The sequence below is a fragment of the Triticum dicoccoides genome, chromosome 3B (genome assembly GCF_002162155.2).
Source record: "Triticum dicoccoides isolate Atlit2015 ecotype Zavitan chromosome 3B, WEW_v2.0, whole genome shotgun sequence".
Classification (NCBI taxonomy): Eukaryota; Viridiplantae; Streptophyta; class Magnoliopsida; order Poales; family Poaceae; genus Triticum; species Triticum dicoccoides.
In genome coordinates, this window is record NC_041385.1 from 499,915,551 (window position 1) to 499,987,639 (window position 72,089).

Consider the following 72,089-nt stretch of genomic DNA (forward strand, 5'->3'; position numbering starts at 1 on the left):
TTACTTTACCTATGTGCATCTAGGCCAGATATTATGCTTAGTGTTTGCATGTGTGCTCGATTCCAAGCGGCACCAAAGGAATCGCATCACTCAGCTGTGAAGCGAATTCTTAGATATTTGGCTTACACCCCAACACTCGGATTATGGTATCCAAAGGGCTCAAGATTTGATCTGGTTGGATTCTCGGATGCTGATTATGCTGGTGACAAGGTCGATCGCAAGTCTACATCAGGCACATGTCACTTTCTGGGACGATCACTTGTCTGTTGGTCTTCAAAGAAGCAAAACTGTGTATCACTCTCAACTGCTGAATCTGAATACATTGCTGCTGGATCTTGCTGTGCTTAGCTTCTGTGGATGAAGCAAACTCTCAAGGACTATGGCATCAATCTGAAACAAGTACCTCTCTTCTGCGACAACGAAAGCGCCATCAAGATTGCCAACAATCCAGTCCAACACTCGAAGACAAAGCACATTGAAATTCGTCATCACTTTCTCAGAGATCATGTCATGAAGAAAGATATTGACATCATTCACGTCAACACTAAAGAGCAACTGGCAGATATCTTCACAAAGCCCTTGGATGAGAAAAGGTTTTGCAAGTTACCGTGTGAGCTAAATATCTTGGAATCCTCAAATGTCCTGTGATCAGGCACACATCCTAACACTTATGCATGTTGATGACTTAGATGTGCAACACACGAAGTAAAGTATATCTTCAATCAATGAAGACATACATTCTGAGCGTGAATACATTAACATGGAATTTGACTTCGGAGCGCCACGATAATTGTGCGCCGTGTCTGGGTCTAATACTTCCTATACGATGGGTAACGCCACCACCAAATTTCTTGGTTTGAAGTGTTTCACTCATGGCGTTATTGTTGAATATCTTCGCATTTGGTTTGTCTTCAACTTTCAACTTATCTTCATGATTTACTTCACTATGTTGATTTGATTGCTTTCTCATATATATCTATACTAGTATTCTGTCCTCTACAATATTCACTTATAGCTATGTCTTCATTTGTGAATCTTTCGAACTAAGTGAATGTGATCGGACCCTAATCTCTCTATGCTTACTATCTCAAAATCTATCTGTCCAAATCATATGCATTCTATTGAAACTGTCGAATGTCTTCTCTGCATCCTTGTCAACAGAAGACACAGAGACAAACATCAAGTCTTTTTAAATGATTCATCTTTATTGTTGAAATCCGGAGAAGCCGGAACAACCATCCGACAAACTGTGCGGGCATGGGATGTGAACAGGCAGGGGCACCTGCGCAATTGCGCTATGCTGCACACCTACTTATAAATATGTGTCCCCTGCGGTCAAGAAAACCTTCTTCCACCTCTCCACCTCGTCAAAACCCTAGCGCCACCGCTAGCTCTCGACGACGCCGGCGACGAAGCGCTTAGCTGCCACGACTTCTCTGACGCCATCCTCACGCCGGCTGCGGACATTGTCCTCTCCGCCGCCGCTGTAGGTCTCCTCCGTCGCCAAGTTAGGGCACGATGGATTGAACTGCGCGGTCTCCTATTCATCCCATCTAGCAGTTCTTCGTGTGGTAAATATAATTCTATTTTTACCATCTTTTTGATCCTCAATGATTCATCCTATTTACCAAAATTGGTTTCTGCCTATACGATGTTAGATCTATTCTGTCTGCATCTCATACTGCCTAGTATATTTCACTTAAGCTTCATATCTAGTTAGATTCCTCACTTGTACTTATTCACGGATTCGTACAAATCTGGAACCAACTCTCAACATATAAGTGAATGTCTTTGCAACATGAGGTCAATGTCTTCAAACTGATTTATCTTCAAAATCTTCTGAGAATGCATATGACCTCTTCCCCTTCCCTCGCATCTCTAATGCTGTCACAGGTACATGTCCGTGGGATTGGTTCTCATAGTCTGCATTCGTTTGCAAAATTCCTACAACAACACATTAACTCTCCTGAAGCTAGTTCATGTTTGACCAGCAAGCGAAAGCCCTTGAAGCCTTTGAACATCCTGAAGCCATTCAGTTTGAAGTTCATGGCTGCAGAGAAGTCAGTAAGGAAGGGTGGCAGACAACATCGAGGGGGAACATCAAAAGATTTGCTTGATGACCTTGCAGAAATCTACAAGACAGATCTTGAAGAGGATTATAATCAGCGCAAGACCCGAATCTAATGGATTCGACGCTATTGGGCTGAACAATGGTTCAAGTACAAGTTCGTGACCCAGGAGTACGCTGAGAAGAATGCTATCAAAAGTCCTTGGGGTGATATTCTCTATCGAGGCCTTCCCCCCAAGAACAAAGCTGAAGCTATTGCACAAGAATTCTATCCTTGTATGGTCCGTGGACCACAGCCTGAAAATGCCGATCCATCATCATTGCTCTGGTGTCGTGACGATAATCTCTTCAAGCGCAATTTCCAGTATGCAAAGGCATCGGCAAAGGAAAACAAGAAGTCATGGGGATTAGACTTCAATCCTGGTCCCTCTGCTCCCCGTGATGACAGCACACGTGAAGCGCAAGAAAATGAGATCGGCCCGTTCATGAACCTTGATGGCTCATCTCATACATCTTGGTACAAGGTGCCAAAGTGGATCATTCAGATAATGATGCTGATACTGATGAAGCCCCAGCTCCTCCTCCAAGGCCGCAGAAGCCAAAGAAAACTAAGACTTCACAATCAGCTGCACCTCCAAAAGCTTCACGTGTGAAGCCACTGGCCACGGCACCTCCTGAAGACAGTGTGCAGTATGAAGATCTTTCACGCATCTCCAAGAAGACGAAGAAGAAAAAGAAAATCATCAAGAGTACTGATCAGACATTGACTCCTGCTTCCATTCTACGTGAAGAGCACATTGATCTGTCCAGCGATGACGATCTTGCAGATGATGCTCTTGAGCAACTGATCAAGAGCAAGGAAGAAGCAGAGATCTTCAATAATTTGCCTCTCTTTGAGGTGGCAATCATCCATAACTTCATTGATGAGTGGTTTGACACACCAAATCTAAGCTTTGACGATTTGCAACTTCCCATTGGCCTCAGCGTCTCCTTCAATGGTGTGATTGCTTCTGAGCTAGCTATTGCTCAGCGCATCGTCGAACTGAAGCACAAGATTGACTTTGAAAAGGCTCAGTTCAAGAAGCATGTGGCCACGCTCAACGTGCAAGATGTCAAAAACTTCAAGATCATGCTGCACGAGCTCAAAGAAGCCTTTCACAAGAAGCATGAAGAAGCTCGAGGCTCTCGTGAGCGCATGAAGAATCTGGCTGACAAGTGTGTGCTAGCCTACAATGAGGCTGAAAAGCGCAAGGCTCTTGGTCGTCCTAGCATCGACCCCAGGATGGCTGCAAAGAAGAAGAAGCTATCAACTGTCCAACCTACACCTTCAAGGCAGGATGAACCTCGCATAGTCTTCCCAAGCAGCATGACTGGCTCGAAGCCAAAAGCCAAGTCAACCGCTTCAGAACAGAAGAAGACGAGGGATGCAGAGGCTGAAGCAAGAAAAAGGAAACCCTCAGAAGCCTCTGATGCTGCTCCCTCCAAGAAGAAGCGCAAAACCAAGAAGAATCGGGCTGCTCCCACAGAGCCCCTTGTTGTTGAACCTATCTCAGTGGTTCGCCCTGCATCTGCAAATCAAGAACTATGAATGATTGTTCATGAGCCTGCTTCCACAGAGGCTCATGAAGCTGAAGACATTCCAGCAGTTGATCCCATCGCTGCTGAAGACATTGGTCACCATGACAATGTTGAAGATGATGAAGTTCTTCCTCAGATTGAACACAATGTGGTATCATCGCCTGCTCTCACGAACAGAGAAATCATCAGCATTGGTCGTCCTCTGACGCCAATTGCTCAGGATGCTTCATGGGCTGATCACCCGCAACAACAAGTCTCCCCCAGTACTCCCCAACAACAACAAGTCACACCATCCGTGCAAATTGAAGAGGATGAGGGCCTGCCTACTCCATCTCCAAAGGCGTCGCCTGTATTACAAAGGCTTCGCAAAGGACCAAGGCCTCAAGTCCCTCTTCCAAGCGTTCCAGAAGGAGAAGTGCACCACCAACCTGTTGCACATCAAGTGTTTTCAGAAGCCACTCCAACTGTGACTGTCTCCGTGTCTGAAGCCCAAGCCGCTGAAGACAATCCGGCTGCATCAGCCGATGCCGAACATCAAGAAGAACATGTCCCTACTCCCCCCATCACTGAAGAAGCTGTTCCTGAAGTGAACTTGTCCGTGCCAGACCCTCCAGCTCAACAAGTGGAGGTTGAAAACGTTGAGGCTGCCACCACCAACACAAATGAAGCCAATGACGTAGTCATGGCTGAAGCTAATGTGGAGCCTGCCCCAAGCAACATGCCAGAAGTCAATGCTGCAACTGCTCCTGAAGCTTCTGTTGTGCAGCCTGAAGCCACTGTTGTTGCCACTGCTCCTGTTCTGCCACCAAGGCCCTATACAATTGAGCAAGCATACAACCATGGCAAGCTAATCACAGTAAGATGGCCCATTCTGGTCCCTCCTCCTAATGTCTCTGGTCCTCAGTTTGATTATCACATTGAGCATAGGCCTCAGGTCCAGAAACCAAAGCCAAGACTGCCAAGGTTTCCAGGTACTGCCACATCTGTCGGGTCCTTCAATGCAAATGGCTTCAAAAGCCACAACACCTTCTTTGACAGCTCAAAGAACCCTTACTCAAGGCCAAGAATATCATCTGATCATTTCTGGAGTCATCAGCAACAAAGCTATTACTCCTGCATTTTGTATGACCAAGGGCGCATTTTCCCTCATATGCACCTCGACACTGAAGCCATTGCTGGACTGCCATGCTTAGAAGAAGCACTTGACTGCTTTCGTGATGCTGGTCTGCTCAGCTTTGTGACAGACAAAGAACATTGGAATGAAGAACTTTTGCTTCAATTCTATGCTACCCTCCACATTCGCGGCTACAACAGGGATACAAAAACATGGGTTCTCGAGTGGATGACAAGAAATGTTCATCATGAAGACAAAGCTCTTGACATCATTGAGCTTATAGGGTTATCCACTCCCAGAGAGCTGTATGAACCTGGTTGTCAGAACCACCGCAATGCATTGGAGAGCATCTTCCATAAGCTTGAACCCAACATGAGCCAAATGTTGAGCATGATGAAGCCATTGCCACATGACGCTGAATACCCAAAGGAGTTCTTTGTTAATGACCTTGAGTATCTGCCATGCACCATATATCACATCATCAGGCGGACTCTATGGCCTATCAAAGGACACTCATCAGCTGCAAAACTTGAAGGAGCCATGAAGACTGTCGGTGTCAAAACCGGCGGATCTCGGGTAGGGGGTCCCGAACTGTGCGTCTAGGCGGATGGTAACAGGAGACAAGGGACACGATGTTTTACCCAGGTTCGGGCCCTCTTGATGGAGGTAAAACCCTACGTCCTGCTTGATTGATATTGATGATGTGGGTATTACAAGAGTAGATCTACCACGAGATCAAGGAGGCTAAACCCTAGAAGCTAGCCTATGGTATGATTGTTGTCCGTCCTACGGACTAAAACCATCCGGTTTATATAGACATCGGAGAGGTCTAGGGTTACACAAAGTTGGTTACAATGGTAGGAGATCTACATATCCGTATCGCCAAGCTTGTCTTCTACACCAAGGAAAGTCCCATCCGGACACGGGACGAAGTCTTCAATCTTGTATCTTCATAGTCTTGGAGTCCGGCCGATGATGATAGTTCGGCTATCCGGACACCCCCTAGTCCAGGACTCCCTCAGTAGCCCCCGAACCAGGCTTCAATGACGACGAGTCCGACGCGTATATTGTCTTTGGCATTTGCAAGGCGGGTTCTCCTCCATATTCCATGTGTTTGCCGAATAGTGTCGGGTTTCCTTATAAATGTTGCGCTCCCTGGCTTCCACGTCCAATAATGGCCCTCTTCCACGTGTCGTATGAATGCGAAAAGCCAGGGTATTTTTATGTTTTACCCCCCTAGCTGCGCGAATAAGCCGCCTATAAGAGAGGCGAGGATCCAGATCTGAATCACACCATCCTCCTTCTGCAAGTGCTCATCGAAGCGCATCTGACAAAAATCCATTCCAACATGGACAGTCGACGCGGCTCCTCCTCTCGCGCTCCCAGTCCCCAGCCATGAGATTGGAGGAGATGTTCAGTCCCGCATAGCGAGTTAGTGACGCTCCAAGCAGAGGGATACCTTCCCCCAGCCTTTATGGTTCCGGTTCGAGCCGGACTGGCCACCTACAAGGGCTGGAAGCAGGCGGAGAGTGTCCCCAATCCCTCTAAAGGAGAGCGGGTATGCTTCGTCCCCTACCTAATAAGGGGACTCGGATTTCCCATACATCCGTTTCTCCGGGGGCTCCTGGAGTTCTATGGACTCCAACTTCACCACCTCACACCTGCCTCCATTTTGCATATCGCGGGCTTTGTAGCTCTTTACGAGCCATTCTTGGGCATCGAGCCCCATTTTGCATTGTGGAAGAGATTGTTTTGCCTCGTACCCCGTTCTCACGAGGGGTCGATATATCAAGTGGGCGGAGCCAAAATATGGCGCATCGCCGGGACCGGATATCTATCCGGAACCCCGAAGAAGGCGTCCGAAGACTGGCCTTCGGAGTGGTTCTATATGGAAGACGCCCCGCTACCGGATCCAGTTCGGATCGGCCTCCCGGAGTTTAGCAACGCTCCTCTGAAGAAACGCCTGAGTTGGCGCCCGCGGAGCCCTCAACGGGAAGATGATAGGAGCGTCCAATATCTGATGGCCCAGATAAGGTTACTGGCCCATTCCGGATTGACCATGATTGGAGTCATGGCCACATGCATTATGTGAGGGGTGCAGCCGCTCCAATATAGGGGCCACCCCATGTGGGATTTCAACGGGGAGAATGACGCCACTCGTCATGGCCGCAAGGGGCCGGGATTGGCCGCCGATCTGGTGAAGATCCTGTCTGGCTTGTACAAGGGGGAGAAGGAGGACTTCCTCCACACGAGTCCATTGAATGGATTCTCCATGAATAACCCTCGGAGCTAGGTAAGCGGACGTTTATATATCCGATCCGTGCTTTCAAAGATAAGTGTCTTACTTTATGACTTCGATGCAGGAACTGCGCCGGGATGTGGAGGGCATAGAAAGCCTGACTCCACAACCCGAGGATCTGAGAAGATCCCTTGATCCGGCCTCCGGAGAGGATCCGGACATAATGGTGGAATTGATTGACGGGGTGTTCCACCAACTCAGCATAGACAATGCTCTAGTCGCCATTATGGCTGACTACCCCGGTTTATCTCCGGCTTCCCAGGTGAGTACGACCGAAGTCCTGACACCATTAATTTTTTAATGGTTATTTCTGACCACCGTGTACAAACGGTGCTTCGCTGGAGGTGCCTTTACGGCGGGAAGCCGAGCCCGCGGCGACTGACCAACCAGGGTCAGTGCGGCCCAGCAGGCGGAAGAGGAGTGCGGCGCGAATCGAAACGTCGCCGCAAAGGTATGGCGCACCATTGTCTTTAAGGGAAAGACTTCTGGGAGGTATATTAATGCTCATGATTCTTCCAGGAGAAAGAGCGCTCGCCGGACTGTGCCCGGAGAGGTTGCCAACCAAGCCTCCGCCAGCCAGGCCCCAACACCTGGTCCGGAGGGGGAGGCGAGCGCAAGGCGCGAGCCGGATGCTCCTCCAACGGAGGATGCCGACAGGTTGTCCGCCACCAGGTCTGAGGTGGAGAGCGCCATGAATCACAGGCGCTGTCGGACAGTTCTTCATGACGCGTGTTTCTCCCCAGAGGCGTTGAATGCCTTTAATGCGGGAGACGCGCACCTCCGTACTGCTCAAGATGTTTTAACCAGAGCCACGGAGCAGTATGTGAAAGACATACGGGTGAGGAATTTTAATAGTTATATATGCCAGTAGCCCCCGAGACTTAAAATAGTTAAACTAACTAATTTAAGGATCATTTGTTATCCAGGATCTTATGGAGAAGAATACCCACCTGTCCCGGAGCTTCAAGAATGCAAGGCCCAACTTGAGGCCGCACTAGCCGCCGCCGGGGGAGCCACAGAGACCCCCTCTGGTAATACATATTTCGAAAAGAGAAGTAGTTTATGAAGTGCGGCATGTGTGTTTAGTCTGACAATAATATTGCAGAGGGTGCCGGACTAGATCCAGACAAGCAACATCTGCTGCGCCAGCTGAAGGCCGGCGAGAAGGTGCTTATGAGGGTGTAGAAGGAGAGGAACAAAATCCAAGATGCCAACACCCAGCTGGGCGAAGAACTAAAAGATGTTCGGGTCCAGCTGTCTAACTCCATAAAGGAGAATTGGCGGCTTCATCGCGACATTTACAGTAAGTGCTTTAGCAAACTCTTTTGAAAAGAAGAGTTCAGCGAGGAAGTCGATTGACAGAAATGTGTCTGTAGGTGTGCTCACGGGTCGTCCGGCGGAGGAAATGCCTGGTTCCATGGGTGACCTTCTTCCCGAACTGCTGCAACTGCACGAACATGTCCGACAGGCGATGAGTGGCGTCGTTCAGGCCTTATGGCCTTCCGGCTCCATACCCGAGGGTCTTGGAGGGCTTGCTGAGAAGCTTCAGGGAGTACGGCAACGCTTCCGTCTGTGGAAGATATCGGCCTGCCGTCAAGGTGCCAGGGAGGCCTGGGCCATGGTGAAGACGCGGTACACGAAGGCTGATCCAAACCACATGGCCGAGGTCGGACCTGTGGGGCCCGATGGGAAGGATATCCGTGTGAGCCTGATGTACGGCCAAGTAGAGTTGGCCGCGAAATATTCCCAACGGGACTGTAAACTAGACAGCCTGTTAGATGGGATTGAAGAGGAGTACAATCAGTCATTTTGACGATGTAATTTAAAATGACATGTAAAATGCCTTCTAGCCGGATTGTAGATCGTTTGTCTTTGCGGACCTTTTCGCTTCAACCTCAGGACCCAACAGTCTGGAGTGTGTCCGAATACCCTCACGGTTATACAAAAACCGGGGCATGCATGGAGACTAGGCGTAGGGGTCATAAGCGCTTTATCAGACAAGTGCCCAACTAGCTATGTTATATTACATGGTTAGTAAAAACATCTTCCAGGGAGAATAGTTCCGTTAGGGGTTCCTTTCCCTGGGTGGCATGCCCTAAAGTGCATGTCCAGACTGCGAAAAGAGCAGAAAAAGCATCTGGGGGCAGATAAATAAATAAGTAATAAATCATCTTTCAAGTCACCGACCGAATATTCCCTTAAGAATGCTAGCCTTCGGCTTCACCCAGTCTGAGGTACACATCCGGCTGACCCGGCAGTAACAATCGCAGAGGTTCTCCCTTTACCTCCTAGCCGAACAATCGGGAACGTAGGGGTAAGCACAGGAGCCAGGCAACCCAGCTTGGCCAAAACTTAAGTCATATCGATGCATATAATGGTGAGTAAAATGTACATGCGGAAGTATGACACATGTGTTGGGCATGAAGCCTGTATAAATAAGCTTTTGTTAAAGAAGCCCCCAGGTATAACGAGTGCGAGTAGCACATCGAGTGCGTGCGAACAATGCGCAGATCAGCCCTCAAAGGCTTTTACTAAAAGAGGGAGGAAAAAGGAGGGAAACAAAAGACAGTGAAAAAATATGAAAGGTGGACGGAGGAAGGAGATGAACTCTGAGTCCGGCGCTAGGCGTAGAATCTTCGGAGACGGGCTGCGTTCCATGGGTTCGGCTCGAGTCGGTTGTTAGATGTGTTGTGTAGACGATATGCACCGCCGGTAAGGATTTGGTCGATGATGAAGGGACCTTCCCATTTGGGCTTAAGTTTGTCCTTTTTCTTGTCAGGCGTAGAACTAGCTCGCCAACATTGTAAGTTTTGGCCCGTACTTCTCTGCTTTGATATCTTCGAGCCTGTTGCTGATAGAATGCGGAAGGGGATTTTGCCACGTCACGCTCCTCCTCTAAGGCGTCCAAACTGTCCTGCTGATCCAACTCGGCTTCTCTTTCTTCGTACATGCGCACGCGAGGTGAGTCATGAATTAGATCGCAGGGCAAAACTGCCTCTGCGTCGTATACCATAAAAAATGGTGTGAATCCGGTAGTGCGGTTTGGCGTGGTCCACAGCCCCCAGAGTATGGAGTCGAGCTCCTCTACCCAGTGCGTGTTAGATTCCGTGAGGGACCGCACTAATCTGGGTTTAATGCTGCTCATGATTAGACCATTTGCTCGTTCCACTTGACCATTAGTTTGAGGGTGATAGACTGAAGCATAGTCGAGCTTGATGCCCATGTTTTTGCACCAGAGTTTAACCTCGTCGGCCGTGAAATTTGTGCTGTTATCTGTGATGATGCTGTGGGGGACGCCAAAACGGTGTACTACCCCGGATATGAAGTCTATCACAGGTCCGGATTCTGCCGTTTTAACCGGCTTGGCCTCTATCCATTTGGTGAATTTGTCCACCATGACCAATAAGTATTTTTGCTTGTGGGTTCCCCCTTTAAGGGGTCCAACCATGTCAAGCCCCCAGACCACGAACGGCCAAGTGATGGGTATAGTTTTGAGGGCGGTGGGTGGCATGTGGCTTTGATTAGCAAAGAGCTGGCAACCGACGCATCGTTGGACTAAGTCCTGAGCATCTGCCTGGGCTGTCAGCCAATAAAATCCTGTACAGAAGGCCTTGCCTACAAGGGCCCGGGCTGCTGCGTGGTGCCCGCCGAGTCCAGCGTGAATTTCAGCCAGGAGATTTCGCCCTTCCTCTTTGGAGATACACCTTTGAAGGACTCTGGTTGTGCTTTTCTTATAAAGTTCTCCCTCATGGACCTTGTAGGCTTTAGATCGCCGAACTATGCAGCGGGCCTCATTTTGGTCTTCAGGAAGTTCCTACCTAATTAAGTAGGCTAGGAATGGTTCTATCCACGGGGCAATTACTGCCATTATTTTGTGGGCTGAAGGTGTTATTTCATTGGCTGAGCCACCGACTGTGTCAGAATGTTCCGTGTTGGGTGGTTCAGTTGGTTTCGGGTTGTTATTTCCGGACTCCTCTTCCCATAATACGGATGGCTTAAAGAGCCGCTCCAGGAAGATGTTTGGAGGGACGGCGTCGCGTTTTGCGCTGATGCGTGCCAACACGTCTGCTGCCTGGTTATGATCCCGGGCTACATGGTGGAATTTGAGTCCTTCGAACCGAGCTGACATTTTTAGGACGGCGTTACGGTAGGCTGTCATTTTCGAATCCTTGGCGTCAAAGTCTCCATTTACTTGGGATATTGTGAGGTTTGAATCCCCGCGCACCTCTAGGCGTTGAATACCCATGGAGATTGCCATCCGGAGACCATGTAGAAGGGCCTCGTATTCGGCTGCATTGTTGGAGTCCGTTTACATTATTTGAAGTATGTATTGGACTGTGTCTCTGGTTGGGGACGTCAAAATGACGCCAGCCCCCAAGCCAGCCAACATTTTGGAGCCGTCGAAATGCATGATCCAATTGGAGTATGCGCCGTACTCTTTAGGGAGTTTGGCTTTGGTCCATTCGGCGATGAAGTCAGCCAAAACTTGCGACTTTATAGCTCGCCGTGGTTTGTAGGTTATGTCAAATGGTAAGAGCTCAATGGCCCATTTTACAATCCTACCCGTCGCGTCGCGATTGTTTATAATATCGTTGAGAGGTACTTCGGAGGCCACCGTTATGGAGCACTCTTGAAAGTAGTGTCGCAGCTTCCGGGATGCCATGAACACCGCGTATGCTATCTTTTGATAATGTGGGTACCGGGACTTGCATGGAGTTAAGACAGTGGATACATAGTACACTGGTTTTTGAAGAGGGAATTTGTGCCCTTCTATTTCTCGTTCGACGACGAGTATCGCGCTGACAACTTGATGTGTTGCCGCGATATATAATAACATCGGTTCGCCCAGGTTGGGCGCGACCAGGACCAGATTTGTTGCCAATATGGCCTTAATTTCTTCGAGTCCGGCCGTGGCAGGATCCGTCCATTCGAAGTGTTCGGTGCGCCGGAGGAGGCGATAGAGGGGCAGTGCCTTTTCTCCCAAACGGGAGATGAAGCGGCTTAGAGCCGCCATGCATCCAGTTAGTTTTGTATTTGTTTGAGGTCTTTTGGGATATCCAATTGTGACAGAGCTCGGATCTTGGCTGGGTTTGCTTCAATTCCTCTACCGGATACAATGAAGCCCAAGAGCTTTCCGGCTGGTACGCCGAAAACACATTTTTCCGGGTTGAGCTTAATGTCGTATGCTCGGAGGTTGTCGAATGTAAGCCTCAAATCGTCTACTAGAGTTTCGGCATGTTTGGTCTTAACGACCACATCGTCTATGTATGCCTCCACTGTTTTGCCTATCTAGGTAGCCAGACATGTCTGAATCATGCGCTGATATGTTGCACCGGTGTTTTTGAGTCCGAAGGGCATTGTGTTGAAGCAGAATGGTCCGTATGGAGTAATGAATGCTGTTGCGGCCTGGTCTTTTTCCGCCATCTTGATTTGATGGTATCCGGAGTATGCGTCGAGGAAGCACAATGAATCGTGCCCTGCGGTAGCATCGATGATTTGGTCGATGCGGGGGAGGGGGAAAGGATCCTTTGGATAGGCCTTGTTAAGGTCTTTGAAATCGACACAAAGGTGCCAGGATTTGTCCTTTTTGGTACCATTACCAGGTTTGCTAGCCAGCCCGGATGTTTTATATGTCTGATGAATCCGGCTTCTAAGAGTTTGGCTAGCTCCTCTCCCATTGCCTGTCTTTTGGGTTCGGAAAATCGCCGAAGAGCCTGTTTGACTCGCTTGAATCCTTTTAGGATATTTAGGCTGTGTTCTGCCAGCCTGCATGGGATTCCTGGCATATCTGAAGGGTGCCAGGCAAAAATGTCCCAATTTTCCCGAAGGAATTCTCGTAGTGCGTCTTCTACATCAGGGTTTAATTGTGCCCCAATGGAGGCCGTCTTTGTGGGGTCCGTTGGATGGACCTGGAATTTGACTATTTCGTCTGCTGGTTTAAAAGAGGTGGACTTAGATCTCTTATCGAGTATCACATCGTCCCTATCCACCATGGAGCACAGCGCAGTGAGTTCCTCTGCCTCTAGGGCTTTGGATAGTGCCTCTACGGCTAGTGCGGCTGTCTTATTTTTAGCGCGGAGTGCTATATCTAGCTCACTGACCAGAGTGATGATTCCATTGGGCCCGGGCATTTTAAGCTTCATGTACCCGTAATGGGGTATAGCCTGGAAAATTGTGAATGCCTCTCGCCCTAACAAGGCGTGATATCCGCTGCCGAACGGGGCCACTTGAAACGTGACCTCCTCGGACCTGTAATTGTCCGGTGAGCCGAACACTACATCTAGTGTGATTTTTCCTGTGCAGCGTACTTCCCGACTAGGGATTATTCCTCTGAAGGTTGTGTTGCTTCGCTCAATGCGGCTCCAGTCAATTTCCATTTTTTGGAGGGTTTCCTCGTAGATGAGGTTTAATCCGCTGCCACCATCCATGAGTACCTTGGTAAGATGAAAGCCGTCCACTATCGGACTGAGGACCAATGCGGCTGGTGCTCGGGCTCTTCGGAATTTAGGTTCGTCGCTCGCATTGAAGGTGATAGCCATGTCGCTCCATGGATTTTTTGTTGCTACTTGGTAGACTTCGACAAGGCTGCGGATTGTTCGTTTCCGCATATTATTTGATGCGAAAGTCTCGAAGACTGTTAATACCGTACTGGTACTGTTGGGCTGGTTACCCGGGGCTAGAAAACCTTCGCCACTTTTGGCCACCTGCCGTAGTATCCAACATGCTCGAAGGTTATGTGTTGGAGTGACACCCTCTGTACTATGGATTTTACAGGGTCCGTTGAGCCATCCCTCCAGTACGGTTCCGTGCCCTTTAGGGGTTTTTTGATTTTTGGTTTTTAACCCAGGTGCTTGAGTATGACGCACCCTTTTATTTCGAACTAGGGTTGTGTTCAGGGCCGGATTGTCCCAAAAACTGGTTTCGGTTTTCCAGGCACTCTCCATCGCACAGTATTTTTGTACTATGGTCGCCAGGTCGGCAAAGCGTGTAACTTCGCGATGACTTATGGCGTTCGTGATTCCCTTGTCCGTGCAATTGTTGCAGAAAATTGAGATTGCGCTTTCCTCACAGCAGTCCTTTATCCTGTTCATAACCAGGAGGAATCTGGCCCAGTAATGATGTACTGTTTCATCGGGCTCTTGCCGTATTTGAGATAGATCACTTATGTTTGGGTGGGCGAGCGGAATTAAATTCGGAACCCTGCCCAATCCGAGGCTCAAAGGCCGAGAAGTTTCCGGATTTGGAAGCTTGGATTGCTGGATGTTATCCAACAAATCTAGTCCGATGCCTGACTTTAGGTTTAGTACTCGATTGACGTCCGTCCCTCCGCGGGAATCCGGCATGGAGGGATCGGGAATCCGGACATAACTAGTATTTAACATGGAAGAAGAGTCGCCGCGTTGTTCCTCTACCACAAAAACGTGGTGGGTAACCTGGGGAGAGTTAATTTCTCTCAGATCGGTTTTAAGCCCAATCTGATCATGGTCTGTAGCGACTCCCAAGGTGGCGATGCGATCCAAGAGCTCATTTACGGGGGAGAGCTCCATCGGATCTAGTTGCTCGGCGAATTCCGAGTTGACGTGAAGATTGCTTTTGATGACCTGAGAGGTCATTGTCGGAGCGGTGGCTGAACATGCGGTCATAAGAAAACTGCCTAGCCGAATAGTTTGGCTGGTGGCCAAAGCTCCCTTGACGACGGCGCCGTCTTTAAAGACGGGAAAAGGCATCCCTCCTGATAGCGACGACACAGAGGAACTCTCAATGAAAGCACCAATGTCGGTGTCAAAACCGGCGGATCTCGGGTAGGGGATCCCGAACTGTGCGTCTAGGCGGATGGTAACAGGAGACAAGGGACATGATGTTTTACCCAGGTTCGGGCCCTCTTGATGGAGGTAAAACCCTACGTCCTGCTTGATTGATATTGATGATGTGGTTATTACAAGAGTAGATCTACCACGAGATCAAGGAGGCTAAACCCTAGAAGCTAGCCTATGGTATGATTGTTGTCCGTCCTACGGACTAAAACCATCCGGTTTATATAGACACTGGAGAGGGCTAGGGTTACACAGAGTCGGTTACAATGGTAGGAGATCTACATATCCGTATCGCCAAGCTTGTCTTCTACTCCAAGGAAAGTCCCATCCGGACACGGGACGAAGTCTTCAATCTTGTATCTTCATAGTCTTGGAGTCCGGCCGATGATGATAGTTAGGCTATCCGGACACCCCCTAGTCCAGGACTCCCTCAAAGAGATTGGTCTTTTACATCCTCAATGGCATCAGCTTCAATGGAAAAGATTTCTTCCTCAGGCAATTGGCTGCATCTGGATATGACCTTTTTGGCCTGAAATTCTATGCTCCATGGGTCATGCGCCTCAGCAAGCTACATTCTGCTATCAACTATCAGCCCTCTGCTCGCAATCATGTGATCTTTCTACCAGAGGTTGATATGTCAGTTGAAGCCATATACCTTGAGCCTTCCAAGAAGCCTCTTTTTCTTCAAAATGCTGAACACCAAAGCTTCACTCAACCTATGGAAGGAGTCCAAGCTGTAACTCGTGTCTATCCGATGGTTGGAAATACTCGTCTGCCTCATCGTGCACCAACTGAAGCTACTGAGAGCACAATTGCTCAAAGGCCAAAGAAGCACTCTCGGGTCCTAAATGACCGAGAACTTCTTGTGGCACTGCATCAGAAACAAGACAAGCATCACTTTTGGCTCAAGCGTCAGATGCAAAGTCTCTTGGTGGATGTAAGTTGCATTCGAAATCTTGCCACCAAGAATGCATTTGTCACTCATGAAACCTGTCGGCGCTCATGGAAGAGTTTGACCCTGCTCAGTGCTGAAGCAGATCTTCAAGACAATGGCTTCACTGAACGATTCAAGTTTGACTCCGCTCCTCCACGGAATGCTGTCCTATGACGAACTCCATCCCTTGAAGACTCTGACTATTCTTCCTCCACGGCAACTATGAATGCCAATGTGATCGATGATGAAGACGATGCTACTTCACCACCCCCTACTTCTGCACGCATCAACACTGCACCAAGTTCGTCTGCACTGCCAAACAACAACGACAACCCTGCTGCTTCAACTACTCCTCATGAGGACGAGTAGATGCTCTATGTCTTCAAATCTTTTTGGTCATTACTGACAAAAGGGGGAGAAGCATATGAGTTTGATAGTCTTCAAGCGGGTTCATATGGTCGGTTGCTTTATATTTTGCCTAGTGGTTACAACTCTTGCTTTTGATACATTTCGTTCATTGAGTTGTAACACTTAAACTCGATGGTCGTCTGCTACTTATTTGCTCTTTCATGTGCGATGATAACTTCCGCACTTAGATCATTCTGCAGACGTACATTTTCCATTATGCATGTCATTCTTTAAGTTATATCATTTCATGCATGATGAATTATCTTCATAAGTTGAAGAGGATCTCCACAAGTACAACCTGCCATGTGCATTTTCATTCCAAAAGCAAATTACTTATATGCACATCTTCAGGGGGAGCCCTTGCCACTTATGAAGACAATACCCTATCCTTTACAATTTCACATACATTATTCCCGTTGAAAACTTCAACCAGTTTGTCATCAATCACCAAAAAGGGGGAGATTGTAAGTGCATCTAGTGCCACCCCTAGTTGGTTTTGGAGTATTGACGACAAAGTTGGTTGAGGGACTAATGCGTTTGTGAGAATTGCAGGATAACGCAGGTAGTGTCCCTCATTGATTCGGTTTACCTACCGGAGATGACCCCTAAAAATTTATGAAGACACTGAAGACAATGGTGGTATGTGAAGATATTCACATTGAAGACTATGACATGAGAAGACATTGAGCGAAGACTATGGAGCGTGAAGGCTGTGTTGTTTCGTTGTTTCCTTTTCTTCTTTGTTGAGTCATAGGAACCACCGTACTGTTAAGTGGGGTCCAAGTGAACAAAGTCAGAGTGACTGAAGTGATGCTCAACCGAAATCCTATGTCTTCGAGCGAAGACAATGAGAGCAAATCTTATCCAGAGCTGGATGAGTCAGCTTTTCTTGTAGCCCAAGTAAAGTTGTCGTGTGTGTTTGAAATTTGACCGTTGGAACACGTGTCAGATCCTTAGTGACCCAGGGTCATTTCGGACATATCAGGTCGGGTTGCCTTGTGGCTGTAAATAGCCCACCCCCTACACCATAAATTGGTGGCTGCTCAGAGTTAGTTTACGACTTTTGTCGTTATGAGAGCAACCCACCTCGAAGCCTTTGAGAGAGAAATCCTTGCGAGGACAAAGCCCAAACACCCAGAGCCAAAGAGTGTTAGCATCACTGAAGTCTTTCTGTCTGTGTGACCTAAAGACTTATTACACTTGAGGACTGTGTATCCTCCAGCCGGTTAGGCGTCGCATTCTGAGCATCCAAGAGTCATTGTGGATCGCCGGTGAACGAAGTCTGTGAAGGTTCGGAAGTCTACCTTGAAGACTTACCAGAGTGATTGGGCGAGGACTGTGTGTCCTTAGCTCAAGGGGAATAAAGTGAAGACGCGGTCTTCTAAGTTGAGACTCAGCCTCCCTAACCAGACGTACAGTTGTCACAGCAACTAGAACTGGTCCAACAAATCCTGTGTCTTCAACAAGTGACTGGTTCTATCCCTTCCCTCCCTTTACCTTGAGTTTGTCTTCGTGAAGTCATTGCTTATTTGTCTTATCCGTTTGACTTCATTGCTTGACTACTATCGTTGATTGGCTTCATACTATCTTCCATCCTGATCCTTACTACCTAGCTACTATTAGTCTTTGTACGTTCACATTATTGCATACTTGACTATGGCTTGCTTGTTGTAGTTTATCTTCCGCTGCATATCAATTAGGTCATTTCTACTGTTTGTCTTCGAAACTTCCACGTTTTGAAGACTTTGATAAAAATCGCCTATTCACCCCCCCTCTAGTCGATAACTAGCACTTTCAGTATGCTTTTTAGAGGTGATAGTATTGAGTAGGATAATTCTTTGAATATGCTATATCGTTCAAACGGGGGCCAACTCGCCTGACCATGGCCCTTCATGGGCCATACGATCCATGGGTCATGTACGGGCCGTCAGATCCATGGGCCTTCAATGGGCCGTCGGATCCATGTGCCTTCAATGGGCCGTCGGATCCATGGGCCTTCAATGGGTCGTTGGATCCATGGGCCTTCAATGAGCCGTCAGATCCATGGGCCCTCTATGTCTCATAGGATCCATGGGCCTTCTACGTCTCGTAGGATCCATGGGCCTTCTACGTCTCGTAGGATCCATGGGCCTTGTAAGGGCCGACTCATTTATGGGTATTGTACGGGACTTTAATGGGCCGTAGACGAGCCTTTAATGGAAATCGTACGTTTTATGAGCTGACCATAACGGGCCGTTAATAGGCTGTATTTGGTGATGCTATGAAAATGGCCCAACAGATTAACGGTCCACAAACGAGCCGATTGTAACGATGGGCTGAATTTGGCCCACAAGTAGAAAATGACAGTAACGGGCCGTAAGTAATCGAATGCTGCAAATGAGCCCAAGAATAAATGGGCCCTCAGAAGGCCGAAAGATAACTTGGGATGGGAACGGCCCAATGGAATAATGGGCCATTAATGGGTATAAAGTGATACAATGTTCATTACGGGCCAGTTTCACCACGGGCCGTTTATGGGTGTAAAGTGATACACTATTCATTACGGGCCAGTTTCACCACGGGCCGTTAATGGGCCAATAGTTACAAAGGGCCTCATATGGGCCGAAAGACGTCATGGGCCATACATGGGCCAGAAGTGAAAACAGGATGGAATCATATTGGATGGCCCAGATGACGCTACTGGGCCTAATTCGGATAGGGCATAACGGGCCTTGGGTTAGAGGATTGTAAATGGGCTATATGCAAACAGGCCATTAACAGGGTTTCCATGGACCGGCCCGCCACCTTTTCACCAAGTCAAACGGGCCGGCCTTTTCATAGGAATGGGCCACTGTTGGGCCATGCCACATGTCGACGTATCATACGCGCCTTCTGTCCAATGAGTGGATGACATCTGTCCCAACGATGAGCCGACACGTGTTTCCTCCAGCCAATGATGATTTTACACGTGGAAAATCCCCATTGGTCAGGGCTATTAACGGGTTATCGGATCCAAAACCCTACCCAATAGCTTAACGGTGTTCCGTTACGGTGGATGCCACGTGTCGGTCACCCTTGACGAAAGCACTTCTATGATGCGCGATTTATCGTCATGGAAGTGGACACTTCCATGATGATAATTTTGGTAATGTCATGGAACACTTCTATGACAGCACATGTATGACTATCTTGATTCTGTAAAATCGTCATGGATGTACATGCATGACAAAAAACGCGACCTAGTGTGACAAACACGTATCATCACGGAAGTGTATTTTTTGTAGTGTAGACTTGACTTGTGGCATGTAAGTAGATAAGAGTAAACACTTGGCAATGTATGAAGAACTTTTCTTGCGAAGATCATCATTGATTGCCTTTAAAAACTCATGCTCTTGCTCGAGGTTGAGCTTTTCAAAGCGTAACTTCTCATGAGTCTTTAAAAGTTCTCGATGATCTTCCAAGATAGTTTCATGAGCTAACTTAAGAGTGTTTAGTTCTTTAGTTAGGCATTCAATCTTCTGCTTATCATTGTCATTCATTTTATCTTGATTAGCATGATTAATTGACGTTTCATCATAGTATTCATCACTAGAGTTGTCAACAAGTAAATCATCATCACCTAACAGTTTATCTTCATCAGTATTGAAATCAACATACTCGGGGTGTGATACCTTTGGGCCTTTAGCCATGAAGCATCTTCCAATTCCTTCATTTGGTGAGTCAAATATGTCGTAGGAGTTGGTTGACACAAGTGCTAGACCGGCAACACCTTCATCTTGAGTATATTCAGAGTCGGAGTGATAGCTTCCCTCGGAGTGATTGTCAGAGTCGGAGCCGGATACCCATTCACCAACATGAGCTTGGTGTCTTCATTTTGTGTAGCTCTTTGATGACTTATCCTTCCTTTCCGAATCCTTGCTTCTTCGAGATGTTCTTCGTTCATAACGATCATCTCTACTCCTTTTTTCTCTTGATGGTGATTATTCTCTTCTACTTCTTCTTTTTGGAGAATCTTCTCTTCTTTTGTAGGGAGCCGTACACTCATTGGAATAGTGTCCGGATCTTCCACAATTGTAGCAATTACGCTCACGACTGGAAGATCTTTTGTCATTGTAGGACCTTGACTTGGAACTTCTTTCCTTGCTTCTACTCTTGTAGAACTTGTTGAAGTTCTTCACCATTAGGCTCAATTCTTCATTGAAGGTTTGTTTCTCACTTGATGATGTGGGAGCTTCACATGAGGCTTTGTAAGCACCACTTGACTTGTTGTGGAGCTCTTCCTTATCCTTGAATGACATCTCATAAGCAAAAATTCTTCCAATGACTTCCGTTGGCTTGAGATCTTTGTAATTGGACATCATTTGGATCAATGTGCACACGATATCATATTTTCCATCCAAGGCTCTTAGGATCTTCTTGATGATGAATTTGTCGGTCATCTCTTCACTTCCTAAGCCGGCAATCTCATTTGTGATGAGAGCAAGCCTAGAGTACATCTCAGCGAAACCTTCACCATCCTTCATTTTGAACTTGTCAAGTTGACTTTGAAGCACATCCAATTTGGATTCCTTGACAGAGTCGGTACCTTCGTGCATGTCAATCAAAGTATCACAAATTTCCTTTGCATTCTCAAGACGGCTGATTTTGTTGAATTCTTCGGGGCACAATCCGTTGAAGAGAATATCACAAGCTTGAGCGTTGTATTGCAGCATCTTCAACTCTTCCGTGGTAGCTTCACGGTTCGGTTCTCTCCCATCAAAGAATTCACCTTGCAAGCCAATACACACAAAAGCCCAAACAACGGGGTTATGTCCAAGAATATGCATTTTCATCTTATGCTTCCAACTAGCAAAATTTGTACCATCAAAGTAAGGACCTCTATGGTGGTAATTTCCCTCGCTAGATGCCATACTCTCCTAGGTTGTGAAACCAAGGCTATGACCACCAAAAGCTATTGAAATCAAAGCAAATGGAGACGAAAGCTCCGATACCACTTGTAGGATTGAAAGTATGTCTAGGGGGGTGATTAGACTACTTGACCAAATAAAAATCTTGCCTTTTCCCAATTTTAGTTCTTGGCAGATTTTAGCAACTTAGCACAAGTCAAGCAATCAACCTACACATGCAATTCAAAAAGTATAGCAGCGGAATGTTAAAAAATTGCATATGAAGGTAAAGGGGAGGAGTTTGAGGAAGCAAACGCAATAGGAGAGACATATATTTTTGTATTGGTTCTGATAGGTGGTGCTATCATACATCCACGTTGATGGAGACTTCAACCCACGAAGGGTAACGGCTGCGCGAGTCCACGGAGAGCTCCACCCACGAAGGGTCCATGAAGAATCAACCTTGTCTATCCCACCATTGCCGTCGCCCACAAAGGACTTGCCTCACTAGGGTAGATCTGCACGAAGTAGGCGATCTCCTTGCCCTTACAAACTCCTTAGTTCAACTCCACAATCTTGACGGAGGCTCCCAAGTGGCACCTAGCCAATCTAGGAGACACCACTCTCCGAGAAGTAACAAATGGTGTGTTGATGATGAACTCCTTGCTCTTGTGCTTCAAATGATAGTCTCCCCAACACTCAACTCTCTCTCACAGGATTTGGATTTGGTGGAAAGAAGATTTGAGTGGAAAGCAACTTGGGGAAGGCTAGAGATCAAGATTTATGTGGTAGGAATGGTATATCTTGATCTCAACACAAGTGTAGTTGGTTCTCTCTCAGAAAATGTATGTTGGAAGTGTAGGCATGTTCTGATGGCTCTCTCCACGAATGAAGAGTGGGTGGAGGGGTATATATAGCCTCCACACAAAATCTAACCATTGCACACAACTTACCAAACTCGGTGAGACCAAATCGTGAAACTCAGTCAGAACGATTTAGTTCATAATGTGACCGTTAGGCATTTTGGTGGGACCGATATGATCAATTCGGTGGGACCAATATCGTTAGGGTTAGGGCATAATGTAATCTCGGTGAGACCGATTACACAAACTCAGTGGGACTGATTTTGGTAATAAGCTAACCAGAGAGTTGGTCAGGCAAACTTGGTGGGACCGATTCGCTCATCTCGGTTGGAATGAAACGTTATGAAAGGGAAACAGAGAGTTTGCATTGCAATTTTGGTGGGACCGATCGCTCATCTCGGTTGGACCGAAACGTTACGAAGGGTAATAGAGAGATTACAATCCCATCTCGGTGATACCGAGATCCCTATCGGTGAGACCGAAAAGACTAGGGTTTGTGGCAATGGCTATGTCAACTGAACTCGGTGGCGCAGGATAGAAAGTTTCGGTAGGGCCAAGTTTGACTTTTTGTTTGGGATATATGTGGATGTGATAAAGTAGTTGAGGGTTTTTGGAGCATATCACTAAGCACTTCAAGTAAGAAACTCATTAAGCAACACCTCATCCCCTCTTGATAGTATTGGCTTTTCCTATAGACTCAATGTCATCTTGGATCACTAAAAGTAAAATGTAGAGTGTTGTGCTTTGAGATTGAGCCAATCCTTTTCTCCTTAGCATTTTTAGGGGTCCACGTTTCTCATCCATGCCATGCCAAACAATGAGCTTTCCTGAGATATTTATCTTGAAATAGCATTAGCTCAATGAGCTATATATTATTAGGAATTACCAAAACCACCCAGGGGTAGTTGCGCTTTCACCTATATATGTCCATATACCCTAAAAACATCGAGGGGCACAATAGATCGGGAGTTCCGCCGCCGCAAGCCTCTGTAGCCAACAAAAACCAATCGGGACCCTGTTCCGGCACCCTGCTGGAGGGGGGATCCCTCACCGGTGGCCATCTTCATCATCCCGGCGCTCTCCATGACGAGGAGGGAGTAGTTCACCCTCGAGGCTGAGGGTATGTACCAGTAGCTATGTATTTGATCTCTCTCTCTCTCGTGTTCTTCATTTGGCACGATCTTGATGTACCGCGAGCTTTGCTATTATAGTTGGATCTTATGATGTTTCTCCCCCTCTATTCTCTTGTAATGGTCTGAGTTTTCCCCTTGAAGTTATCTTATCGGATTGAGTCTTTAAGGATTTGAGAACACTTGATGTATGTCTTGTCATGCTTATTTGTGGCGACAATGGGATATTCACGTGATCTACTTGATGTATGTTTTGGTGATCAACTTGCGGGTTCAATAAACTTATGCACATGGGTTGGCACACGTTTTCGTCTTGACTCTCTGTTAGAAACTTTGGGGCACTCTTTGAAGTTCTTTATGTTGGTTGAATAGATGAATCTGAGATTGTGTGATGCATATCGTATAATCATACCCACGGATACTTGAGGTGACATTGGAGTATCTAGGTGACATTAGGGTTTTGGTTATTTGTTTCTTAAGGTGTTATTCTAGTACGAACTCTATGATAGATCAAACAGAAATAATAGCTTATGTTATTTTACTACGGACTCTTGAATAGATCGATCAAAAAGGATAACTTTGAGGTGGTTTCGTACCCTACAATAATCTCTTCGTTGGTTCTCCGCTATTAGTGACTTTGGAGTGACTCTTTGTTGCATGTTGAGGGATAGTTATATGATCCAGTTATGTTATTATTGTTGAGAGAACTTGCACTAGTGAAAGTATGAACCTTAGGCCTTGTTTCCTAGCATTGCAATACCGTTTACGCTCACTTTTATCATTAGTTGCCTTTATGTTTTTATAATTTCAGATTACAAATACTCATATCTACGATCCATATTGCACTTGTATCACCATCTCTTCACCGAAATAGTGCACTTATACAATTTACCATTGTATTGGGTGTGTTGGGGACACAAGAGACTTTTTGTTATTTGGTTGCAGGGTTGTTTGAGAGAGACCATATTCATCCTACTCCCCCACGGATTTATAAAGCTTACGTCATCCACTTGAGGGTAATTTGCTACTTTCCTACAAACCTCTGCACTTGGAGGCCCAACAACGTGTACAAGGAGAAGGTTGCCTAGTAGACATTAGGAGAAAACTCAACAAAACAACTATCATGTGAGGCATAATCCAATTGAAAATTAAAATCATGATGACGAGTTTCATGGTTATCATTATTCTTTATAGCATACATGTCATCACAATAATCATCACGGCCTCTCCAAATCTACTTCCATAATTATCACAATAAGATTCAACACCCTCCAAAATAGTGGGATTGTTACTTCCTAAAGTTGACACTCTTCCAAACCCACTTTCATCAATATAATCATCATAAATAGGAGAAATGCTTTGATCATAATAAATATTATCATCGAAACTTGGGGGACTAAAAATATCATCTTCATCAAACATAGCATCTCCAAGCTTATGGCTTTGCATATCATTAGCATCATGGATATTCAAAGAGTTCATACTAACAACATTGCAATCAAGCTCATCATTCAAAATTTTAGTGCCAAACATTTTATAGACTTCTTCTTCTATCACTTGAGCACAATTTTCCTTTCCATCATTTTCACGGAAGACATGATAAAGATGAAGCATATGAGGCAACCTCAATTCCATTTTTTGTAATTTTGTTTTATAAACCAAACTAGTGATAAAACAAGAAAATAAAATATTCGATTGCACTCACCTCCCCGACAACGGCGCCAGAAAAGAGCTTTGTTGATGAGATATGAGTGCCTCTTACCTAGCCTCCCCGACAACGGTGCCAGAAAAGAGCTTGATGTCTACTACACAATCTTTTTCTTGTAGACTCGTGTTGGGCCTCCAAGTGCAGAGTTTTATAGGATGGTAGCAAATTTCCCTCAAGTGGATGACCTAAGGTTTATCAATCCGTGGGAGGCGTAGCATGAAGATGGTCTCTCTCAAACAACCCTGCAACCAAATAACAAAGAGTCTCTTGTGTCCCCAACACACCCAATACAATGGTAAATTGTATAGGTGGACTAGTTCGGCGAAGAGATGGTGATACAAGCATAATATGGATGGTAGATATGGGTTTTTGTAATATGAAAATATAAAAATAGCAAGGTAGCAAGTAACAAAAGTGAGAGGCAAAATGGTATTGCAATGCTTCAAAACAAGGCCTAGGGTTCATACTTTCACTAGTGCAAGTTCTCTCAACAATGATAACATGACTGGATCATATAACAATCCCTCAACGTGCAACAAAGAGTCACTCCAAAGTCACTAATATCGGCGAAGAAACAAAGAGATTATTGTAGGGTACGTAACCACCTCAAAGTTATTCTTTCTGATCGATCTATTGGGCTATTCCTATAAGTGTCACAAACAACCCTAGAGTTCGTACTAAAATAACACCTTAAGACACACATCAACCAAAACTCTAATGTCACCTAGATACCCCAATGTCACCACAAGTATCTGCGGGTTTGATTATATGATATGCATCCCACAATCTCAGATTCGTCTATTCAAACCAACACGAAGAACTTCATAGAGTGCCCCAAACTTTCTACCGGAGAGCCAAGATGAAAACGTGTGCCAAACCCTATGCATAGGTTCACAAGTTCACAGAACCCGCAAGTTGATGACCAAAACATACATCAAGTGAATCAATAGAACACCTCATTGTCACCATGGGTATCCCACTCAAGACATACATCAAGTGTTCTTTAATCCATAATAGTATTCAATCCGATAATAGTGAAACATCAAAGGTAAAACTCAATTCATCACAAGAAGGTAGAGGGGAAGAAACACCATATGATCCAACTAAAATAGCAAAGCTCGCGGTACGTTAAGATCGTGCCAAATCAAGAACACTAGAGAGAGGGAGATCAAACACATAGCTACTGGTACATACCCTCAGCCCCGAGGGTGAACTACTCCCTCCTCGTCATGGAGAGCGCCAGGATGATGAAGATGGCCACCAGTGATGGTTTCCCCCTCCGATAGGGTGCCGGAACGGGCTCCCGATTGGTTTTTTGTGGCTACTGAGGCTTGCGGCGGCGGAACTCTGGATCTAGGTTTATTTCTGGGGGTTTCCATATGTATAGGAATTTTTGGCGTCGAGAACAAGTCAGGGGGGGTCCACGAGAAGCCCACAAGACCGGAGGGCGCGCCCTAGGGGGATCCCTCCACCTTTATGGAGGCCTCGTGGCTCTTCTGGCCCAACTCTTTTGCTTCGGGGGCTTCTTCTGGTCCATAAAAAATCACCATAAATTTTCAGGTCAATTGGACTCCATTTGGTATTCCTTTTCTGTGAAACTCAAAAACAAGGAAAAACAAAAACTGACACTGTGCTCTAGGTTAATAGTCTAGTCCCAAAAATAATATAAAATAGCATATAAATGCATATAAAACATCCAAGATGGATAATATTATAGCATGAAACAATCAAAAATTATAGAGACGTTGAAGACGTATCATGAGGCGGGCAACATCAAGACCTCCGGAGGGAGCGGCCTCCCTAGGCTGCCTCATGAGGGGCGGAGATTTCTATGCGGGTGCTCAAACTCATGAGGTTGCGGTGACGCAAGCCATGACAACCAAAGCTAGGCGGGTGCCAGCTGGCGCAGAGCGGCATGTTTCCTCTTTGGTGCAAAGGAGGCAAGCGCATGCGCGGGGTCTCGAGGAATCGCCCAAAGGTTTCCATTTCCATGCAACAAGACCAAGACCGCCAAGACAGTAGGACAGATGTCATCGCCGAGCTCACTGCAGCGTCACGACCAGGAGCTTTGCAGGAGAATACCACCTTTTGTCAGGATAAAATGTACTACTTGTCCCTGTTCAAATTGACCACTATTGTGGGATCCCTTCCCGCCTATGTTTTGGGGAAAGAGGACCAAGGCCACTATAAATATAGGGGACAAAATCACTGTTTTGACTCTTTTCTAAAAGTTCAACACGATCTGACCCTCATTTGAAATTTTAACCGGATCTGACTCTTTTGCTACCGCCATACGCTGGCGGTAGGATAGTATGGGCTCCCGCCATAGTTGATGGCGGTAGAATTTGATACACGCTGGCAGCAAAATCTACGTGGCAAATTCTTACCGCCATAGCAGCTGGTGGTAGGTATCTAGGCCACTGCTATGCTATAAAAAAGTGAGGTGTCGTATTGTGAAGGAAGAGACGGGCGTTGAACTGGCTAGGCTGATGCGTTCTTTGGAGGTAGGGCGCACAATCTGGGTGCACACAAGTAAGTTTATTTTTTGCATAATGCATAATTAGAAGGAACAATTTGTTTGATTAATACTGGATATATATATTGATTATTGTAAAATAATAACAATTTTTTAATTAATATTGGATATTGTTGACTGTAATTTTTTTTACTTATCTGAGAAGGGAAATAAGTGCAATATTGCCTAATTAATATTGGATCTTTTAGTTGTAGGTCGTGTGTTCAAATCCTGCTACACACAAGTTTTTCTTTTTGCAAACTAAAAAGAATGATTTGTCTAATTAACACAGTATATGGTTATTGAAATTTTTAAGAGAATAACTATTTGTCTAATTAATCTTGGATATCTATATTTATTATTCTAAAAGAATATATATATATTTCTTATTTGAATAGGGAAATAAGTGCAATATTGTCTAATTAAGATTGGATATTGACATAGTTGTTCGAACATAATTTGTCATTCAAGGCGGTACCTCATTGGTCTGCAGACAAGTCTGGTTATCTAAATTCCCGCAAAATGGACATATACTAGGGGGCTTTGCGGGCGTCCAAACCATCGCTACGCGCCTAACCCTCTCCGTGCGAAAAAACCATATCATATCTAGTGCTCAATCTGGGAGTCGCTGGAAGGACCACTTCGACGATGGCGTCGGAGGTGCCACCGGCTAGCTCGGCCAGGTGTAGGAGGTCACCGTCCACTACAAAGTAGTTTAGGGTCATTTAGGTTTTAGTTGAACAAAAGAAATATCGTCCTGTTTATGTGAATTATGTCCGGACTTATGTTAGTTTGATGTATTCTGTCTTGTTTGCTAAATTATGTACAACTTAAATTGTATTCTGGACGGAGGGTGACAACACACGTTGGATGTCCACCGAAACAATGAACAATAATTATGTGGGTTCAACTTTGTTTTTAGTTGTCTTCCGGTCATGAAATACAAAAAAATACGGATATTCTTTTGAGGTATTGCTAGTATTTGTACTTAATCCGTAGGTACCTACAATCATAATTAGGAAAACATTTAGATGAGTATTTGTATTTATGAATTCTATTGCTAGTCTTGTACAAGTAAGCTCGATTTATGAACTCTTGTTGATCAACTGGCATGTGAACGTGATCTATAAACCCTAAAAAATGGTTGGATGAATATCAATTGGCAAAAATCCATATATAATTTTAGTTGGACAAATTGTTCTTTTCATTGGGCAAAATAGACCAAACACAAAGAGAGCTGCCTACCCTAGCCAATGTACCCACCATGGGTAAAACAAACTGTTTTTTCTAATTATGCAAAAATAATAAAACATGCGTGCGCCATCACTCGAACACACAACCTAACAGTTAATACTTGAACAAGCTAGCCAGTTCGCCACCGATGAGTTTCAAACAGAATTTCAAGGCTCCCATTTCTTGTAGCACCCACGCACCTACCACCACCTGCTATGGCGGTACCCATTTGCCATGTAGATTTTGGTGCCAGCATGGATCGGATCCTACCTCCATCGACTATGGTGGTAGCCCATACTACCTTACCGCCAGCGCGTATGGCGGTAGCAAAATGGGTCTGATCCGGTTAAAATTTCAAACGAAGGTCTACGGCTGAACTTTTGAAAAAGGGTCAAAACAGTGATTTTGTCCTAAATATAGGCAAGCCACCACCATAGCAGGGGACCGGATGATCGAATCCCCTCAGCCCACATCCACACTGGAACAGACCTCCTGAGGTTGTTCTTTCCTTGTACTAGTTCATCTTCAGCCCCTCGCGAGGCTAGCTAATCCACGACAATGCATGAGTAGGGTTTTACACTGCAAGGTGGCCCAAACCTGGGTACATTGTCGTCTCCATCTTGTTGCTTGTTCGTCGAGCTAGGCCATCGAGGCGCCGAACTGGCTGGCTGGAGAGGTTGAGTTCTTCGCACACGCTCCCGAGTTCGAACCTTCTCAAGGTCCCGCGGAGCCCCGAATCTAACATTTGGTGCGCCAAGTAGGGGTGTGTGTCGAAGATCCGCTTCCCCATCAGCCGCGCTTCCCCTGCGCCACGTGGTTCCCATGGCAGGCGCTGCTCCACCCGCCGGGTCGGCAGGCGCATTTCGAGGCATCGCAGGCCTATGAGCTTTCTCCCCCGCCTTGCTGCAGGTGTAGTGGCCACCCAAGTTCAGTACAGAGTTGCCTCCGCGGTATGACGGTGCAGCAGATCCCGCGGGGTTCCTCCGGGTGTATGCGGAGGCCATCTGGGCGGCGGGCAGCAACGACAAGGTCATGGCAAATTGGCTCCCTATGGCTCTAGCAGGCGTGCCTCGCTTCTGGATACTCAACCTGCCGGAGTCTTCAGTGACCTCCTGGGAAGAGCTACGCGATCTCTTCATCACGCGCTTCGCGGCACTGGTGCCCCACGTCGTTGTGGCCTTCCTCGGTGGGTTGCAGGTGCCTGCATCGAGCCGCCATGCCAAGCAGCTCTTCCGGCAAGTGGGGGCCGTCCGGCCGCAGCAAGCAGCTCCCCGGGCTGGGAGGCGCCCCAGGCCGACCTCGTCTTTGACTCCAGCGATCACCCTCGGACCATAGTCGGTGCAGGCGCGCTTCCCGTGCTCTGCACCCCCACCATCTGCAACGTTGCAGTCACTAGGACCCTCATCGATGGCGGCGCTGGCATCAACGTCCTCTCTGTGGAAGCCTTCGGCCTGCTTCACGTGCCTTACGACTGGCTCCTCCCCACCAGCCTTTCTCGAGGGTGGTCGATGGCTCCACATCTCCTCTGGGGCAGGCCCGCCTCCCCGTCACCTACGACACGTGCAACAACTACCGCACCGAGCTCATCGACTTTGACGTCGCCCGCATCGGCCTCCCGTGTAATGCCATTCACGGATATCTGACCCTCGCCAAGTTCATGGCAGCGACTCACCCCTGCTACAAAATCATGAAGATGCCGGGAAGCAGCGGTGTCCTCACTGTGGCGGAGGACACCAAGGACGCGCTCATGGCCCTCAGGCTCGCTTCCAAGGCCGCGAGGGCCGCACGACCAAATGCTTAGGGCACTCCGGAGATCCCGGAGGCCGCGCCGGCAAAGAAAAGGCAGTTGTTCTCCCAGGACCGGGCCGAGAGGAAGCAGGTGCCAGTCGACGACAACGGGGAATCAGGCCCCACCTTCACCGTAGGTGCCGGCCTCCCCCCGGACCAGGAAGAGGCATTGGTCAGCTTCCTCCATGCAAACAAGGGCGTGTTTGCATGGGAAGCAACATGCTTGGTCGGCGTCCCACGAGGGGTGATCGAACACCACCTGATGGTGTGCCCCGGCGGGCGCCCCGTGAGGCAGAAGACGCGACGGCAAGCCCCGGAGAAACAATCATTCATTGTCCAAGAGGTTCACAAGCTGCAAGAGGCTGGCGTCATTCGCGAGGTGCGGCATCCGGATTGGCTGGCCAACCCGGTCATTGTCCCCAAGAAGGGCGGGAAGGAGCGCATGTGCGTCGACTTCACGAGCCTCGACAATGCCTGCCCTCATGACCCTTTCCCTTTTCCACGCATCGACCAGATCGTCGACGCCACTACCGAGTGCGACTTGCTGTCCTTCCTGGACGCTTTCTCAGGCTACCACCAAATCAAGATGGCGGTGTAGGATGTTGAGAAGACTACTTTCTTGACCCCATTTGGGGTATACTGCTACACCTGCATGCAGTTCGGGCTGCGTAATGCCGGCGTGACCTTCCATTGATTGATGCACATCGCCCTCGGCCAGCAGCTCGAGAGGAACACCGAGGCATACGTCGACGACATAGTGGTCAAGACACGGGAAGCGGATACCCTCGTTGGGGATTTGGAAGAAACATTTGCCAACTTACGCAAGGTGAGCCTGCGGCTCAATCCGGAGAAGTGCGTGTTCGGCGTCCCGTCTGACAAGCTGCTGGGTTTTCTGGTGCCACACAGAGGGATCGAGGCTAACCCAGAGAAGATAAAGGTAATAGAAAGGATGAGCCCGCCGCAAACCCACAAGGAGATGCAGAAGCTCGCGGGCTGCCTGACTTCATTGGGGCACTTCATCTCCAAGCTAGGCGGGCGCGCCCTTCCGTTCTTCAAACTGATGAAGAAGGGCCCGTTCGAATGGACTCCGGAGGCCAAGACAACCTTCCAGAACCTCAAAATGTACCTCACTAGCCCACCAGTCATGGTGGCACCATTCCTCTTGAGCCCCTGGTGCTTTACCTGGCCGCCACACCCTACTCGGCCAGCACGGCACTTGTGGCGGTCCGGGAAGAGCGCGTAGATGTGGGTGCGCGACATAGCGCCCCGCGCCTGGCCACGACGCTGCAGTCTCGGGACGACGCCCTAGAAGCAGCGGCTGCCCCGCCGGACAGCAAGGCTCCTGAGGATCCCTCGTCTTAGGAAGGGCAGGATGCCATCGATGCACCCTCCCTCGTCGAGCATCCAGTGTACTTCGTCAACACGACATTGCGTGACGCAGTTCACGCTATCCCATGCCACAAAAGCTCCTGCTCACGCTCCTCGTTGCCTCCAGAATGCTGCACCACTACTTCTAAGGCCACCCCTTCATGGTTGTCCCCGCATACCCCCTGGAGAAGGTGCTCCGGAGCCCCAATGCTGCAGGAAGGGTTGCTGAGTGGAACATCATGCTGCAAGCGTTCCAGCTAGAGTTCAGCACCACCAAGGTCATCAAGGGCATGGCCCTCGCAAAACTTTGTGGCAGAGTGGACTGATGCCCCTGACCGAGGGGTGGGCGAGGACTGTTTCCTCACGCCCAGAGATGAATCACCAGTTGGGTGGGTCATGTACTTCGATGGCGCATTCGCATGCCAGGGTGTGGGGGCTGGAGCCGTGCTTATCTCGCCTACCCAGGACAAGCTCTACTACGCCGTGCAGCTCTGCTTCCAGCATGGCGAGAAGGTCTCCACCAACATCTCCGAGTACAAGGACCTAATTGCTGGCCTCAAGGCCGCAGCGGCTCTGGGGGTCAGGCGCCTCACCATCAAGGGCGACTCCCAGCTCCTCGTCAACTTCTCCAACAAGGGGTACAAGCCAAAAGACGAGCACATGGAGGCATATCTTGAAGAGGTACGCAAAATTGAGAAACGATTCTTGGGCTTGGAATTGCAGCATGTACCGCGTGGCACGAACCAGGAGGCGGACAACATCGCCAAGAGGGCGTCACGGCGCCACCCCAGAAGCCTGGCATCTTCGAGGAGCGGCTCTTCAAGCCATCGGCGACCCCCCCCCCCACTGTAGGACCGGCGCCGCCTCGGGAGGAGCCGCCCATGGCACCCTCTTCAGGCGCACCAGTATGCGGCCTGACCTTGGAAGCCCACCTGCTTCTCGCGCTCGAACGTCAGGAGGGGTGCTGGACCGAGGAGTTCAAGGCGTACCTGCTCAAAGGAACCTAGACAGAGAAGGAGGAAGATGTGGAATGTGTGGCCCGCCAGGGCACCTTGTACTGCATCTAGGACAACAAGCTCTACCGAAGGCGCCCAAACGACGTCTCTCTGCTGTGCATCTCCAAGGAGCAGGGGTGTGATGTCTGCTAGAACTACGTCGGTATTTCCCCAAAGAGGAAGGGATGATGTAGTATAGCGACGGTAGCTATTTCCCTTAGTGATGAGACCAAGGTTATCGAACTAGTAGGAGAACCTCCTAACACCACATAAACAGCCCCTGCACACAAATAACAAATACTCCCAACCCGACGTGTTAAAGGGGTTGTAAATCCCTTTCGGGTACGACGCCTCAAGTAGGCAAGATAACGTGATATAGTTGTGGTAGATAGGATAAATAGATAGCGGATAAAATAAATTGCAGCAAGGTATTTTTGTACTTTTGGTTTAATAGATATGAAAATAAAAGCAAAGGAAAATAGATCGCAAAGGCAAATATGATGAAAAGATACCTGGGGGCCGTAGGTTTCACCAGTGGCTTCTCTCGAGAAAAATAGCAAACGGTGGGAAAACAATTACCGTTGGGCAATTGATAGAACTTCAAATAATCATCAAGATATCCAGGCAATGATCATTATATAGGCATCACGTCCAAGATTTGTAGACTGACTCCTACCTGCATCTACTACTATTAGTCCACATATCGACCACTATCCAGCATGCATCTAGTGTATTAAGTTCATGGAAAAACGGAGTAATGCAATGAGAACGATGACATGATGTAGACAAGATCTATTCATGTAGAAATAGACCCCATCTTGTTATCCTTAATAGGAACGATACATACGTGTCGTTTCCCTTTCTGTCACTGGGATCAAGCACCATAAGGTCAAACCCATCACAAAGCACCTCTTCCCATTGCAAGATAAATAGATTAAGTTGGCCAAACAAAACCCAAATATCGGAGAAGAAATATGAGGCTATAATAAATCATGCATATAAGAGATCAAAGAAGACTCAAATAACTTTCATGGATAAAACCTCAGATCTGATCATAAACTCAAAGTTCATCGAATCCCAACAAACACACCGCAAAAAGACTTACATCGTATGGATCTCTAAGAGACCATTGTATTGATAATCAAGAGAGAGAGGAAGCCATCTAGCTACTAAATACAGACCCGTAGGTCTACAAAGAACTACTCACGCATCATCGGAGAGGCACCAATGGACATGATGAACCCCTCCGAGATGGTTTCTAGATTGGATCTGGTGTTTCTGGACTATGCGACGACTGGAATTGATTTTCGTTGACTTCCCTAGGGTTTCTGGAATGTTGGGGTATTTATAGAGCAAAGAGGTGGTGCGGGAGGCCAACGAGAGGGCACAACCCACCGGGGCGCGCCTGGGCCCTCAGGCACACCCTGGTGGGTTGTGCTCCCCTCGAAGCTCCCCTAAGGTGCATTCCTGGCCCACTGGATGTCTTCTGGCCCAAAAAATCCACAAAAAGTTTTGCTGCATTTGGACTCCATTTGGTATTGATTTCCTGCGATGTAAAAAACATGCAGAAAACAGCAACTGGCACTGGGCACTATGTCAATAGGTTAGTACCAAAGAATGATATAAAATGACTATAAAATGATTGTAAAACATACAAGAATGATAATATAATAGCATGGAACAATAAAAAATTATAGATACGTTGGAGACGTATCAGCATCCCAAAGCTTAATTCCTGCTCGTCCTCGAGTAGGTAAATGATAAAACCAGAATTTTTGATGTGGAATGCTGCCTAACATGTTCATCACTTTTCTTTTCTTTGTAGCATGGACATTTGGACTTTTATATGGTTCAAAGCAATAGTCTAGTTTTGACATGAAAAGACTTTAATACTCAAGCATAACAACAAGCAACCATGTCTTCCAAAATATCAACACTAAAGCAAGTAGTCCCTAGCCCATTATGCTCAACCATTGATACATTCATGAAACACACTCGAATATTAGCTACACACAATGCTCAAATACGATCATAGTGCCCCTTAGTTGGTGCTTTATAAGAGAAGTTGGAGACTCAAATTCAAAATAAAAATTGCATAGAGTAAAAGAAAGGCCCTTCACAGAGGGATGTAGGGATTTCTAGAGGTGCCAGAGCTCAAAGCGAAAATTAAGAGATAAAAACATTTTTGAGAGGCATACTTCTCCCACCAATGAAAACGACTTAGAGCACCCAACACTTTCCATGCTAGATACATCATAGGAGGTTCCCAAACAGAAAATAAACTTTATTCCTTTTTCCACCATTACTTTCACTTTCCCTTGTCGGTATCCATGGGCGCCCTCCATACCAACACTTTCCAAGGAATTTAGTATTTGACAAAGATAAGTGAATAAACACTCATCGTGAGAATAACACATCTAGCATGGAAAATATTGGCCACCCCTCACCGCCTCACGAGCGGTAGAGCACACAAAAGAGAAATTTGTTTTGAAAATTAGAGATGGCACATGCAAATTTGCTTAGAACGACACAAAAATACCACATATAGGTAGGTATAGTGGACTCATATGGCAAAACTGGTTTAAAGGGTTTTGTATGCACAAGTAGTGATCATACTTAGTGTAAAAGGGGGGATAACAAAAAGATTGAGAAGCGACCAACCAAGAAACGAAAAATCTCGTACCCAAGCATTAAGCATAAGTAACACTGAATAATGCACCATAAGTAGGATATAAATTTCATTGCATAACTATTGACTTTTGTGCTTGCATAGGGAATCACAAACCTTAACACCAATATTCTTTCTAAAGCACAATTACTCATCAACATAACTCACATATCGTATCGTCATGTCTCAAAACCATTACTAAGAATCAAGTTTATTTCATCCAACGATCTTCATGAAAGTTTTTATTATATCCTCCTTGGATATCTATCACTTTGGGACTATTTTTATAGGTTGCTTTTGATAAGCTCAAACAAATATAAGTGAAGAACATGAGCGTAATTTTTTTATTTCTACCAAAATAATCTAAGTGAAGCAAGAGAGACTTTCTTTAAAAAGTTTACTAACTCCCAAATAAATCTAAGTGAAGCATGAGAGCATTCTTCAAAAATAACAAAGCACATCGTGCTCAAAAAGATATAAGTGAAGCACTAGAGCAATTCCAAGGCTCTAACAATTTAAGTGAAGCATAGGAGCAAGAATAGCATAATTTTTGCCTCTCCCAAAAAGGTGTGTCCAGCAAGGATTCAAGACTAAAACACAAAGAAAATCAAGAAAAGACTCATATCATACAAGACGCTCCAAGAAAAACTCACAATATGTGACGAATAAAAATATAGTTTCAAGTAAAATACTATCGGCGTCCTGGACTTGAGGGTATCCAGTCCTGCCTGCCTACGGCCCACCACATGGCTCCATCGACGGCCTGGCACGGCCCAGCCTCAACACCAACGCCACAAGACCCTCGCGAGGGGCCAAGCCTCGCGAGGCGGACGAGGCCAAGACCCCCAAAGGAAGTAGCCTCCCCAGGAGGTCTCCTGAGGGGTGGAGAGTTCTATGCAGCTACCTCATGAGGCTCAGCTCACGTGAGCCATGACGACCAAGGCAAGGTGGGCGCCAGGCGGGTGCAGAGCGCAGATTTCCCCTTCGATGCAAGGGAGGCAAGCCGCAGGCGCAGAGTCCCAAGGAATCAGCCAAATGTTTCCATTTTGGTGAAACAAGACCAAGACCGCCAGGACGGCAGGACAGAGGTCATCACCGAGCCCACCGCAGCATCACTACCAGAGGCTTTTCACAGGCGAAGACTACTTTTGTCAGGATAGACTGTACTCATTGTTCCATTTCAAATCTCGCCGTTGTGGAATCCCTTCCCGCTCATATTTGGGAAGAGGACCAAGGCCACTATATATAGGACTGGCCACCACCACAGGAAGGGGACCGAAATCAGAACAAGTAGAGCACCACACCAGCTTAAGAAAACCTCACCTCCTAAGGCTTGTTCATCCTTTGTACTAGTTCATCCATAGCCCCTCGAGGCAATCCACCACACCACACTGGATTAGGGTATTACACCACAACGATGGCCCGAACCAGTATAAAGCTCTGTGTCTTTGTGTCTTCGTGAGCTCGACGCGCTAGGCTAGGGAGGATTGCGAGTAGGCAAGCCGGGTAGGTTAAGATCTCCACATGCACCCCAGTGTTCGAACCTCTCACGGGTTGCGCGGTCCCGAAATCCGACATTTTGCGCGCCAGGTAGGGGTGCATCGGATCTTCTCTTCCGTCAACCAGTCCCCCACTGCTCCACCAACACCATGACTAACACACCAAGGGCGCACGTCGTGCACTGGGTTGTTTAGACCTCCTCGGTGGCACCCACCGGCGAAGAAGACCTCCACTCCACCCTGCTCGCGGCCCGCGTCCCGCCGGGGGCAGTCGGCCATGGGGGGTGTGCGGCGCAATCCTCTCCGCTGGCGCCACGCCGTAGCTGCGCGGCCGCGCGATCTGTGAACTACACTGCAGCAACCGCCCCGCACTCTCGCAGGGAGCAAGCAAACATGCGAGCAACGGTCATCGTGGCTAGGAAGCTCATGTGATGCAGGTTGCTGGAGAGCGGCCATGACGCCCTGCTGGAACGAGTTGCCAAGCTTCTGGATGCGGCGTGCAGGGGGGCGGTGCCATTCTGCACGCTACCCACGTCTCAGGCGGTGGTGGAGGCGCGCACTTAACCCCGACATAGCTGCGCCCCCCTCCCAGGGGGCCTGGGGACCCTCTCGATGCTGACCGGCCCCGCGCAATGGCTCGCGCTGCCCCGAACGCGCCCCACTTGGCATGGGGCTGCTCTAGGCAACACCGCCAGGGGCCGCATCGGTGCACCGGCCCCTGGCCAATAGGACCAGAGGGAGACAGAAGCAGGCGGGAATGTGAGGTAGCCGGGCGGCGCTTCTAGCGCGAACAGCCCGGAAGCCTACGTCCCCGTCGCGATGGACCCAAGGCGCGCACGAGGAGAGGGCCCCAGCCGATCCCCCACGTCAGGCTAGGCGCTGGACATACACGAAGCCAAGCTCCCCTTCGAACCACCTCCAAGCCCTGCCGACGCCTCCAACGGTGACAACCTCTGGGTACAGCTAACACCGCAAGGGCACGCTTACACTGACCATGGATCGCAGGTGGACTAGGACGCAGTAGCCGCCGGGGGTCTCAGGACGCCTGACCCCCCGCAGGAGCACGAGGGATGCTAGGAGCGGCGCGGGGAGGTCCGGCGGTAGGGCCCTCCTCGCGCCGCGCGGGGTAGGACCCTGCCTGGAGGTAGGTTCCCCGCCGGGGAAGGCGCCGGCGAGCCCTTCTCCTCGGCGGGGGGCCTACGGTCGCCGAAGACGCCTCCAGCACCCCCCTTGCCCCTTGGTCTTGTCTTGGTTTCTGGTCTCCCCAACGGTGGCCGGGGGTGGCATACGGCGGGGTCCCCGTCGGGCGACATGAAGCAAGGCTCCGGCCTGTGAAGGTCTCCGCTTGTGACACTCTCACGTAATAATGAGTGGGGCTGTACACTCCCGGAATCTCCTGAGTGCCGCCCTGGGGCCTCACGGGGGCTACCACCCACGTCCTAGTGGAAGCACCATGCTCCACGCTGGCCGTCGACACTGTCCCCAATGACTATGCCCAGCCAGTGGAAGCACTTAGCTCCACGCTGGTGAGAAGACCGAAGACTGAAGATTGAAGACCAGTAAGGCGTCGGACGTGGCTGCGTGCTTTTGCCTCTCCTTTTCGTACTTGCTTGCCGAATTTTTGAAGCAGTTTGTTTCCTGTGCATTTATATAACGGGGGGAGTTTTCTTTTCTCGTTCGTGCCGCTCTCTTGCCTTCAGTTCTTGTGTCCTTTTCTTGGAGCTCGTGACCGCTACCCTTCCCTCTAGCACCTCGCGAGTGGGGGCTGGGTACGGTGTACACGCTGGTGCGGATCGCTCCCCTTGGGGGCTCAGAGGTGCTGCCGCTCCACGCGCCCACCTTGCCACAGTCTGGCAGTCAGCTCCTTGCGAGGTACTCCACGGCAGGCCAGCAGGCCCCTCGAGAGGCTCAGGGCCTCGTGAGCTAGCAACAGGCTCGCCTTAGAAGAAGGGGCGCTGCCGCGACACCAGGCCTCACTCAGGACCCACGAAACCCAAGATAAGTCAAAAACAACTATCCCGCTCAACGGCCCGCAGCCCTGCGGGGCCCCACTCCGGGTGTTACTCCAAAAGCATTTAGCAATCCCATACATCATATGGGGCACCCCCTTTCCAAAATGCTCTCACAAGGATGCGCTTGAGTTTTTGTCATACAGGTCAAAGCAAAAGAAACGCGGGCCTAGCTGGACGCCCCTCTTTCATCACCTCCATCCGTGCCGCTTGCGTCGAGGCTTCTCGTCATCACCGTCCGCGCCAACTTCTCTGGCAGTGATCACGACCGTGTCATCCTCCGGGGTGAATTCTTCTACCAAGGCGTCCATGTAGTCATCTACCCATCCGGCCAGGTTGCCCTGGACAACCGGGGGCACGGGAACCAAAACACCATCAAAGTCAAAGTCGGGATCGCGGTTGAAGATATGGCTGAAAACACGTGAGAACGCGTCCCCCAGAAGACCACGACTCATCTCCGCTACAAGCTCGCGAGACCTTGCATCCCGAGCCTCCAGGCGGGTCACGATGTCAGTGAAGAAGCTCAGGTTGCTAGCTTAGTTGTTCTCATGCGGGTGAGGAGCGCTCTTGTTGCAGATGGTGCCCAAGGTGGAATTAGCCCTGAGTCTGAGGTCCTGAAGCATAGAGGTGTGCTCGCGCCGCAAAGTCTAGCGGCGATTCACTTCGTCCGCAGCTCTCTCCGCCAGGGATGCGGTGTCCTTGATCTGCTGCTAAAGAGAAGACAGCTCGGCTCGGACGGAGGACAAGGCAGATTCAGAAGAAATCAGGGCTTCTCGAGAAGCGCCCTCACACTGCTCCACAGACTGCAGCTCAGTCCTCAGGACGGAGGTCCGGCCTTCAAACTCAGCCTTAAGCAGGTCCAAGTCTAGTAGATGCCTTCCATCCAGCTCGACACGTGCCTTCGCTACCCTCTTCTCCACTTCCACTTGGACCCGAGCCTATCGGGCGACGATGGCGTCCTCAACAATGATGGCCTGACGATCCCTCACCTCCAGCCTCTCCAGCGCCAAGCTGTGTTCCATAGCCTCCAGTGCCAAGTCCTCACGACGCCTCAGGAGCTCTGCCTCGGCAAGGGCCACCTCACCTGGAGAGGAGGCCAACAGGACACGGCGCTCCTCAACTTCGTGTAGCAGGGCCGCATTTGAAGACAGGAGATCTCGCTCCCGCTCCTCAGCCGCCTCACGATGGCGGTTGGCTGCTTCAGCCTCTTCCATGGCATGGGTGCAAGCTTCACAAGAAGCCGCGAGCGAGGCCACCGCGCGCGCTTCAGCCTCGTCATGCTGTAGATTCCCAAGATTGATGGCTACCTTCAGCCGTTGCCACTCATCCTCCAAGTGGCGGTTCTCTGCCTCAAGCCTGGTGTTGACGTTAGCAAGCTCCCCGCCAAGATGGATCATCGCACGCATCGCTTCACCAAAGAGCCCTAAGCGCACCATGCTACGCCCGCGAGCGAGCGCGAGACCGTCGCCAAGACCTGTGCTGGCCCCGAAGACGCCAGATGTTCCGCCAGCCGTCGACCGGGGGCTGGCAGGTGTAATTCCACAACTTGAAGATGAAGGCTGCCCAGGGCGCACCCCCTGCTGGCAATGGCAAGAGGAAGGATCACTGGTGCACCCTCGGCCTCGTGAGCGGAGCCGCGGGAAGAGAAGACATGGGGTCCAGCTCGGGGTACCATCGCGGCGTCGTGCTGAATGGAGTTGGACTCGCACCCTGCACAGGCTCGGGGCGCTGGGGGCTGCACACGCGCCGCACTAGAATCCTCGGAGGTGCCCGCAGAAACCCCAGCCATGAGATCCTGCAAAAACCCCAGCCATGAGAGAACGCAACGCACTTTGGGATCAAGAGCGAAGATACTTACTCATCGGCAGCCACATATCTCCTTAGTTTCAGTGGCCGACAGATGCCGTCATTGTTACATGGGGACCTCTTCCTCTTCAGGAGCGGCTCAAGGCATAGACGGCGCCGACCAGACTCCGACAGGCGATCCTCAGGAGGGGAGCGCTCGGGGTGGTATCAAGAGCAAGGGTCCCAAGGCCAGGGGTACCCAGTGATACCTCCTGGCTCACAGCCCCCGAGTCGTTGGTGGCCCCCTCGTTATTAGCAGCCGCTTGAATCCATCAACCCAAGCATCGGAGGCCCCAGTCTCCGGAGATTGGGGCTGCATTGGTTCCGCGTCGGCTCCTTCGAGGGCCCCAGAAGCCTTGGATTCCTGAGCCTCTAACAGGGCCAGGCCTCCGGAGGAACCCTCAGCAGCTAATGGAGACGCGCGCCTCCCTGCCTCCACACTCAGGGCGCGCGTGGCAGGGTTGATCAGGAGAGGAGCCACATAGACAGGATTCTTGTGGGGCCCCTCAATGTCCTCAAGAAGCAACCCCACTCATCGAACAAAGGCATCTACCCTGCGAAGGTCGCCTTGTGCAAGCACAGATAGAGAAGGCAGCCACCCCCCGGGAGGTCAGCAGGATCGGGCTCACCAGTCAGGATCTTGAGCACCACGCTCAAGGTGTCAGCAGCAAGCTGCGGCTTTTGCAACCTCATTGGGTCTCTGGCGCCTGTGAAGTCCCACATCGAGCGAGAATGGCGCTGGAGGGGAGCAATGCGCTGCTTCACGATTTCCTTCACCACCATTGGCGCCATCACCCCCAGTCCCTGGAGCTTCACCAATCTCTTCCAGAAAAAAGCAAGACGTCGGTCGGTGAGCTTCTCATGGCACCAGCCGGAGCTAGGTGAGGTCGGCGACCCGGGAATCATGAGCAGGGGGCTGAATGCGCGGGCATCCATCAGGAGCCACTTCTTCCGGAATCCCTCCGCGACGGGGGAAAGCTCAAAGTCAATCCCCAAGCGAGCCATCGCAGCCACGGCCTCGAAGGACACGCACCCGAAGCGTTGGCGGGCATCCACCAATTGAGGCAGGAAGAAATGGCGAAACAAGGCCATGGAATGAGTGATGCCCACCATGGCCTCACAGAGGAAGGCAAAGACAACGAGGAGGATGACGGAGCGAGGGTCCAGATGCAGCAGATGAATCTAGTAATGTGACATCACGACATTGAAGAAAAGGGAGAAAGGAGAAAGGAGGAGCTGAATGGGGATCTCGGTGGCACTCATCTCTCTGGTTCGCCAAGATGTAGGGCGGATAGCCGTCGCCCTTCCCTCATTGGAATTGGCGGCGAGCGCATGGCGAACCTTGTCCAGCCCCTCCTAGTTGATCACCGTCGACTGCCCAAGGGCTCGCTCCAGGGCTGGCGGAGGACCGACCGGCGCGTGCGACATCCCCTTCTTCTTTCTCGGCTTAGGGGCCATGGAGGGCAATGGAAGGAGACGGGGTGCCGGTGTTGGATCTATGGACACGGCGGAAAGATTGGAAGGAAGGAAACGAGAGCCGGGCACAGTAATTTGTGAAGGTCGGGCTGCTTTGACAACGGGTGGCCGCAAAGCCTGCTGAGGGAGTCCTGGATAAGGGGGTATCCGGGCAGCCGGACTATATACTTTGGCCGGACTGTTGGACTATGAAGATACAAGATTGAAGACTTCGTCCCGTGTCCGGAGGGGACTCTCCATTGCATGGAAGGCAAGCTTGGCGATTCGGATGATAGATCTCCTTCTCTGTAACCGACTCTGTGTAACCGTAGCCCCCCGGTGTCTATATAAACCAGAGGGTTTAGTCCGTAGGACAACATCAATCATACCATAGGCTAGCTTCTAGGGTTTAGCTTCTACGATCTCGTGGTAGATCAACTCATGTAATACTCATATCATCAAGATCAATCAAGCAGGAAGTAGGGTTTTACCTCCATCGAGAGGGCCCGAACCTGGGTAAAAGATCGTGTCCCCTTCCTCCTGTTACCATCCGCCTTAGACACACAGTCCGGGACCCCCCTACCCGAGATACGTCGGTTTTGACACCGACATTGGTGCTTTCATTGAGAGTTCCTATGTGTCGTCGCTGTAAGGCTCGATGGCTCCTTCAACCAATGCAGTCCAGGGCGAGGCTTTTCTCCCCGGGCAGATCTTCGTGTTCGGCGGCTTCGCACTACGGGCCAACTCACTTGGCCATCTGGAGCAGATCGACAGCTACACCCCTGGCCATCAGGTCAGGTTCGGAAACTTGAATTACACGGCCGATGTCGGCGGAGATTTGATGTTCGACGGATTCGGGCCTACATCAGGAGCGCCGAACAGTCACGACGAGGACGACCTAAATCTGCTGTCGAACAGTATTTGGGATATCGCCCCTTCAACTGCTTTGGACCTAAATCCGAGGCAGGTCGCGTCATCTAAGGACGGGTGGATGGGCCCCGCCACGGAGGCCGCATACTCTTCGGTGGTAGAGCCGAACACAGATTCTGCCGTTAAGGGAATCTGCGCCACCGGACCCCCGGACTTGTGTCCGGATGTAGGTCCCGAACCGCGCGTGCCCGGGCCCATCGAGTCCGATTGGGCTCCAGTAATGGAGTTCACCACTGCGGATATCTTTCAGCACTCCCCCTTTGGCAATGTGCTAAATTCATTAAAGTCTCTCTCTCTGTTAAGAGATTCTTGGCCGAACTATGTCCGGCCTGAGTGGGATATGGACGACGAAGAAAATCGCCTCCCACTCACCACCCACTTCATAGCCACTGTCAATGACCTAACAGACATGCTTGATTCCGACTTCGACGACATCGACGGTATGGACGCCGATGCAGGGGACGATCTGGAACCACCACCGACGGGGCACTGGACCGCCACTTCATCATATGACATCTACATGGTGGACACGCCTAAGGAGGACAACGGTGACAATAAAGACACAACGGAGGATAAACCCCTCGGACAAAAGAAAAAACGATGGCGCAGGCGCCGCTCTAAGTCCAGTCACAGTAAAAATAGCGATAACAATGCAAGGAAAAATGACACTCCAGTTGACTCCAAAGTCAACAATATGAACCCAGCGATGGAACAAGAAGAACCAGGCCACGCTGAACAGACGCCCGATCATAGCGATCCCGAGGGCCAAACTCATCAAACTACCTCCGGAGAGGAGGACAGTCCGGTTGACGATGCATTCATCATCCCGGAAAAATGTCTGGAAGAAGATAACCTTCGCAGAAGGCGCCACGGAGAGGAGCCTAAGGAAGCAGAAGCAAAGGCTTAAAGGCGCGCAGGATACGCTCAACCGAAGATGGAATAAGGTGCTAGACACTGAAGGAAAATGTGGCGACGGTCGCCACACAAAGAGCTACCCAAAACACAAGTTGCTTCCCGAATTCGACGATGAGGCTGCAGAGCCCATTCCGCCAAAGAACAATACGGCCATTCAGCCGGACCAACCACTTCATAGCCGCGATAGAGAAGCCACTGATGCCGCACACGATTTACATGAGCTCCTAGACAAAAAGGCTGGTGCGGCTATGTCCATCTACGGATCCAGAGGACATGCTCCGATGCGGGATTATGGTCACCAAAACAATCACACTGATCGAATACTAGTTCAGAATCAACACCGGATGCAACAACAGCCAATAGCATGCCATGACATGTCCAGATACAAAGGGGTTGTGCACCCTCTGTGCTTCACCGATGAGGTGTTGGATCATGAATTTCCACAAGGATTCAAACCCGTGAACATAGAGGCATATGACGGAACGATAGACCTTGGTGTCTGGATTGAAGATTTTATCCTCCACATCCACATGGCTCATGGGGATGACCTCCACGCCATCAAATACCTTCCCCTCAAGTTAAAAGGGCCAGCTCGGTATTGGTTGAAATGCCTCCCCAAAAATTCAATTGGAAGCTGGTAGGAACTTGAGGACGCTTTCAGGGACAATTTTCAAGGGACCTATGTCCGGCCTCCGGATGCAGACGATTTAAGTCACATAATACAACAACCCGGAGAGTCAGCCCGCAAGCTTTGGAACAGACTTCTCACTAAGAAAAATCAACTTGTCGACTGTCCGGATGCCGAAGCCCTAGCGGCCTTTAAGCACATTATCCGAGACGAGTGGCAGGCCAGACACCTTGGCCAAGAAAAAACAAGGACGATGGCGGCCTTAACAAGCCTTATGACCCTCTTTTGTGCGGGCAAAGACAGCTGGTTGGCCCGTAGAGGCACCAGTGACCCATGCACATCTGAAGTTCGAGATGGCAACGGGAAGCCACGGCGCAGTAAGAACAAGCGTCGGAACAATGAAGAAAGTTCGGACAACACGGCGGTCAACACCGGGTTCAGGGGCTCTCGACCCGGTCAAAGAAAGAAGCCATTTAAGGGCAGCAAAGAAGGACCGTCTGGCCTGAATAAAGTCCTGGACAGATTCTGCCAAATCCATGGCACCCCCGAAAAACTTGATAATCATACTCACAGGGAATGTTGGGTCTTCAAGCAGGCCGGTAAGTTAAACACCGAACACAAGGGAAGGGAAACGCCAAGTGAAGACAAGGATGGGCCTCGCCAGCTGAACACTGGGGGACAGAAAAAATTCCCACCAAAAGTCAAAATAGTAAACATTGTCCACGCAACTCACATAGAGTCCGTTGCCACCAAATTCAACAACTGGTCGGCCTGCCTGATCACAGGAACCACCCAGCCATTATCCGGCACGAAGGATCGGCTGCCTTGGTGCTCGACCCAATAATTGACGGATACCATCTCACTCGAGTCCTAATGGACGGTGGCAGTAGTCTTAATCTGATATATCAGGACACCGTCCGCAAAATGGGGATAGACCCATCCAGAATAAGCCAAAGTAACACCACCTTTAAAGGAGTGATACCAGGCATTGAGGCCTGCTGCTGGGGCTCCTCGTATTAGAGGTGACATTCGGTTCTCCCGACAACTTCAGAAGCGAGGAACTACTCTTCGACATCGCACCTTCAGCAGCGGATATCATGCATTACTCGGAAGAACGACCTTCGCTTGCTTTAATGCAGTACCGAACTACGCCTGCCTTAAACTTAAGATTCCCGGTCCACATGGCGTCATAACTGTTAGCGGAAACACAGAGCAGTATGTGGCGGCTCTCGCAGCCGGACACTAAGCGGCCTCTCCCATCAGAATGCATGATCAGTCGTTAAGACCACGGACATGGTTAGACGAGTCCAGAGAACCACCGTTAGCAACAGCCCGGATAAACCTGAGCTGGATGCCATATATATATCCCCATAAATGGTACCAGGGGCTGCAAACATGTAATAAAGCCCACAATTTGGCTTGCCTTTTTAATAGGCCAATATCTCATATTTCTAACATCCATTGAGAATAACCAAACTTCCCGCATGCTTAATCTTTTACATGAGTTTTCGTTTTTACAGACACTATTCGTGCGACACCCTTCCAGGATACGGCACAATGGAGACAAAGGCGCAGACGTGCAGCAGGGCCCCGCTCAAAGGTTTCTCTTTAGATTAAGCCCCTGTGTAAACCTTCTTTACTGTCTTTTGTTGCTTGATATCCCGTGGGTATTCAATACACCCACAGCGGATACTGGCGTTATAGGCATTTCGCCACAGTAGATCAATGCGCGTACCTAGAAATACAGGGTTCATAATCAAGAGTGCTGATCATCCCAGTATATGTTATAAAGTCCGAATACCTTCGGGAGTGTTCGGCGTCGGGAGTTTGGCCTTATATGCATCAGCTCCGAATCATGTCTTTGGTCAAATGTTGGGTTTACCCGGCTCCTGGGTTTGCTGCCTTACATTCCGTTCTATTGGCTAAGGCGGCCAAAGGAGAACTACTGCGATTGTGCCCTGGTTATTCTGGATGAGCACCTCAGTAGAGAAAGCTGAAAATTGACTGTCATGATACAGCGAGAGACTGGTCAACCACTCAAGGATTCAATGGAATCTATAGGATTCCTCCGCATTAACGAAGGACCATTTCCCAGTCACATACATACGCGCCCCTATCCAGATGCACGCGGAACTACTAGGGGCTACATAGTAGCCCCACCATTAAACTCCTATGGCTAAGTGAAAGTGTTAGAGCTATATAGTCTGGTTGCCTGGTTCGACGTGCGATCACCTCCTTAATGGGACAGGACATTGGATTAAGTGTGATTATGCATATTTTTTCGAACACCCCCGCGTTATATGCGTGGGGCTAAAGCCAAAGACTACTAACTTTCAAGTTATATGCATACATAAACGGCCGTGCAGGAGGCATTATAACACTTTCAGGCAAAAGTATAAACACATCCTCTATATTTAACACATAATTGTTTAAAATTAATCGACTTGTCACTCGAACATGACATTCTTCGAGCACTGAGCCTCTATTATATGGGCACCTTCTATGACTTGCTAAAAATAGTGCTCCGCTGGGTCCTGGCTTCCTGCCGGACTCTGGGTTGCAATGCTAGTGGCCCCCATATCTGCCCAATATGTCTTAACACGGGCAAGGGCCATCCGTGCACCCTCTATGCACGCCGACCTTTTCATGGCATCGATTCACGATCCGGCGCCAAATAATTGTTGCACTAAACCAAAGTAACTATCTGGCCTCGGTCCCTTCGGCCATAGATAGTCTATTACAGACCTCATTGCAAGATCGGACAGCCTATGGAGCTCGGCTATAGCGGCCATCCTCTCACTCAATGGCAATGAGCGCGTTGGAGCGCTAATTTGCGACCAGAACAGCCTTTCTATTTCATTATCTTTATGATCCTTGAATAACCTGGTCGCATCAGCCATACTTTTCGCCAAGTCCGCATACTCATCTGCAGCGCTCCAAAGCCGATCCAAAGGAGCATACTTTGGATCTAAGAACTTCATCCGCAACAAATATGGGCTTCCAGCCGCGATTTCTCCGGCTTGTCGAAGTTCCTCCCGCGCGTCTCTAATTTCATAGCGCGTCTCCTTAGCCGCATCCTTGACCTTCTTCAGGTCAACCGCCTTTGCCTGATTCTCCTTCTCAAGAACCTCATACCGGCCGGCGGCGTCCCTCAGCTCCACAGCCATCTCGGCTATCCTTTATTTGCTTCGGTGATGAGCAGCCTGTTTGGCTCTCAAGTCTTCGACTGCCTTCAGGGCAGCCACATTGCTAGCCCGGACTTGTTCCTTGGCTAGGGAAAGCTCCGCCCTCAGGGCCTCAATGGCAGCAGCTTCGTCTGTAGTCACATCATATCAATATTACAGTCCTCTTAATATTTCTTAAACAAATGAGGAAAAAACAAGCGCATACTTTGTGACTCGTTAAGCCGCTTGTTTACAAGCATGATGTCGGCATCCACCACATCAATTTGTCGCCTCAGTTCGGCGAATGCAGAGGTCCGGTCTACCGCTGGACCCTTAGCAACCTGCGCATGAATGCAGTATGATCCTTACCTGAGAGTGTGATCCTCCGTTTGCCGCCTAAGGCTGGCAACCAGAGTCTCAGGGGCTACTATCTATACGGAGCACACCTAGCACGTGCGAAACAACAAAAAATTTCGTATTTCATCGCGTACCTCAAAGCCTTTGAGAAAGCTTCCAAAAGCTTCATTTAACCCGCTCGTGGCGGACGAAATCTTCTCCAACACCGTACCCATTAGTGTACGGTGCTCCTCTGAGAGAGCAGCTTGCTCCAGGAGGCCCGTTAGTATGTTCGGCCGGGCACCTGACTGTCCCGGACCCTTCTCATTGCCCTCCATGGGAGCCGAATGCACCGGGCTCGAGGCGGCCAAAGTGTTAACTTCCGGCCTCAGCGGATCTGGACTCCTTCATGACGACACCTCCGGGTCACCTGCCCCATGGGGCGGAGAGGCAGGTGGGGTTTCACTCTCCATCATCTCTGGAAGAAGATCCCTCGAAGACGAACCCTGTTGAGACGAGCTACTAGCCGGATTGCAAAAAAATAGATCCTGGTTATTGCTTTCAGAGGAAAAAGCAACAGCTTCTTGTTTATTAACTTACAGCTCGGTGGAGGGCTGGACTGTTTGCGGGCACGGTGTGGTGAGGACGCCCTTTGGGGCAGGGCCCCCTGGTGAAGCTCTCTTCCCTTGCTTAGGCACCTCCATTGTCGGTGTCAAAACCGGCGGATCTCGGGTAGGGGGTCCCGAACTGTGCGTCTAGGCAGATGGTAACAGGAGATAGGGGACACGATGTTTTTACCCATGTTCGGGCCCTCTCGATGGAGGTAAAACCCTACTCCTACTTGATTAATATTGATGATATGGGTAGTACAAGAGTAGATCTACTACGAGATCAGAGAGGCTAAACCCTAGAAGCTAGCCTATGGTATGATTGTTGTTTGTCCTACGGACTAAAACTCTCCGGTTTATATAGACACCAGAGAGGGCTAGGGTTACACAGAGTCGTTTACAATGGGAGGAGATCTACATATCCATATCGCCAAGCTTGCCTTTCGCACCAAGGAAAGTCCCATCCAGACACGGGACGAAGTCTTCAATCTTGTATCTTCATAGTCCGGGAGTCCGGCCAAAGGTAATAGTCCGGTCATCCGGACACCCCCTAATCCATGACTCCCTCAGTAGCCCCTGAACCAGGCTTCAATGACGACGAGTCCGGTGCGCAAATTGTCTTCGGTATTGCAAGGCGGGTTCCTCCTCCGAATACTTCATAGAAGATGTTGAACACAAGGATAGTGTCCGGCTCTGCAAAATAAGTTCCACATACCACCGTAGAGAGAATAATATTTGTACAAATCTAATCTGCTGACATATTCTGCAGCGTGACATCATGCCACGGCCAAGCCTTTATTCGAATCATTTTGCGTCCCACCTCAGCGCGTTTAGCGAGGCGGTTTCCTTGGCACGTCTTGTCAAAGCAGAGATCGTGTCCCCTTATTCTGGGATTCTCATCAATACGGGCGTGGGTAACCCAACCGTGCCATTGGTATGTCTCTTTAATCGAAAGTGAGTCCCAAACGGTCACGCGGAGGGCTCTTGGTATTCAACCTCTTTATAAAGAGACCAAGGCTCGACTCCTTTCTTTCAATCCCAATCAAATCCGCCTCTCGCCTTGAGTTCCAACACCCAAAGCTCTAGATTCAGGCGCTTCGGACCTTCGATGATGTCCAGCTCCGACCTTCAAGGCCGGTGGATGCCTTCCTCCGTTACGGAAGAAGACGTGTTAAAGTTAAGAGACGCCAGGTATCTAACCAGCAAAATCTTGCGTAGGCTGCCTGCTCAAGGGCAGGTCATTCCCACTCCCAAGCCCGGTGAGAGCGTGGTGTTCGCGCCTCACTTCCTTCGGGGGCTAGGCTTCCCAATTGACTCCTTCGTGAGGGGGCTCATGTTTTACTACGGGCTGGAATTTCATGACTTAGCTTCGGAGTCCATCCTCCATATCTCATCGTTCATTGTCGTGTGCGAGGCCTTCCTCCATATTACTCCTCACTTCGGATTGTGGCTTAAGACCTTCAAGGTAGAGCCGAAGATGATCGAGGGGAAGCACGCAGAGTGCGGAGGTGCTGTTATAAGCAAGATTGCCGACGCTCCATGGCTCAAGGGCTCTTTTCAAGAGGAGTTCGGCTCATGGCAACGAGAGTGGTTCTACATCACAGCTCCCAGGGGCACCAAACGGGTGGTGCCTCCTGCCTTTCGCTCGGGTCCCCCACCATAGCTGGCGTGATGGGTCAATGAAGGGCTCAACTGGGGGCCGTCCAAGGACGTGCCCTTGTTGCAGGGCCGCGTTCGAGATCTCCTGGAAAGAGATATCAATCTGGCCGTAGTGACGCAGGTTTTGCTGATTCGTCGCATCCTGCCCTGCAAACACCGTCCCCTCCGCCTGTGGGAGTTTAATCCAGAAGGACCACGAGCTCTCCAACATTTTATGGGCACGACGCCCATGGAGATGTACAAATTGTTCTTCGGATGACAAGCAATGTGCCCGGACTCGTCCGAGGACGCAGGTCTGAGCTGCAATCGCTCGGATACTCAAGTAAGTAGCCCTATACCCGGACACGCTATCCATATATTTATCATAAAATTGCCCTTAAAAGAGTTGTCCTTTAAACAGGAGTGGATAGCGAAAGCAAAATTAATCAGGTGTCCGGCTCCCCTCCCTAAGACTATGCCGGATCCCATGTTAACCAGGATGCTGGAGGTTGCGCCTTTGGAAGAAGGCAAAGAGGGGAACAAGGAAGCTACCGCCTCCCCGAAGGAGGCTGTCACGGAAGGAGGAGTCGAGAATTCCTCCATCCAGGGGAAAAAGAGGACCGTCTCTGAAGACCCGGAGGCTATGGCCTCAAAGCGGGGGAAGAAATCTTCATTAGAGGGTCCGGCGCCGGGAGGTGCCTCGTCCGCATTGCGTCCCCAAGGGGATCAGCTCTCCACTGAGCCGTAAGTAGAAAAGGGGGGTTTAAAAATAAGAGACATCCCCGTTCTATTTCTGAGGAAGATAACCAAAATTTTACCTTGTAGTTCGGATCTCCACCCTTCTCAGCAGAGCTCATCTTCAGGGGATCTTCATCCGGAGATGATGGAGAGCAGAACGCCTCCCCCTTCCATACCGCCTTGCGAGGCGGGCGACCCTGAGGTGTCGTCATGGAGGGTTTCTCCGAATCCGGCAGGGCCGGAAGGTAGTCGTATAGCCCCCCAAGGCCCTCCGTGTCCGGCCTTCGAAGAAGGCCATCGGACGAGTCCAGCATCATCCGGTGCATGGTCGGAGGAGCTGAAGGATCTGCCCGGGCGAGCATCTATCTCAGAAGAACACCATGCGTTGATGGATACGGTGATTAGAAGGATTTCATCCGCGGAGAGCGGGTTGTACGAGGCCGTCAGGAGTTTACTGACAGGTTTTGAGGTACGTGAAACAATGTACCTTTTAACATATCTGCATATATAAGATGCGCCCTGTATAGATAGTAGCCCTTGAGACTCGGTGCATTGTCAAAAAGGACGGCGCGCCGAGGATCATAATCCCAGGTATAATACTACGCCTTTCCTATGTAGGTGGCGAAGTGTCCGGTGGCTGGCTGGACTGATGAATTTGCCAAACTAAAGCGGCAACTTGACGTGGCAGATGCCGACATCGCGCTTGTCAACAAGCGGCTTGACGAGGCACAAGGTATATAATTTCTCCAAAGACACTTGGTAAGAGGAGCTTGATGCCCGTACCTTACAACATATGTGCTTGATGCAGATGGTGCCGCTGCCATGGATCACCTTCAGGCGGAACTTGCCCGAGCCAAGGAGCAGGCCAGAAAAAGCGATGCGGCTGCCTTAAAGGCGACTGAAGAGATGAAAGCCGAACAAGCTGCTCACTGCCAAAGCAAGAAGGAAATGGCTGAGATGGCTGAAAAGTTGAAGAATGCTGCTGACCGTTGCAAGCTTCTTGAAAAAGAAGATCGGGTGGCACAGAAGGACCTAGAGAAGGTCACTGCCGAGGCCAAGGATACTCGCTCTGCGATGAGAGCTATGAAGGAGGAGCTACGTCAAGCCGGAGATATCACGGCTGGAAAGAAGTATATGCTACAGATGAAGTTCGGGGATCCTGAATATGCTCCGTTGGACCGGAAGTGGAGTGCGGCGAACACTTACCTGGACTTGGCGGCGAGTGCCGCGGACGCAGCCGAACACTTCCGCGATCAAAATGACCATGAAGTGGAGAAGCTTTTTTGGTCGCAGTTCCACAATCCAGAGCGCCCACTTTCAGTATCCGATCGTTTGGCCACATGGGCGGAGCTGAATAGGTTATCCGGACTTGCCATGAATCATGTGGTGAGTCATCTATGGCTGAAAAGGCCCAAGCCGAAGAGTTATTTTAGCTTGGTGCAGCAGTTCCTCGGTGCCGTGCCACATATTGATGCTATGAAGAGGTCGGCGTGCATAGAGGGTGCACAGATGCCTCTTGCCCGTGTCAAGACATACTGGGCAGATATGAAGGCCAGTGCTGTTGCATCCCAAGATTCGGACGAAAGCCGAGTACCTGCCGAGCACTATTTTCAGGAAGTTCTGCAGGGCGCTCGTTTAATAGAGACGCAGTGCTCAAAGGATGTTATGTTCGAATAACATGTATCATTGTAAAACAATGTTTCAATGGAAAAAGCTTTTTATACTTGTGCTTTCAAGAATTAAAATACCTCCTGTGCGGCCGTTAATGTATATGTATATATATCCTGAAAGATGGCAGTCTTCGGCTTCAGCCCCCACGCATAGAATGCGGGGGTGTTCGCAGAAGGCGCATTTTCACACTTGATCCAACGTCTTGTTCCTATAAAGGAGGTGATAGCGCAGCGAACTAGGCAACCGGACTATAATGCTTTATCACTTTCACTTAGCCATAGGAGTTTGACAGTGGGGCTACTATATAGCCCCTAGGGGCACCACGCTCACCCAAATTTGGGGCGCGTATGTGCCTGACCGGGAAACGGCCTTCGTTAATGCGGAGGAATTCTAAAGATTCCGGCAGGTCATCGAGTGGTTGACCAGTCTCGCGCTGTATCATGATAGTTAGTTTTCGGCTTTCTCTACTGAGGTGCTCGCCTGGCCGAACCGGGGCACAATCGCAGTAGTTCTCCTGGTGCCGCCTTAGCCGATAGAGCGGAACGTAAGGCAGCAAAACACAGGAGCCGGGCAAACCCAACATTTGACCAAAGACATGATTCGGAGCTGATGCATATAAGGCCAAACTCGCGACGCCGAACACTCCCTAAGGTGTTCGGTCTTTATGAAAATAGGCGGAACAACGCCCTTGGTAAGAAGCCCCTGGTGTCCAGGTACGAGCAAAATTCTGACGTGGCCAAATGCCAGGACGCCAGCCTCCTCCTCGGTTATAAAAAGAAGCCGGGGGATGTTATCAACAAGAGACAGTAAAAAAGGTTTACGCAGGGTCTTAATCTGAAAAGAATCCTTGGAACGGGTCCCTACTGCACGTCTGCGCCTGTGTCTCCGTTGTGCCGTATCCTGGACGGGTGTAGCACGGTGCTCGTCTGTAAAAGAGAGGAACTTAGTTGAAAACAATCGTGCGAAAAGCTATGTTATACTAAATAAACAAAGTATAATTCGGAAAATGGGTAGAATTGAGATTTATTGTCTCTTGTTATATGCGCATGGAGCCCCTTGTACAGGGGTGTGCGGCTAGTAAGCCTTTGTATGTTTACGCTGGACTCGTCTAGCCATGTCCGGGGTCTGAACGACCTGTTCAAGTGCTTTGACTAGTAAAGCTGGTTTAGTGTGTGGCTATTAAGGCAGCCGCACAGTCTTCCGCGTTCGAGGAACACTCGATATTTCCCTTTAATGAAATGATGCCACGTGGACTGGGCATTTTAAGTGTAAGTGATGCATAATGCGGTATTGCGTTAAAGCGGGCGAAAGCTTCGTGTCCCAGTAGTGCTTGATAGCTACTTGTATATGGGGCGATGTGAAAGGTTAGCTTTTCACGGCGGAAGTTGTCGGGGAAGCCGAACATAACTTCCAGCAGGAGAGAACCCGTACAATGGGTATCTGGGCCTGGCATTACCCCTTGAAAGGAAGTGTTGCCATGGCAAATTTTTGTTGGGTTTATCCCCATTTTGCGGACTGTGTCCTGGTATAGCAGGTTTAGATCACTGTCGCCATCCATTAGGACTTGTGTGAAGTGGAGTCCGTCAATTATTGGGTCTAAGACCAAGGCAGTCCAGCCTGCATTCCGGATACTTCTAGAGTAATCCTGATGGTCGAAGGTGATTGGTTCTAACAACCAGTGGCGGGACTCCTCTGGGACAGACTGTATGACGCGTATCTCCATAGGCGCCACTCTACATTTCCCTTTTGTCACATGAAGTGAGTTTACTGTTTTGACTTCTTGTGGGAACTTCTTTTGTTCTCCGGTGCTCTGCTTGTGGGGTTCGTCATCATCCTCGCTTGGTATGTCAAGCCCCCTGTGTTTAGCGTTAAGTTTGCCGAATTGCTTGAAGACCCAACAATCTCTGCGGGTATGGTTTGCAGGCTTCCCGGGAGTACTGTGGATCTGGCATATTTTGTCCAAAATTTTGTTGAGGTTAGAGAGCTCGTCCCTGTCATCCTTGAGGGGCGGTTTTTTCTGATTCTGCCGAGAGCTTTTGAATCCGGCGTTGACTACCGTGCTCTTCGGGCTGCTTCCCTTGGTCCGGCGCTGGTCCTTGCTACGTCGCGGTTTTCTGTTTCGATCCCTAGATTCAGATGTACTTGGGTCGCTGGTGCTGCTTCTTGCCAGCCAGCTATCTTCTCCTGCGCAAAAGCGGGTCATGAGGCTTGTTAATGCGGCCATTGTTCTTGGCTTTTCTTGGCCGAGGTGTCTGGTGAGCCATTCGTCTCGAACGCTGTGCTTAAAAGCTGCTAAGGCTTCGGCATCCGGACAGTCAACTATCTGGTTCTTTTTAGTAAGAAATCTGTTCCAGAGTTTCCGGGCTGACTCTCCGGGTTGTTGAGTTATATGACTTAGATCGTCTGCATCCGGAGGTCGGACATAAGTCCCTTGAAAATTTGCCCGAAAAGCATCCTCGAGCTCTTCCCAAGTTCCTATGGTGTTTTCGGGAAGGCTTTTAAGCCAATGCTGGGCTGGCCCTTTGAGCTTGAGGGGTAAATATTTTATGGCGTGGAGGTCATCTCCCCTAGCCATGTGTATGTGGAGGATATAATCCTCAATCCAGACTCCAGGGTCTGTTGTTCTGTCGTATGCCTCTATGTTTACGGGCTTGAATCCCGCTGGAAATTCATGGTCCAACACCTCATTGGTGAAACATAGGGGGTGTGCGGAACCCCTATATTTGGGTGTGTCGTGATGCTCGGATACTTGTTGCGTTGCATTGCTTACTAGAGCTTGCTTTCTTGGCCCGTAGATAGATCTGGCTGGGCCATCTTTATGATGCGAATCCTTGTGCGGATCGCGTGCCGACTTGGGTGCGGAGCCCCTTGCCGCTCTATGCTGGCCATGGGGTTGTTTATCCGACCGGGTGTCTTTCTTATTTTTTGATTGCGGGGGCTCTAATGCCTCCTCATCAAATTCCAGTAGAAATTTTCGCTTCGGATAGCTCTTTGTGTGACGACTGTCGCCGTACTTGTCTGTGGTGTTGAGTACTTTGCCCCATCTAATTGTGAGTGCATCTTCCGCTGTTTTAAGCTTTTGCTTCTGCTTTTTCCAGGCTACGCGTTGTGGCGACGAGCCTTTTGTGGAGGTTCTTCTGCTCCAGCAACTAGTCCGACATGAGATCGTCCGGACTATTATCTTCACCGGGGACGGGTTGTTCGGTTTGTTTACCCATGTTGCCCTGTTCGGACGGTTGCTTGATGGCATGTTCGTCGTCCGCCGGTTCTCCCTACTCTATGGCTGGGTCTCTGTCGAGGTGGGGTTTGGCGCATTGCTTACGCCGCCGCTTTGATTGCTTTTCGAGGGAACGATCCCTCGTTGCGTCCCTCTGTTCCTCGTCGTCATTTCTTTTAGGTGTGTCCACCATGTATACATCGTGAGATGAGGTGGTTGTCCAGTGCCCTATAGGCGCTGAGTCCTGTTCGTATCCTGCATCGTCGTCCATACCGTTGATGTCTTCAAAGTCGAAATCGAGCCTGTCTGTTAAATTGTCGATAGTGGCTACAAAGTGGGCGGTGGGTGGGCTTTGAATTTCTTCGTCGTCCGCATCCCGTCCTCGCTGACCATAGTCCGGCCAGGGCTCTCCTGATAAGGAGAGAGACTTTAATGAGTTCAGAATGTCGCCGAAGGGCGAGTGCTGAAAGATGTCAGTGGTGGCAAACTCCATGATCGGCACCCAATCGGGTTCGATCGGCAGGGGCGCGGAAGGTTCGGAGTCCGGAGAGGAGTCCGGCACCTTGGAGTCACGAGCTTCACAAAGGACAAGACTGGTGTTCGGCTTGATCTCCGTAGAGATTGCAGCCCCTGAGGCGGTGTCTAGCCATCCATCCTCGATTGGCGCAGTCGGCTCCGAACTAAGGGTCGGAGAAGAGACTGGGGCGGCCTCCTGGGCACTATTCGGCGGCAGAGCTAGATCATGCCCATCGCGACAGTGCAGCGCGCCCGGCCGTGGCTCGAATCCGTCGAAGATCAAGTCTCCGCGGATGTCGGCCGTGTAGTTCAAGCTTCCAAATCTGACCTGATGGCAGGGGCATAGCTTTCGATCTGCTCCAGATGGCCAAGCGAATTGGCCCGCAGTGCAAAGCCGCCGAATACGAAGATCTGTCCAGGGAGAAAAGTCTCACCCTGGACCACGTCATTGTTGATGATCGGAGGAGCCATCGGGCCTAAAGGTGACGACACAGAGGAACTCTCAATGAAAGCACCAATGTCGGTGTCAAAACCGGCGGATCTCGGGTAGGGGGTCCCGAACTGTGCGTCTAGGCGGATGGTAACAGGAGACAGGGGACACGATGTTTTTACCCAGGTTCGGGCCCTCTCGATGGAGGTAAAACCCTACTCCTGCCTTATTAATATTGATGATATGGGTAGTACAAGAGTAGATCTACCACGAGATCAGAGAGGCTAAACCCTAGAAGCTAGCCTATGGTATGATTGTTTTTTGTCCTATGGACTAAAACCCTCCGGTTTATATAGACACCGGAGAGGGCTAGGGTTACACAGAGTCGGTTACAATGGGAGGAGATCTACATATCCGTATCACCAAGCTTGCCTTCCACACCAAGGAAAGTCCCATCCGGACACGGGACGAAGTCTTCAATCTTGTATCTTCATAGTCCGGGAGTCCGGCCAAAGGTCATAGTCCGGTCATCCGGACACCCCCTAATCCAGGACTCCCTCATCCGTCTCCAAGTCTTCGGAGGCAGCCCTTTTGTTCCCGCGGGGGAGTAAACCTTGGAAAAACCTCCCCGATTATCTTCCTTCATGGAGACAGTAATTCCCCCGGTTCGAATGTGCAATGTGTGGAGTTCGACTTCCCTATTCTTCTCTTCCCCTTTCCCCGAGGGCACTTGGCTTAATGCGCGTCTGAGCATTCTGGCTATTACAGGACTAGGCGAGCGGGAAGTGGGGCCGGACACCTGATCCTCTCCGCCTTGCTGAGCCAATCCTGGCCGCAGACAAGTTTTCAGAATAATGTTGTATTAAACATAAGCGAAGTGTTCGGTTATAGGGTTACTTACTTGGGTATCGGGGCGGTTGCAGCTCAGGCCCACATCCTCGGTGGTGTCCGGACACCTTACTTGTGGTCCGAGGAATAACTTACATCCCTTCGAGCATCATGCCAAAGAAGTGTTGAATGGTTCACGGACCTTCCGGATTGAACTCCCATATCCGGAGAGGCCAACGTTTGCATGGCAGGATCCGCCGAACTAGCATTACCAGAATAATTTTAACAAAGTCGATATCCCTCTCAAGAAGCTCCGGAATATGGCTCTGCAATGTCGGTACGTCATTAGCAGGCCCCTAGTATAGTCCCACATTGGCCCACGACGCCAGTTGAGTTGGAGGGCCCGGACGGAAGGTAGGGGCAGCCACCCACGTTGTGCCTCGGGGGGCTGTGACGTAAAACCACCTCCGTTGCCACAGATCAGACACCTCCGGGAAGGAAACTTCTGGCCATGGAACATCGGCGTTTCTGCTTATTGTGGCGCCTCCACATTCTGCGTGTCGCCCCTCAGTCACCTTCGGCTTCACATTGAAGGTCTTGAGCGACATGCCGAAGTGTGGGGTGATGTGGAGAAAGGCTTCACACACGACGATAAACGACGAGATGTGGATGATAGAATCCGGAGCTAGATCAAGAAAATCTAGCCCGTAATAGAACATGAGCCCTCTCACGAAGGGATCAAGAGTAAGGCCTAAGCCTTGTAGGAAGTGAGAAACAAATACGACACTCTCGTTGGGTTCGGGAGTGGGGATGACCTGCCCAGGGGCGGGAAGCCTGTGCTTAACATTGGTGGTCAAATATCTGGCCTCCCTGAGCTTCGCAATGTCCTCCTCTGTGACAAAGGAGGCCATCCACCGACCTTGAAGGTTGGATCCAGACATGATTGAATATCCAAAGTGCCTAAGCTTGAGCTTCGGGTGTTGGAACTCGAGAGGCAGAAAGGCGCAAGCGTGGTAAAAAGGGGATAGGCCTTGACCCCTCTATAAAGGGGGCGGATATCAAGCGTCCCCAGTGTAACTGTTCGGGACTTGCCTAAAAACATGGAGTCCTGCCAACATGCATGGTGGGATTACCCATACCCGTATTGATGAGGATCCCACGATAATGTGGACACGATCTCTTCTTCGACAAGACGTGTCAAGGAAACCGCCTCGCAATGTGTGTGGTAGCTGGTTGTAAAAAACTGTTCGAATAATGGCTGGGCCGTGGCATGATGTCATGCTACGAAGAGTTGTCAGCAGATCAGATTTGTGGATTATTGTTCTCTCTACAGTGGTATGTGAAATTTGTCTTGCAGAGCCGGACACGACTTAAGTGTTCGCAATTTACCTTGGAGTATTCGGAGATGGAACCCGGCTTGCAATGCCGAAGACAATCTACGCGCCGGACTCATCGTCATTGAAGACTGGTTCAGGGGCTACTGAGGGAGTCCTGGATAAGGGGGTATCCGGACAGCTGGACTATATACTTTGGCCGGACTGTTGGACTATGAAGATACAAGATTGAAGACTTCGTCCCGTGTCCGGAGGGGACTCTCCTTTGCGTGGAAGGCAAGCTTGGCGATTCGGATGATAGATCTCCTTCTCTGTAACCTACTATGTGTAACCCTAGCCCCCTCGGTGTCTATATAAACCGGAGGGTTTAGTCCGTAGGACAACAACAATCATACCATAGGCTAGCTTCTAGGGTTTAGCCTCTACGATCTCGTGGTAGATCAACTCTTGTAATACTCATATCATCAAGATCAATCAAGCAGGAAGTAGGGTTTTACCTCCATCGAGAGGGCCCGAACCTGGGTAAAACATCGTGTCCTTTGCCTCCTGTTACCATCCGCCTTAGAAGCACAGTCCGAGACCCCCTACCCGAGATCCGCCGATTTTGACACCGACACCTGTCGAATACCAAGGCGGCGTGGGGAAGTGGAGGTGCCCACGTCCCATCAACCGGCACATGTCTTCAGGGCTGCAGGCCGTTGGGGCCCGCGGCGCTCCGCCGTTACCTTTTGGCTTCGCCTGGAAGCCAAGTTTGAGCGCGCCTTGGGCCCGGGGGCTACTGCCGGCATCCTGGACTTGGGGGTATCCAGTCCTGCCTGCCTGCGGCCCACCACGTGGCTCCATCAATGACCTGGCACAGCCCAGCCTCAACACCGACACCACAAGACCCTCGCGAGGGGCCAAGCCTTGTGAGGCGGACGACGCCAAGACCCTCGAAGGAATCAGCCTCCTCAGGAGGTCTCCTGAGGGGCGGAGAGTTCTATGAAGCTACCTCACGAGGCTCAGCTGGCGTGAGCCATGACGACCAAGGCCAGGCGGGTGCCAGGCAGGTGCAGAGCACAGGTTTCCCCTTCGGTGCAAGGGAGTCAAGCCGCATGCGCAGAGTCCCGAGGAATCAACCAAAGGTTTCCATTCTAGTGCAACAAGACCAAGACCTCCAGGACGACAAGACGGAGGTCATCACCGAGCCCACCGTAGCGTCACGACCAGAGGCTTTTCGCAGGCGAAGACTATTTTTTCCAGGATAGACTGTACTACTTGTCCCCTTTCAAATCCCGCCATTGTGGAATCCCTTCCCGCTCATATTTGGGAAGAGGACCAAGGCCACTATATATAGGACTAGCCACCACCATAGGAAGGGGACCAAAATCAGAACAAGTAGAGCACCACACCAGCTCAAGAACACCTCACCTCCCGAGGCTTGTTCATCCTTTGTACTAGTTCATCCATAGCCCCTCGAGGCAATCCACCACACCACACTGGATTAGGGTATTACACCACAACGGTGGCCCGAACCAGTATAAATCTCTGTCTCTTTGTGTCTGTGTGAGCTCGACGCGCTAGGCTAGGAAGGATCGCGAGTAGGCAAGCCGGGCAGGTTGAGATCTCCGCACGCACCCCAGTGTTCAAACCTCTCACGGGTTGCTGGATCCTGAAATCCGACAAATACCGATGGTAGTTAGAAGAAAGAAGGGATGCCACTCGGGGGCATCCCCTAGCGTAGTTGCTTGCTACTTCTTTGAATATTATCTTGGGGTGCCTCAGGCATTCCCAAGCTTAGCCTTTTGCTAATACTTATTCCTTCATCCGTCGTAAGATCGCCCAAAACTTGAAAACTTCTATTATACAAAACTGAACAAAACCTTCGTGAGATTCGTTAGTATAAGAAAGCAAACCACTACTGAAGCAACTGCTCTTATTCTACCCCGACTGAAGCACCTCGAGCTCGTCATTCTGCCTCTGTCACCGTGACATGGAGCGCCTGCTCCATGGCTGTATTGCACTCGAGTACCTTTGTCTTCAGGAGATCAATGGGTTGAGTACATTCCACATCACATCCATGACTCTCCGAACTATTTATGTGTGTTGCTGGTTCGGTAGGAAGACATCACAAGATGTGTACCATGGTATGGTCATTGAGGACACACCTGCACTTCAGAGATTACTTGTACTTGACCAAGTAGGTCCAACAAGAATCAATGTCATTTCTGCGCTGAAATTGATAGTGTTGGGCTACTCGTCTGACAACTACTCTGAACTTGTTATTGGATCCACACCCGTTCAGGTACAACAGCCGCCTTCTACCTCTCCTTCTACAAATTAACATTATTTCTAATTTTGAAGATGTTTGTTCGTTTTCATTCAGAAATGATTCCGACAAGACTGACCGCGAAACTGGGCACAGTGAAGGTCTTGGCACTAGAATCTATTGGCCCCAACCTGGAGCAAGTTGTCACTTTCCTGAGATGCTTTCCGTGCCTGGAGAAGCTATATATCGAGGTGATGTTCCTTTCTTGTTAAATGTTAACCATAAGGGAGTTCAATTTGTGACACCTTTTTCCAAGTTTACAATGACAATGTACTACGAATTCTGAAGGATTCTTTTGAAGGATTTCAGTACATACATGTCTGCTTTTCCAAGTTTACAATGACAATGCTTGATCCATATGGTTACAATCCATATGCATTTCTCCTTTGGATTCATCTATACTACTTTTCTTAGGGAACTTTTTATCCACTCCAACATCTTGTGAAGATGGAAGATGGCATGTTAATGCCCATGTTAATCATGTCAGATCGAAGATGGCATGTTAGTGCATTTTACAAATCCTGCAAACAAAATAGGCATGTAGTAGTGTTCAAAACTGCATTTATGCACTAACAAGTTTTCTTCTTTTGCAGATAAGATTAGGCTGAGTGGTGGTTAATGTGACACAGTATAACAATCATGTCAAATGCCTAGATCTGCATCTCTCAGAAATTACTTTGAACTCCTACCGAGGGACCATACCGGAGATTATATTTGCCAGGTTATTTGTTGTCAAAGCAAGGGTGCTGAAGGTAATGAGGTTTGCCCTACATTTATTTCGGAAAAATGAATGGTTTGTTGATCAGCACCGGCGCCTGCGGCAGAATGGAATAGGCTCAAAAAATGCTGAATTTCATTTTGGAACTTCAGATGACAGAGTAATCGGAACTATCGTGTCAACCCCATACATGACTTCTCAGTGGCCGCCCCCTTTGAAAAAGTTGTGAGGTTTCGAAACCAGATTTAGTAGTGGTAATATTAGTTTGAACCTCTCTGATATCTATGTTCAGCGGATCAACACGGGTGTTTGCAGCTGATGAGCTGAATTTCATTTGTAATATCAGTTTGAACCTTGTAATCTTTGAATTTGAGCCATATAACTTTGGAATTTGAACCTTGTAATATTTCGAGCCTTTGTGGTACAATCATTGAAATGGCATCGTATGAGACTCGAATATTGGTAGCACTATTTTGAACTTAATATGCAATGGTCTTAGATTTGATTTTATTAACCATTCTCAAATTTGTTTACCTTGTCGATCTCACAACACACGATCTGTATAGCTAACTCGACTGTGATCTTGGACATTATTGCACATGGTTGGTTTCTTTCACCATGTGCCTTATAGAGCACGAAATTAATTATTGCACTCGAGTGTCCATCATCACCCTTCTGTGTAACTTTGACCTCATCACCCACGAGTAAACTTACGACCGAAGTCATTCCACACACTTAGTTTTTACAAAGCTTTTTGCCAATAAACGCCCATGATTTGTCCATCTTCTAGCTGACGCATGTCAAACCAAGCCGGGCAGGAAGCTTGCACAGTAAACTGCGTGGTAGCGTGGGAACAGGCTCACCAGCAATACATTTGGTGCCTCTTCGAGCCCACGCGTGGTCAAACTATGGTGCAGTGTTGTCAAGCGTGCATTGGAATCCTCACTATGGTGCAGTGTTGTCAAGCGTGCATTGGAATCCTCCACTATGAACACCGTGAAAAGACGTGGCAATTACAGGCCGGCTGGCCCCCATTTGTTACAACGGCTATTTAACCCTTGTGTCTCTTCAACCTTTCGATCACGCCCCACCATTGCAAGAAGCACACCCACCACGACAAATTTTACGGAGTATCCTGCGTGGCTCCAATGGCGCTCCAAGCGGCTGCCGACGATGAGAAGTAGTTCACCATCCATGCCGTGGTGGACACCCACCGAAGGTTCGAGGATCTCTCGGTGGTGTACACCAACCACCCGGTCTGGGTGGAGCACTCCATCCGCATCATGGAGTTGCTGCTTGCCGACGAGAAGTACAAGGTGGTCGGGTTCGACATCGAGCACACCCGCGCTAGTGCCGGGTCTTGCCCCAAGGTCGCTGTTGCCCAGATGTGCATGGGCCACCACGTCCTCATCTACCACTATTGCCTGGCCACAAGGCCTTGCAAGCGTTTCGCCAGGTTTGTCAACACCTCCCACTACATGTTTGCTATAGTCGACATCACTAACGATGTCAAGGTGCTCAAGAATTCGGGCATCGCCTGCTAGAATCTTGTTGACATCCAGGGCCAATACAAGATCTGGAGCAACAACAAGCATGAGAAGGACTCACCGGTTCACCTCACCAAGGCCATCATTGACCCCTACTATAGAGACATGAAGGATTCCTGCAACAATGACAAGTGTGCCTGGCACTCGGCCTGGATGGAGAAACTCGACAAAGCTCACGTCGTATACGCGGCCAAGGAGGCGTACACGTGCTACGCCATGTACAGGCGGATCGTTGACATGAGGAAGTGCCTCCTTCCCCAAAACGGCCAGGGATCCAGCCGGAAGCAGAGCAATGGGAGGCATCGTCGCAACAAGAAGTAGATGATTAATTAGATCCTCGTTTCTCCTAGTTTAGTATGCATGTAATTGCTTACTTTGGTGTGTGAAAATGTTATCTATGTAGTCACTTGTCTAATTGTATGCTTAGTTTGGTTATGCAATGATGTCTTTTTAAGTATATATGTTGATGCTCTATAGACAGAGAAAATCACATCGCACACGGACTAAACAATGGAACCCATCGGTGATGATTTCATCAATCACTAACAATTGTATACCAGCAATCATTTGCTCACAACACACTCAACTTCTTAATAGGAATCGTCTGTGTTGTTATCGGTCTTCCCACACATTTCTGATTATAGACCTGTTTGCCGTGTATCACACACATCTTGTTATATTGAACCTTTTCTATTCTCTTGTCTCAACACAAACAGTTCATCTGAGTGAACCGCTTGCTGTATATCGCACACACCTTTGATCTGGCTGACCGTTTCTTTTGTGTTACCTAATCACAAACAGTTCATCCGAATGAACCATATGCTATGTATCGTACACACCATCTTCTCGCTGCCTGTTTCTTTTGTTACTCCTCATCGCAAATAGTTAATTGAATTGAGATGTATGCCCTGCATCGCACATGCAACTAAAATCTGAACCGTGTTTGATGCATCTGTCATCGCAAATGTTTTGCACATTTTTGACGGTTCTCTGACACCACCATTTGTGATTATTGCATCGCACATAGTTTCTTGAAGGGTCTCTGATCGTAGTGTGATGTTAGCAGCATCCTACAGTAGTGGAACTACATTTTGGAATGGAAGGAGGAGCATACGACAGTTGCTAACACTCACGTGGATGATTTGTGTGTCGGAGGAGTGGCTGTTCTGTTAAATGATATGGAAAAACTGACACTGTCGGATGCTGATCTAACGGTTCTTACAACGTTCGTTAGGAAACGGCTTTTGGCGAACGTTTGTCAGATATGATTTAGGGACACATGCATTGCATTGATACGTGCCCCCGTCTCTCTCACGCACACACGCATCCTCACGAGTCACGACTCTCCCAAGTCCTCTCACACGCACCGTCTATTTGTAGGTAGACATCACACACATATGTGCTATTCACACCCTACCCTGAGAACTTCTAAAAAATAAAAGATGTCACGCACCTTTTATTTTAACTCACATGTCACACACTCATACTATCACTCTTGTGGCGAACGTTCTTTGGGTGTAGTATATTATACTCTCACGAAGAGAAGCGGTGCACGCATGCACTAGTTCCCTCACACCCACTCGCGGGTACACGTAGGAGCACATTTTTTGAAGCTAGGGGCGCATTTGTTTACAAAGAGGCATCCCAATTGACATTTTGACTAGTCTAGTTTTCAACTTGATGGAGGGTCGGGGACCACACGTGAATGATACAGTATTGTGCATCCTGGATGCGGTGGCATGTTATTGATCGAGTTTTATCTTTTACTTGAACTTTAAATGAATATAGTGGTTCGCACACATTCAATTTAATAACAGATGGTACAACAAAATCACTCCACTATATATATAAGCAGGAGCCTCAACGCTTGCTTTAGTAGGGTTCCTCTCTTTCACTTCTCATGCTCTCCAGATCTAAGCAAGACATAGGTGGCCACACTCTCTCTGCTCACGGCTGGTCACAAATTCGGTCGGACCACCTCGACCGGGGCAGGGGTGTAGGTGCATTGTTCACGCGGTCGTCAGCGGAGAGGGAGGAGACCAACAGCTTCCCGCGCGTCCCGATCAGCGGCTGTGCCATTCTCTCTGAGACAACGCCGGCTCGGGAGGGCCTCTGACCCCTTCTTCCTCCCTGCGGTATTGTGGCTAAGATGTGGCCTCCGACGCCGTCTTTGCCACATGCCGATGACCCTCAGGTATATACTCCTTTAAAACATGCCTTGCTCTACTGCCCCACCTTCCATGTGGCTGCGTGTGGATCTTTTTCTACTTTCGTCGGCTATTCCAAAGCCACTAGATTTTCACTATTATTAGAGGTAAAGCTAGTTCATACAGTCGAATCTAAGAGTTGGTTCAAACAGGGAAGAAAGTGGGAAAGTTGTAGCATGAATATATGACTTGGTTCTAAGAGGAAATGGGGGAAAGTAATAGATACTGGCTAACCAACCGGTCTCTTGGAAGCATGGTGGATGGCGAAGGGTGGGGGAAGTGGACATGTCTCTTAGTCTAAAACGGAAAGAAAGTGAGGGGTGTCAGGAGACAACGCAAATGAGAACGAGTAGGTCTAGATTTCATGTGCTCACATAGGAAAATGCCGCCGAGGAGATAAAAATGGGACAAATGCAGACAAGCTGAATGAGTGTTTGCCGCTCTCGGCAACCAGATCTGCCTCACCACTTTATGCCCCTGCTATCCCTACGCCCATATTGCTACTGTTAATGTAAAATCACATGAAGCATTAAGCAATGCCACCTAATGTCACTATTAAGTAATGGTCTAGTGCCGTCGATAAATTGAAGCAATGCCACCACCATTTTATGAAGTGCTTCCGTCTTGCTTTATTTCCCATGAATTGTTTTTTTTGCAGTTACACTTAAATATCACACCGCTAATATTGCTTCATCCCAGTGGAACTGCACAAATTTGATTGCACATTTACTGACTATGTGCTACTGTCATGACAGTAATACTAATGCTATTATTCTGCATGTTAATCTAGTGGCAATACTGATGTGATCTGATGCTACTTAAGGGCACTTTCATACTGTCAATGTAGTGCCAATTATAACACAATACATGCCGATAATCATATGCCACTACAAATAACGGTCATTGTTTAAATAACTGAATATCGTTTCTATTTGCGCAATCAGATGTACACACCTTAGTTTTAGTAGAACTGCGCAAAATGAGATGGCTATTCCTCGATGCCGTTGTCTAACCACCCGTCTTCTAGGTATTCCTACATTGGTAGTAACTAGGTAGAATGACCAATGCAATCTAAAAGAAGCTGATTCGTACATTTTAATCCCTAATTGCAGTTCTGCTGGTATCTAGATAGTTTTGCTGGTTGTGTTATCAGGGAATGAACTGTTGAATAAGCTGAAGAATTACTAAATAATATATTGAGGAATTATAATGATTGGACTCTTCCTGAACCACTGCCTAAGCCAACTCTGAAGAAGAGAGGTATTCTATTTCTCAGTCCTGAATATATGCAAGAGGCAAATAAATCTATGAAAAAGAAAAAGGTATTAGAGCTGAAGATGTTAAGAATTTACCACTTATTGAAGAAACACATGGTCTCAATACCCCGACACATGTAGTAGAGGTAAATTTTCTCTATGGATTTGATGAAGGTGATATTTCTCATACTAAATCTACTAGTCAATGCTTGGATGAATTTAATAACTTTATTGTTAAACAAGAAAATTCCAATGCATATGTTAGTAGACAATTAAAATGGAATGATTACTTGATTGAACACTTGAGTGGCTATATGTTTAGAATTGTTAATGATCTCAAAGGTGTGAGTAAACATGCATCCATGATAAAAACTCAAGTAGAACAAGTCCTCAAAGCACAAAATGAGTTGCTTAATGAGATGAATAATAAGATGAATGATCATGATGTTAGAGTTATGACTAGGGGTGGTAAAATAACTCAGGAACCTTTGTATCCCGAAGGTCATCCTAAGAGAATTGAGGAAGATTCTCAGAGAACTAATAATGATGCACTTAGTCCATCTAGAAAGAAAAGTAAAGATGAATGGACCTTGCATGCTTCTAGTGAAGCTTCTCTAGACACACCAGAAAATCCAAAATGATATTTCTATTTCTGATGCTGAAACAGAACCTAATGATGGACATGAACCTAGTAATAATGATAATGATGATGTTCATGTTGATGCTAAACCTAGTAAAGATAATGATGTGGAAGTAGGACTTTGTTGATATTTATAACCCACAACCTAAGAATAAAGATATGATAAAGGAGACTCCATTGCTAGGAAACATGGTAAAGAAAGAGAACCTTGGGTTCAGAAACCAATGCCTTTCCCTCCTAAAGCTTCAAAGAATAAGGATGAAGAATAATTTGAGCGCTTTGTTGAAATGCTTAGGCCTGTATTTTTGTGCTTGCGTTTGACTAATATTCCAAAAATCTCTCCTTATGCTAAGTATATGAAATATACTGTTACAAACAAAAGAAAGATACTAGGAGCTGAAATTTCACAATGCTTGCTAATTATACCATTAAGGGTGGAATACCAGAGAAACTAGGAGACCCTGGAGTACCAACTATACCATACTCCATTAAAAGAAACTATGTTAAAACTGCTTTATGTGATTTAGGAGCCGGTCTTAGTGTTATGCCTTTCTGTTTGTACTGAAGACTTGATTAGAATAAGTTGACACCAACTGAAATCTCTTTGTACATGGTTGAGAAATCAACTGCTATACCCATCGGTATTTGTGAGGATGTCCCTGCCGTAGTTCCAAATGTTACTATCTTAACGGACTTTGTTATTTTTGATATACCCGAGGATGACAGTATGTCGATCATCCCTTTTTGAATACTGTAGTGGCTATTATTGATTGCAATAAAGGCAATGTCACTTTTCATGTTAATGGTAATGAGCATACGATACACTTTCCGAAGAAACAACCTCAAGTGAATAGTATCAACCCTATTGGAAAATTTCAACAATGACTATTGGAGGTTTTGAATTCCCTATTCCTACTATCAAAAAGAAATATGATATTCTTATTGTTGGGGACATGCATATCCCCGTTGAGGTAACCTAGTGTTATATGAAGATTCTCCGGTTCATGTCATTCGGAAGAAGTTTGTTAATAAGACTTGATCAACCTTATTACTGGATTCCTTTTGACGGGCATGTGATGGATGAATTTAGTAAAACCAACTTTCTATACTCACTCTTTAATTTCTATTGTTTAGAATTAATAAAGTAGAAATACTATTATTTAACTATTTTCTGAATTATACGGGCAATAAAAATGACCAGAAAATAAAAGTTCTCCAAATGCCCTAAAATTTTTATATGCTTTTTTCTATAATATTTGAAAAATATTTGCATCAAACACACCCCGGGGGGTGCACCTGTGAGCCACAAGCTCACAAGGTGCCGCGCACCCCCTAGGCGTACTGAGCAAGCTTGTGGGGCCCATGTAGGTCCCCTCACTTATTGCTGCCACCCATGCACTTCTTATTCCTCCAGAAAAAATCACTCCCTTGCTCAAACCCGTGTTCTTGCTCATCTTGCTGCCATTTTCGATCTCCTTGCTCGGAACTCTGTTTCCAAAACTGTTTTGGGGGATTACTCATCGGTATGTGACTCCTCCAATGGTCCAATTAGTTTTTGCTCTAGTGGTTTATTATTTGCACACTTAGCTACTGTTGGTGAGCATGTTCTTGAGCTTGCATGCCAAATTTATATGGTTCAAACTAGTTTTGGTGCATGATATGGCCTCTATACACTTGTAGTGGTAGTTTCTATCAATTTTATTGAGTTTTGTTGACTTCTATTTTGAGTTACTAAAAATTTCAGAAAATTTCAGAGGAAGAAAACGTTTAAGAAGATGTTCCAAGGTGGTCCCTCGAAGAAGAAATCCCCAAGGCTAGTGATACATGAACCGGATCTTGAACCACCCCGGGAAGCTCTAGTGCAACCTTGCAAATGGCTGTCGGCTTATTTCATGACTCATGTAGGTTTCAAGGAGGAACTTGATATGTATGTGCACAACACCGGCCCGGCGGACTTCTTGTAAGATAAGTGCTTGCAATATTACAACCTCACTGATTCTTTTGTGTGGAGATTTGAGTATTAAGTCCATCACAATACACATTCTGTTTTATTTGATCTGTATGATAAATCATTTTGCATGGACCTTGAAGAATTTAATGAAGGATGCAAAACTTCACAATGGGGCATTTATGTGAACCTCGTAAATCTGATTGCGTTGAGTTCCTTGCTAGCATCACTCGGGGTGAAGCTAGAACTGTAACACAAGCTACTATAGGGAGCATTCACTTTCCCGCTTTACATTATTTTGCTATCTTTATAGGTAGATGCATCAGTGGTAAACATGTCCATAGTCACCTTTGCGCTCCTGATCTGAGTGTTCTTAGGAGCGTAGTAATGAACAATAACAAATATAATTTGGGGGCTATCAATGCACATCGGTTACATAATAATGCCTTAGCGGGAGATTTCTTTGGTGGAATTTATGCTACTCGTTTAGCTGATTATCTTGGGGTACCTATAAGAGAAGATGAACACAGTTACCACCTGCTTTTCTTGATTATGCCACTATGGAGCATTTCAATTTCTTGAGAGGGGCGAATTGCCTTTTCAGTACAAACTAATCTTTTACAGGCGCAGCGTCATCCATATTATGCTTCTCGCTCCTACCTCCTTTGACTTTTAGGTAAAATGGAGATATTTCATACCTAGGGAGGAGGCAGATGAGTATGAGAGGGCGAGGGAGACCGATCGCCTCAACGAGATAGCCCGCCAAGAGGTATCAGCTTCAATTCAATACAACCCAACTATAATTTTTATTCAAGCCAACCATGGCAACAGACCAACTTAGGACAAAAGCCTAAGCTTGGGGGAGTATGTATTTCTCACCGACATTACATTCATGCATCACACATTCTTTCCAGTTGTTGGTATTCATACTATTTCATTGTATAATCGATGCTAGTTTATTTTCTTGCTTTCTTCTTACGTGTTTGAAAAACTTTGATAAAATCCAAAAATATTTCTCGCTTTTTTTCTAGTTTTAACTAGTTGTAGTATTAAAAGAAAACCCCAAAAGATTTCTCGCTCTTCTTATACTTGCTGGGAGCTTTCCCGTGTAAATAGTTTTTCTGATTTTTGTTTTCCACTTTTATGCGTTCTTTAGAGAAAAAACTTGAAAAATATTTCAGTGTGTTTCTCTGAAATTGTTTTATTTTCTTTGGGTCGTAAGGAGAAGACAAAGATGAAAATGTTGAGTGGCTCTCATATGCATTATTGCTAATTTAACAAAGAGCTCATATTACCTTGTCTTCTTGTTTGAATAAATGTTTGCAGATTCTAGCTCAGTCCACTGCACGTGCACTATTATTAGTATTCACATCGTTCAATTATGCAAGTGAAAGGCAATTATGACGATATTTGATGAAATGATTGAGATGGTGAAAAGCTGGTATGAACTTGACCTATTCTGTTTTTTTAAATATGATTAGCTCATCATTCTTGATTCAACCTATTATGAATGAAACATGTTTGCAATGACAATTAGAGATCATAGTTACTCATGCCGTGCTTAAATAGCTAGGAGTGAATAATAGTTTATCTTGTGTGCCAACATGCATTTTAAAATGGCTATGATGTAGTATGATAGGATGGTATCCTCCTATGAATTATTCGAGTGACTTGACTTGGCACATGTTCATGCATGTAGTTGAATCAAAACCAACATAGCCTCCATGATATTTGTGTTCATGGTGATTTATATTCTACTCATGCTTGTGCCCAATATCTATTAATCTGAATGCATGTTTATGACCGTTGTCGCTCCGTAGTTGGTTGCTCCTCAGTCTATTTGCTAGCCTTCACTTGTACTAAGCCGGAATACTGCTTGTGCATCCACTCCCTTAACACCAAAAGTTGTTTCATATGAGTCCACCATACCTACCTTTATGCGGTATTTACCTGTCGTTCAAAGTAAATTTGCATGTGCCAAACTCTAAATTTTCAAATAATAATCTGTACCTTCATGTAGCGACAGGGGGCTGTCAGTATCTTCCAAGCTAGGTGGGTTATTCTCACGATGAGTGTTTATTCACTTGTCATTCACGAGAAAGTGACTGGTAATTGGGATGCCCAGTCCTATGATTAAAATCAAATTCAAAATAAAATAATGAAACAAAAACCCACAGAATTGTTGTTGGTATAGAGGGCACCCGAGGATTCGGCTAGCCATGGCTTGTGTTTGTTGGTGGAGGGGGAGTACAAACTTTACCATTCTGTTTGGGAACCGCCTATAATGTGTCTAGCATGGAAGATAGTGAGATCTCTTAGTTGTTATGTTGACAATGAAAGCATACCTTCTCAAAAT